The sequence below is a fragment of the Hibiscus syriacus genome, unplaced genomic scaffold (genome assembly GCF_006381635.1).
Source record: "Hibiscus syriacus cultivar Baekdansim isolate YM2019G1 unplaced genomic scaffold, ASM638163v2 tig00000340_pilon, whole genome shotgun sequence".
NCBI lineage: Eukaryota > Viridiplantae > Streptophyta > Magnoliopsida > Malvales > Malvaceae > Hibiscus > Hibiscus syriacus.
Window position 1 is genome coordinate 7,719,618 of NW_024061783.1, and position 72,089 is coordinate 7,791,706.

The 72,089-nt window shown below is 35.6% G+C and overlaps 3 protein-coding genes across 3 annotated transcripts; 1 reads left to right on the plus strand and 2 right to left on the minus strand.

Moving 5' to 3' along the window:
- The first annotated feature begins 9,735 nt into the window (after positions 1 to 9,735).
- Positions 9,736 to 11,062, plus strand: LOC120199503 (flavonol 7-O-rhamnosyltransferase-like). The gene has a single exon (XM_039200563.1). The coding sequence runs from the start codon at positions 9,743 to 9,745 to the stop codon at positions 11,060 to 11,062; it is 1,320 nt and encodes a 439-aa protein (XP_039056494.1). The 5' UTR covers positions 9,736 to 9,742.
- Positions 11,063 to 16,523: 5,461 nt separating this feature from the next.
- On the minus strand, positions 16,524 to 41,862 carry LOC120199513 (sodium/hydrogen exchanger 8-like). The gene is made up of 7 exons (XM_039200570.1): positions 41,859 to 41,862; positions 40,603 to 40,608; positions 18,501 to 18,660; positions 17,417 to 17,508; positions 16,929 to 17,006; positions 16,754 to 16,857; positions 16,524 to 16,584 (listed from the first exon to the last, which is right to left on the minus strand). Exons 2-7 carry the CDS (start codon positions 40,603 to 40,605, stop codon positions 16,524 to 16,526), a joined length of 498 nt encoding a protein of 165 aa, XP_039056501.1. The 5' UTR covers positions 40,606 to 40,608; positions 41,859 to 41,862.
- A 640-nt stretch (positions 41,863 to 42,502) lies between these two features.
- Positions 42,503 to 48,794, minus strand: LOC120203802 (metal tolerance protein C4-like). Its single transcript, XM_039203980.1, has 13 exons — positions 48,484 to 48,794; positions 48,342 to 48,396; positions 47,835 to 47,967; positions 47,655 to 47,710; positions 47,088 to 47,202; positions 46,901 to 46,958; positions 46,673 to 46,791; positions 45,187 to 45,306; positions 44,226 to 44,327; positions 44,068 to 44,140; positions 43,594 to 43,661; positions 42,733 to 42,793; positions 42,503 to 42,659 (listed from the first exon to the last, which is right to left on the minus strand). The coding sequence occupies exons 1-13, from the start codon at positions 48,746 to 48,748 to the stop codon at positions 42,526 to 42,528; spliced, it is 1,359 nt and encodes a 452-aa protein (XP_039059911.1). The 5' UTR covers positions 48,749 to 48,794; the 3' UTR covers positions 42,503 to 42,525.
- Between the last annotated feature and the right edge of the window lie 23,295 nt (positions 48,795 to 72,089).

A 72,089-nucleotide genomic window follows, 5' to 3' on the forward strand; every position in this document is an offset into this window, starting at 1 on the left:
AAATCACAAGATTGATAAACTTCTATTGGTTCAAAGATCCAAGTTCTGTGTCACACCCTAAATTTAATCTAAAATTTATTTGAATTATTTAATTTAATTAAGGGACCAAAATGAATAATTATAAAGTTTTATAGGTTAATTTTGAATGTATAGAGAGTTTAGGGATTAACCCATAAATATCTTATTTTTTGATCAATTGAAAAATTAAAAAAAAGGGATTTGGTGGCTGAGGGGCTTAAACCTATGACCTTGGGGTCATGGGTGCCTATGCCCTAGCCACTAGGCTAGGCTATTATTTTTGATTGGAAATAGTAAACCTTTATTTTAATTTTAAAATATTGGGTGTTAACCAATTTTTCAAGTATTCATCAATCAAATCCCATAACCCCATCTATTCACAAACCCAAATTATCCACTCCACTCGTCGTCCATCATCCTCCGGTCGACACCGCCATCGCCGTTGAACTCGGCATCATCTGGAGACTAGATTTCAACCCCTATCTTCTTGGAGCTATCGTCGTTCATCGCGAAAAGGAGAAGAAGTTTCCCGACTCGCCCTCCCCCGAACACATTCATCACCCCTCCTAGAATCTTCCTTCTTCGGTCAGAGGTGCACGTCACCACCTGTACTAGTGAAGATGTAGTTTTCGTCTGACCGAAACCCCTATGGCTATTTGTCGTAAGGTGTCACTGATCTTCGTGGAGAGTCATTCGAATATCACTGGAGAAACCTAGGTCACAACTCAGTTTATTGCAAATTTGACCAAATCCGACGTCGTGTCACCTCAACACCGCCACATCTTCACTTCCTACCTTTGTTCGTTTAAAACATGATCAATGGGTTAAGTCGTTGTCATCGTTTTCATGTCTTCTTTTGTGGATAAGCTTTTAAGCATTTTATTCGATTATTTTTCACTGGATTTTGGCTATTGATATGTTGAATTACGATGGTATTGTGTTTTAAAGCCCGTGGGAGAATCGTCTACTCACCCCAACCCCATTACTGCCATTACGTGCCGCTACGTGCGCGTAGGGCACTTATACGCTCCAGGAAACCCTCTAGATCATTCTGGCTGGCCTAAACCTACCTAAATCGATTTGAACTAGTCTAAGTCAACTCAGACCGAATTGATTAAACTGAACCGGTCAAGTTGACTCAACTTGCTGAGTTAACACGAGCTGAGTAAACTTTGACCGAAAAGTTATTTTTTTTGAAAAGTCATCTTTTATGTTTTTTTACGTCTTGAGTTTGAATCCAAAGTTCGTTTTGCCAAATTCAAACCTGAAATCCTCCGAATTAACTTGTAAACTCGAAGATGCATATGTAGTTCAAGCAATTTAATTATGATCTTTTAATTTAAGGTCAATAACTAATTAATTTGTGATCTCGCTAATTAAGGTACTCATGGATCTCCTAACCTTTCGCCTGCTCGACCTAATTCCTCCGGATCTGCTCATCCGTGAGAGCCCGTGAGTACTCGTATAGATCTGTAACCCTATTAAATACTCAATTTAGAATATTACTCTGATTATAATCATGTTTCGAAATGACTTAGGTTCTCATACAGTCAAAGAGCCTAGTGAAGTTGGTGTTTGATATATCTCCCAGACTGATCCATTTCGCGTGGTGTGTTCCTTGTGTAACATATAAATATCTATTTTAAATACCTATTTGAAATATCACGTGCACATGATTGTTTTACCTGATTTGTAATATGGTTAGCTGATCTGATTTAATTTTGCATGATTTATCTATTTCAAGCCTAATTTCTAGTTTACTAAAGTTTTAAGCCTGATTATCTTATTCATGTTCTCTAGTTACTATTTTTATTAAATTGATATCTGTTTGAACTCTGATTGCCTGCTATCACTGGTTACTGTCTGAAAAAAATATTTTCTTCGGGGTACTATGGGATCTAGTATGAAGTTTCTGCAGGTTCACCTTCGGTCAAACTTGTAATTCCTTATATAGGTTCAGACCGATCGAGCTGGTAATTTCTTAAGGACCTAAGGCGACCCTTAGGTAGGCTCTGAGGCCCTGAGAACTTTCTTGGGTAGGCTCTCAGGCCCCAATATGGTCCTTTAGGTTTGCACCTACGCCCTATGGGCCTAGGGTAAGTCCTTATAGATGTAGTTTTGGGGAATTGCACATGGTGTTCTAATGGAGGGCGATTTTATATTTTTAAACTAAAAACACTACTGATGTTTTCACACTTTGGAATTGAAATGATTTTGGAAACTCTACTGACGTTTCATGACTTCATTGCTGAACTGATTTTGAAATCTAAACTATATGTTTTATTTCTGCACTGTTGGAACACACTGAGCTCCCTAGCTCACTCCCCCAAACTTCTCTTTTTCATATATTTTGGATAGGCATCCCGAACCTAGTACTTACAGGATCGACACATTAGTATAATTATATTTTGTTGTAAAGTATTTATCTTTCGAGTTGCATTTATTTTGGGTGGCATGTGCCTATATTTAAAAAATACTTGTTTTACGATTTATACTGCTTTTGCTACTGCTGTTAGATTTGCTTTGACACTGATTATGGAATGTTTTATTTTGCTCAGTCCTTAACACTTTAATTATCTAGAATTGAATTTTAATATTATCAACTATATTTTTAAACATGTTTATTTGAAATATGATTTCAAGTTATTAAAAAATGATTTGGAAAACTTTATAATAATCCGCTAGATCTGGTCATAACGCTTCGACAGGGTCTAAGGGGTTACAATTTTGGTATCAGAGCTTTTGGTTTTTTAAAACCTCGGACGGTGAGTGGGTTTAAACTAAAAATATGGTTTTAAAATGTTTTACAAAATAAGTCACGAAGGCCATGCCACCAAGCTTTTACGAGTTAGCTGAGTGCGGGGTTTATAGTGTCAAACTAATTCTATGCTTTATCCTTCTGAAGTGAACTCGAGGCTTTTCGAGATGAGTGTTAGACGTGGTAGTCGACCTGGCTGTGGGTGAGGTCGAGCGACTAGATTTATGGACCCCATAGATGAGAAATATGTATATCTCCTACCTCCGATAGATGATCTTGCTCATGCGTTCCCAATGGATCTGTCCCCTGCCCTAGTATTGGATTGACTACTCCGGTTAGAGGAGCGACCATTTTTTAGCCCGAGTCTTCTAGGGTAATTTTAGATGAAAATCTCGGTAGATAATTTCTCTAGTTGATTCAGGGAGCGATTCAAGCTGTTGGTGTTACACCCAAAGTTCCTATTTCTCATACTCTATTTACTAATGGAGTTAGGACTTTTGGAGGCCTTACTAGTGGAGCTTCGACTGAGGTCGATGACTGACTTTGTGATACTAAGCGGCGTATGGACCAATTAGGATTAGACCCTCAGGGTCATTATTTGGGAGCTATTTCTATGTTGGACGAAAATGCCCACTCCAGGTGGGAGTTGGTAGTGAGTAGTGTATCAGCTGATTTTCTGACTTGGGATTTCTTCAGAGAGTGTTTTAGAAGTCATTTTCTGGGAGAGTGCTATCTCGCGCAGAGGTGACAGCAGTTTCAGGATCTGGTTTAAAGAGATATGACAGTTTCTGAATATGAGATCGAGTTCTTAAAGTTGCTGAAGTATGGTTCCAGTTTGGTACCTATCGAGAGGATAGGTGCCGAAAGTTTGCTAAGGGACTCAGATACGAGTTGTGTCGTCAGGTGGTTACTCATCAGGATGAGGTATTCGATGTTATAGTTAGAAGAGTAAAGACGCTGAGGAAATCGATGCTTCTGCACCTGATAGAGATAGGGTGGATCGAGATCGATCTAGGAGGCCTTCAAGTCAGTCTAAGTGTTATGCATGCCCTGATAAGAGGACTCGTACTGCTGCCTATCAGAGAAGTAATATTGTTCGAGGCCTGTGTCACCTCCACCTCCATCTGTTAGTCGAGGCGATTCTTCAGGTTTCACTCTGATACAGAGTTACAAGAACTGTGGAAATTGACACGGCAGAGAGTGTCATAAGAAGATGGGTACCTGTTACCATTGTGGCTCTAGTGAGCACTTTTTGAAAAATTGTTTGCATCTAGCTTCTATCAATCGGACCCCCGCTAGGAGTCACAGTCAAGGTAGGACTTCTAGTTCTATTTTTAGGGTCGATAGTAGAGCTCGATCGTAGAGTAGAGGACCAGCTGATTCTGAGGCTAGACAGTCTGCCCTTGTCTATGTTACACAACGTTCTGGCGATATAGTTGAGCCTAGGACTTCTGCATGTATATTTATTGCTATTTCTATTTCGTACCATATATTTCTAATAACGCCCTTTCTATATTCGAGTTTCGTATCTTAAGATCCTCAGATTTTTGAGTTATGGCACTGAGATCACTATTCTGTTCTGAATGTAGCGAGTTTTTTGTTATCGTCAATAGAGTAATTTGCCTTTATCCGATGATGGAACTTTTAGAGACCTAGTTTTCATTTTCTGTTTGACTCTGGTGAATTTTGAGAACGAAATTCTTTTAAGGGGAATAAAGTTGTCACACCCCGAATTTAATCTAAAATTTATTTTAATTATTTAATTTAATTAAGGGATTAAAATAAATAATTTTAAAGTTTTCTAGGTCAAATTTTAATGTATAAAGAGTTTAGGGACTAGCCCCATAAATATCCCATTTTTTGACCAGTTGAAAAATAAAAAAAAATAGGGATTTGATGGTTGAGGGAACTTGAACCCCATGCCCTAGCCACCAGGCTAGGCTACTATTTTTGATTGGAAACAGTAAACCTTTATTTTATTTTTAAAATATTGGGTGTTAAACCATTTTACAACCCCATGTATTCGTGAATCAAACCCTCTAAACCCCTTCTTCTCACAGACCCGAAGTGTCCACGCCACTCGTCCTCCAGCCTCCTCTTGTCGACACCGCCACCGCCATTGAACTCAGTGTCATCTGGCGACCCAATTCTGACCCCTGGCTTACCCAAAGCTACCGTCATTCATCGCGACAAAGAGAGGAAGCTTCCTGACTCACCCTCCCCCGAACCCTTTCGTCGTCCCTCCTCGATTCTCCCTCCTCCGGCTAGTGGTACACATCACCGTCCGTCCCAGTGAAGACGTCATTATCGTCTGACCAAAACCCTTTGGCTATTTGTCATAAGGTGTCCCCGATCTTCCTAAAGAGTCGATCACCAGAGAAACCTAGGTCATGCCTAGATTTATTGCGAATTTCGATCGAATATGACGTCGTGTCGCCTTACTACTGCCACCTTTGCACTCCCTACCTCCATCCACTCAAAACCCGATCGATGGGTTGAGTCATTACCATCGTTTTCCTGTCGTCCATCGTGAGTAAGCTTCTGATCTTTTTATCCGATTATTTTTCACTGGGTTTTGGCTATTGATGCATTGAACTGTGATGTTATGGTATTTTAAAGACCGTGGAAGAATCGATCAATCACTATGACCCTATTACCATCGTCATGTGCTTCCATGCACTGCTGCGTACGCGTGGCATGCTTTTACGCTCTAAAGAACCCTCTAGACCAGTCTCCCCTGCCCAAACCAGTTTGAACCGGTCTGAGTCAACTCAGGCCGAACTGAATCAACATAAACATGTCAAGTTGAGTCAACTTACAGAGTCAACTCAAGCAAAGTCAACCCGTTAATCGTTGACCTGACCGTTAACTTTGACTCTGACCGTTGACTTTGACTAAAAAGTCAAATTTTATGAAGAGTCATATTTTATGTTTTTCGACGTCCTGAGTCTGAATCCGAAGTCTGTTTTACCAAATTTGAACCTGAAAGCCTACAGATTGACTCGTAAACTCAAACATACATATGTAGTTAAACAATTTAATTATGATCTTTTAATTTAATGTCAATAACTAATTAATTTGTGATGTCGCTAATTAAGGTCTTGTAGATCTCTTGATCGTTCGCATGTTCGACCTGGTTCCTCCCGATCCGCTCGTCCGCGAGAGCCCGTGAATACTCGTGTAGTTCTGCAACCCTATTAAATACTCAATTTAGAATATTACTCCGATTATAATCCTTTTTCGATAGGACACTAGTTTTAGTTAGTTTTAGGTTGAATTATATATCAGACATTTATTAGATTATAGTCTAGAACTATAATCTACAACTAATTTCATCAAAAACATAATATTTTTCTAAATTTTTCTAAATTTTTGAAATTAAAAAATGTTTTGTTTTTAAAATTGTTGGTTTTGGTTTAATTTTTTTTTTTCATGAAAACTATATGTATTATGATTTTTCAAACATTATTTTAGTTTTCAAAATTTCCCATTAGGATTCGGTTTAGAGAACCTTGAATATTGCGGACTCATATTGAGTTTTGGGTTGATTATATTGTATACATGTGTTTTTAAAATTGCAGGTATCCCTTAATCCATTCCGATTAAAAACAATGTCTCATTCAAAACACCCTAGGTCTTCATCTAGTCGGTCGTCAAACCAACCTCAAAACTGACCTCCTATTCCACCTCAAAATCCAAACCCAAACGCTCCCGATATGACTATCCTTAATTCTTGCTTTAACCAACCTGATCGTCGAGAAGATCTCTACCATAGGTTCATTAACTCATTCGAGTCATATAAAATCCGGGAAAAGTGTATCCCCTTAATCCAAGCTATGGTCGATATGAAATTTGAATATCTTCCTACCCTCCGATCTTGGAAATTTGATAAACTCTTTCAGCTCAAACCCATCGTTTATCACCAACTAGTCCGCATTTTCTATTCCAATGTGGTTTGTGTCCAAAACGAGTCTCGTACTGCCACCATAGGAATTCGATCATATTTATTAGGTCAATTCATTTATATCGACTCTGACATAATTGCTAACACATTTGGTTTAGATAACGCGGGTTTAGATAACGAAAAAGAAATTGTGGCTACACCTTATAAAGCTGTGCAAGTACCTTATTAACTTATCATGAGTGTTTTCTTCATTTAATCATCTCTTGGTAGTTTAGACCATCTAGAGGTAGGTACTCTACCCTTAGAGTTTTAGATTTATGGTGGATACATTGTATCTAACATAAAAAGAAAATAAATTTGCCACAAATCATTTTCGGTGAGCTAGTAGAAATCGTAAACAATGTCCCGTCCAAACTTAGTGTCTCGCTTGATGTAGCCATCCCCCTTAAGAACCAAATAAATTTCACAACCTTGAAGAAATCGGGATGGTCCGGGGAAAAGGATCAATGGGCTTGATCCACCGAGAAAACACCGGGTGCTAGCTCTTCACGAGCTCTTCCGGCACTGGTACAACAAGAGAGTCAGATGCCTCTATACGTTCGATCGTTTATGGAGACTCTTGACATGAGGTTTGCATCCATCGAGTCTCATTTATCTGCTAACAACGAAGCGATGAATCATCGATTTGATTCCATGGACGAAAGGGTCAATGTGCTTACACGATATGTGGCTAACATATTGGCACATCTATCACCTCCCGATCCACCAATGGATGATTATACCTTTTTCTTGCTTTGTTTTCTTAGGTTGAATTTGAACTTATATATTGTTAAAACATTTTGGATTTTTGTGTTATGGATGTTTGGATGATTAAACTTGGATGTTTATATATATATATGGTTATTTGACTTTAATTGTTTGAATTTGGTTTGTTGAATATTATTTTACATGTTAGAATTTTGCATCATTTACATCTTAGTTAAAATATGACCAATTACCATTACACATTGTTTTTGAATATTGATTATGGACTAATGGCTAACAATTCTCTTGATTGTGATCTTAGCAGCTTAAGCTATAAGTATAAATCAATTGGATATTTTTTTCTTATTTAAAAAAGTTTTTATAGAGTATTTTTTATTTAACAAAATGGGGGAGAATAAAGTAAGGGGAATGATTTTCAAAAATTCAAAATTGATTTCAAAAATGATTTTCAAAGAAAATCTTAAAATTACTTAAATGTTTTGTTATATAAAAAGGGGGAGATTGTTGAAAACATTTTGATGTTTCGATATAACAAATAAAGTATTATTAAATTTTAATATTTTATTCGATTTCAAAATTAATATTCGAGTAAATTATTCGAATATAAAAAATATTACTCCAAGTTTTTCAAAGGTCAATTTTAATCCTTACTAAAGTGTAAAATTGTGTTTTAATCTTAAAATATTTTTGAAACAATTTTACAAAGTATTTCGAACCATAATAGGGACAAAAATAATTTTTACAAAGGGATGTACCGATACACTCTTAAATGTATCGATTCACACCAAACATCGAATGCATTTTGTGTACTAATACACAGCAGATGCATCGATACACTCCTAGCTCCAAGAAACATCGAATGTAATTAGTGTACCGATACACCTGGAATGTACCGATACACTAGGTCAACTAACGGTCGAAATATTTGAATTTTACATACAGTGTACCGATACACCTTTGAGAGTATACCGATACACCTACGCTCCCAACAGATTTTTTAAATGATAATTACACCATAATGGCTCTATTAACTTCACCAATGATCCCCAACGTTCAGAATCAATCCAAGGTGTATTTAAACAAGAATTGAGAGAGAATCAAAGAGAAAGCTTTAAACTTATTGTTTGAGCATTTTCAAGCCTATTTACATTCAATATTCATTTTTCTTTCAAGAACATCATTTGTGCTCAATTGTATTCATTCTTGAGTGTTCTTTCTTTGTTCTAGAATTGTGCAAACAATCTACCTTGTGAGGTTCTTCTGTAAGTTTGCGGAATTTGTAATTTTCTCTTTGGGAGAGAGTGTTCTCAAGAATTTGGGGTATAATTCTTGAGAGATTTGTAAGGTTACTCTTTGTCCTTAAAAGAAAGACAAAATAGTGAATTTGTGGAAAATCCTTAGTGTGGATAGCTAAAGTAGTGGACGTAGACTTTGGTTGAGAAAGTCGAACCACTCTAAATCGATGTGCAAATATTTTCAATTTTCTGCAAAAGCTTCCACCAAAATTTTTATTGCTAATTAATCCCCTCTTGGCTATTACGTCGATCGATATATTAACTCAACAATAATCAAACTAAAAATCTTAAATAAAAAAGTAATAATAAAATAATCAAACTAAAAATATAAAAAAAAATATTTAAATCTTGTATTTCTGATTGAATTATGCTTCATCTCATGGATAACATAATGACAGGTAAATTCCAATTAAATATTCAACTCGTCTTCTAAAAGATGTTGATTGGACCATAGGAATTTGTTAATTGTTGAGCTAATTAATCCAAAGAGGCTCATATCCAAAATAAACCCAAAAGAAAACAATTAGTAATATGCAATACTAAACAATCATCATTAATCAAATCAAATCAAATAATATCTATATAATATTACTCGATATTAATATTATTAAATAAAAATGTCATATGAAATATGAATTATTAAAAATAAATAAATACCAATATTTTTTTTTTGTTCTAAAAAATCACATAACTTAATACTTATACTTCGAAATTCTAAACATTTATTGTTCTTAAAAATCACAAAAATCGTAACCCCACAACCATATAATTGCAGCAAAAACAATCAAACCAAAGCTGCCCGCACTAGAGTCTCACACCGCACCACCTCCACATATGGAACCAACAACGAACAGAAAATAGCAACCTCACCCATCCAATTTTATTACACCAACCTCACCCACCCAATTTTATTATAATTAATGTCAAGTATACTTTTGGTTCTATAAATTAAGACACAAGAGAACCAAATCAAGAACGCAAGTGCAGAAAAGAAAAAAAAATATGACAAGCTACTGCAATGGAGTTCACATTCTAATGATCCCATACCCAGGAGCGGGACATATCCTTCCTCTTATGGATTTAACCCACCAGCTCCTCCGTCGTGGCTTAACAGTGACGGTCATGGTCACACCTAAAAACCTCCATTATCTCAACCCTCTCCTCTCTTTACATTCTTCTTCAAATCTCCAAACATTGGTGCTTCCTTTCCCTTCCCACTCTTCCATCCCACACGGTATCGAAAACATGCAAGACCTCGACATCTCTTTCGTCCACGATTTCGCTGCTGCATTGAGTAAGCTCCACGATCCTATAGTTAACTGGTTCGAATCCCATGTTTCTCCTCCAGTCGCGATTGTTTCCGACATGTTGCTTAGTTCTTGGACTCCTTCGTTAGCTTCAAACCTCGGGATCCCCAATGTGTGTTTCGTCTTCACCAATGCACATGCGGTGTGTTCATGGTGGGTGGACCATCTAAATTCCATGTCCGATTGTTATAGGAAACTGCATCTCGGTTGCATTCAAAGTTGGGGTTTGGTTTTCAACTCGTTTGATGAGATAGATGATGAAAAAATTAACTTTATCAAGGAAGAGATAACCAAGCACAACCGTTTATGGGCTGTAGGTCCTTTGCTCCCCATTGAACGCGGACCAAGTTTCTTGGGGCAAGATGATCAAGTTATTCAATGGCTTGACTCTTGTCATAAAGTTGACAAATCCGTGGTCTATGTCGGATTTGGAACACAGATAACATTTTCGAAGCTACAAATGGAGGCTGTTGCTTCAGCTTTGGAACAAAGTGCGGTTCGTTTCATTTGGGTTGTGAAGGAACCGATGAAAGGAGTTGGAAATATCGATGATGATGGGAACGTGGTTCCACCAGGGTTCGAGGATCGTGTTGCGGGGAGGGGAGTTGTGATCAAAGGCTGGGCACCCCAAGTGGCTATTCTTGGCCACCCTGCGGTTGGTTCGTATTTAAGTCATTGTAGTTGGAATTCGGCACTCGAAGGCTTCCTTGCTGAGGTTCTATTGCTTGCCTGGCCCATGCAAGCTGACCATTTCCGTAATGCAGCTCTGTTGGTCGATGAATTGGGGGTTGCGGTTCGTGTTTGTGAGGGTTTAGAGACTGTCCCTGATGCAACCAAGCTGGCTCGAACTCTCTCTGATTCCTTGGACATGAACAAGCCTGAGAGGGTTCAAGCCATGAAATTAAGGAAGATTGCATTAGACTCCATTGGAGAAGGTGGAAGTTCTTACAGGGCTTTAGATGACTTTGTAGAACAACTGTCTTATCTCGGTGTAAGGAAAACGAGGGAAATGTAAAATGAACCCGGGAACTATCAACTCTAATTAAATAAAATAAACCATCGAGTTTATTTAGTAGTAGAAGAGAATATTACTCTTTTTACATGACACGAGTTCGATCAAGTATGTTTGTAGGGTGTATTAGGGGTGAGTAAAACTCGATTCGACTCGACTCAGAAAACTGATCTTCTCGACTAGAGTCGATTTGAAAAAACTAGACTCAAATTGACTCAACTTGAAAAAATTTAAAATTCGAGTCAACTTATAAAATATAACTTGAATAAGTCAAATTTTTTAGTAATTAGTAGATTAGTTTTTAAGTTTGATTCGAGCCTCTTAACTCTGTATGATTTATGTATATCACATATATGTATATCAAATAAAAAAATATGATGAAATATATATGTATTGTATGTGATTATAGAAAATCATTTAAATTTGAATCAAATAGTACCATATTATTATAAATATTTACAATTAAATTTAAACATAAACTCGAACAACTCGAATTTTATAAAATCGACTTGAAAAATTTTCAAAAAAAGTTTGAGTTATAAAATAGAACTTGTCAAGTCGAATAACTTAATTTTTTTACTCGACTCGATCAAACACTCACCTCTTAGTGTATATGCATTGTCAATCGATTAAAAGATAAACAAATTCTATCTTGTAATCACTCCTCACTAATAAAAAATAGAATTCCTTTAAAAATTTAAATTTATTGGAGTTAACAATAAATTATATATTTTTAAAGGGTACAAAAAGTAATTTTGCTATTATTTATAGCATTAACAATATATAATAACTCATTAATTAATAAATACTATTGCTAATTAAATTAGCTTTGCTTAAAAAGGAATATGGCACTTAAACAATTCGATTGAAGTTGACATTACTCTGTTTCCAAAATTTGGAACATATTGGGAAGCATCTTCTTCGACCAACAATCTTAACGCTTACTATATTCAAGGATTCAACAGGGAATATTCACATTCAGTAAATATATGTTTTGTTCACTTTACCTAATAAAAATGGGTAAAATGCACAAATAGTCTCTCGATTATAGTATATTGTTTTGTTGAGTCTCAGGATTATGAACATTTACAAAATGATCATTCATTTACCTTCATTGGCTCCTCGTATGAATCAATATACTATTTTTTAGAGTAAATTACATCATATACTGAACTTTTTATGATGTAATTATGCGCCGAATTTTCATTTTAAGCAATGAACTTTTTGATCGTCATTGTCGATCAATTGTTGTATGCAATTGATCGCCATTCTCGATAAAAATAATACCAAAATATTCATATTTCACTCATCTTTCTTCTTTTTGAATTGATTTTTCACGAGATCCACTCAAAATAGACAAAATTAAACTAAAAAATATGTCATTTTTTGGGTATGAAGGCTTTCTAAGATTTTAGGTGTTTATTTGAAAATATGAACGATGAGAAGCTTATTTCAAGAAGATGAACAACCTACCTTATCAGATGATTATTGGAGGAGACTGAAGTATTAGCACATTGGGCGTTTAAATGGATTTTTGTCAATTTTGAGTGCATTTTATGAAAAACAAATGCGAGAAGAAGAAAGAGGAGTGAAATATGATCATTTTGGTATTAATCTTGTCGAGAAGGGAGATAGGTGATGGGCAATGATTGATCAACACTAAATTTTAGTACCTAAAACATCATTTTTTACATCAATTTGCATAACAAAATGACGTCATTTTTACCACAATATCACAGTGACAAAAAGATTCAACCATATCATCACGTCGTTTCAACTTTAACGGTTCAATACTTACATTACAACAAAATAAAAGTTCAAATTCTATTAAAAATCAATGAAAGAAACAATATATTGTTGGATTAAAATCCATAATTGTGGACACATATGTATAATATACAATTTTATCATAAAATATCATATAAATTAAGTGACTAATTATGTTATAAAATCATAAGGTATTAGAAGTGTCGTGAAAATAAAAGTGTAGATACTATTAAAGTTGTATTTATAATTTGATGAGGGCCAGAGTAATAAATACAAACAATAATTGATTCTTAAATCAGCTATATAAAGGGATAATGATCCCCAAGAAATAGATCATCTCGTATTACTCTTATCTCCGTCAGAGAGTTTATTCGATATTTTTGGAAGATCACAGCTAATTAAAGATTCAAGGATTTCAACCTATCGATTAATTCAGGTATGCTTCCGCAAATCTAGTTTATTTTATTCTTGATGGTTTGGTATGATTAGATCCTGGATAGTTTTCATATTTATTATGATTTGGTTCTATCAAGTGGCATAAGTACTTGTCATATTGAATCATGAGAATTAATTGATTTTAAGGTTTATGCTTATAAAATTTTAATATTGTTTTTTTAAAATTTTAATAAGTTTTAGACGGGAAATGAGTTTAATGCTCAGAGATATTATGGTACATGTGTTCTTTAAAGTTATGTATTTGATTTTGATTTATTGTATCATATTTTGGTTTAATTTGGTGAATTCATTATTAAGGAAATATTGAGAAATAGTCAAAGATTTAGATTCTCGGTATTTAATATCATCATTTAGATAACCTTATTATGGGTATTTCGGAAATCATGACGTGATTGAAAAATTCAGTTTTGGTTTTTGACTGTTATGGATTATAGAATATATATTTGGCATTAATATATTCGATTCAATTTGATTAAAGTTTTAATTCACTAGTATGGACTTTGACTCTTAGTTAAAAGTTGATTGTTTTGAATTTAGTTTGTCTTTAGTAATTTATGAAGTTTTGAATTAAATGCATGTTTAAGGAATTTTTCGGAAATAATCAAAGAGTTGAGGTTTTCATTTTTTTATAGCACCATCTATGGAACCTTATTTTGGGTTGTTTTAGAAACTATTGTGCAATCAAAAAATTTAATTTTGATCTTTGATTGTTATAGAAATATTAAATTTGAATATTGATATTTATTTTTGAGACGATTTAATTAAATCAATAAGTTGGTAAAGTGACCTCAATTATGGAGATTATTTTGTTTTAAAATATAAAGGTTATGTAAATGTAACTAAGGATATGTTAGTATTGATTAGCTCAAAAGAAGATTAATAGTTGACATAATTGCATATACAACTTTGGTAATAAGCATGTGATAATTATTCCTTTTAATGTGTGAGTAATAAATCGGCCCAAATGAAGATTTTTGCTTGACACGTTCTTATTATCAGTGTTTGGTTACCGCATCAGATGTCACTTAAGGTGAATATTTTATCTATAGATGAAATATTAATGGAGCATTTGATATTTGAGATGAGCACTACAACAAAAATGTTCTACAGCGGCGTTTTGAGAGTAAACGCCACTAACTTTACGTTTACATTTCAAATGCCACAAAATGGTAACTTTAGCGGCGTTTTTATATAAAATGTCATGATAGAGTATTACTTTAATGTCATTTTTATACAAAAGCCACAATAGGTTCACCCATAGTGGTATTTTATTAACAAACGACGTGACAAAGTAGTATTTTAGCGGCGTTTGTATAAAAATGTCATAATAGGGTTCATATATAGTGGCGTTTTTTCAACAAACGTCGCAAGAGAGTAGTACTTTAGCGGCGTTTTTATACAAACGCCGCAATAGGTTCATCTATAGTGGTGTTTTTTCAAAAAATGTCGCAATAGAGTAGTACTTTAGCGGTGTTTTTATACAAATGTCGTAATAGGGTTCATCTATAGTGGCATTTTTCAAAAAACACCCCAACAGAGTAGTACTTTAACGGCATTTTTTTACAAACACCGTAATAGTTTGCTATGTTTGTGGCATTTGGGTTTAAAAACGCTGTAAATTTTAAAAGTTTTATCTCCCTAACCCTTCAGCCCGATCTCACCTTTTATTTTCCCTAACATTTTTTGCACCCCATCGTGACCTTCACCTCCATACCCATCACGACCCTGTCGTTGTTCGCCGGTCGAGGCTTAGCTTTGGATTCGGATGTCTCCGTTTCTTCGCCGGTAAACAGGCAAAAAGCTGTCGTCGCTGAACAGTTCATTGAGAATCATTACAAGAACTACCTGCAAAGATTACACGAGCGCAAAGAAAGGTAATTACGATGGTCCAAACTATTGTTGCATCTAAATATCCACGTGCTCTTTTAATTTGATATTTTGCTAATTTTCAGTTGAATTTATTTTTTTTAGGTAATAATTGAAATTATTATGTTAAGTGGTGGATATGGTTAGCGTGGATGAAATTTGTTGGGCGGTTTTTTTAGAATTGAAATGTAATTTTATGGGATATTAACTGTTCGTTTAAGACGACGAGCACTGCAAAGGAGGGCTGAGGAAGCTCAGGTTTCGAGTGAGGAACAAGAAGAGATTATGAGGAATTTGGAAAGGAGAGAAACCGAATATATGAGGCTGCAAAGACGTAAAGTTGGAATTGATGATTTCGAACAATTAACTGTAATCGGGAAAGGTTTCAAATGTTTTTTGTATTAGAGCTCTTGATACTTGGTTAAAATTTTCAGTGATTTTTGAACTCGTTTCAATTATGCTTTAAAAGAAATTGCAAATTTAGATAATTACACCCATGGTTTGACACTTACCATTGTTTCAATGCAACAAACGCAGGTTAGGTTATGTCCACTACAGCAAAATAGAGTTTTAGCGGCGATTTTTTAGTCCTATAGCGGCGTTTTTAAGCGCCGCTAAAAGCGCTTGAGGCGATTGGAAAAACGCCGCAAGAAGCGCCGCTAAAAACAGCGCCGCTAAAGTTAGCGGCGTTTGAGAACAAAAAACGCCGCCATAGGTCAACATCTATAGCAGCGTTTTTGGAACATACGCCGTAAAAGGTCGATATCTATAGCGGCGTTTTTAGAAAAAACACCGCAAAAGGTCGAGATATATAGCGGCGTTTTTGGAACAAACGCTGCAAAATGTCGAGATCTATAGTGGCGTTTTTGGAACAAACGTCGCAAAAGGTCGAGATCTATAGCGGCATTATTGGACACAAACGTCGCAAAAAGTCAGATCTATAGCGGCATTTTTGGAACAAACGCCGCAAAAGGTTAGATTAATAGCGGCGCTTTTGGATACAAACGCCACAAAAAGGTCAGATCTATAGCGGCATTTTTGGACACAAACGCCGCAAAAGGTCAGATCTATAGCGGCGGTTTTGGGTACAAACGCCGCTAATTACCATTCTTAGCCAAGATTAATTGATATTTTGCATATTTCATTTTTGTTATACATCACCTAAATTTAATATCATGTAACTTTATATAAATAACAACAATCATAAATTTTAACAACAAAATAAATTAAAATTTATAAACATTAAAATTAAATGTAATGTAGCTTTGATTTTCATTACTTCGAAAATATTGAGTTCAAGTCCACATATGGAAAGAAAAATAATTTAGTATGCATATAATATAAGCTACAAATGTCATTTGGCTGGATTCCTGACCTAAGGCATTCCAAATTTTCTTGGAGATTCAACTTCTGCAACTCCTCCCATTTTTCTTTGTCTGCAACCATTTTCAAAGTTATTGGACATTTCTTAATGGAAAGCATAAGCGAAGGATGATCTCTTGCAACCTTCTAGACTACGCCCACCGCTGCCCACACTGAAACCGAAAAATTCAATAATGGCATCCCAACTAAATTCAATAATTGTTGAAAATGAAGGATACTTACGCTCCAAGTGAGACTTTGACCAGAACAGCAACAGGATCAGTGGCACTAAGAAGTCCCCCAAGCAACAGTGATGTTTTCCAGTTCCACTCATATGGAAAAGTAAGCTGCAATGAGAATATAATATTGTAATTACACAATTATAATATCAAATTTCTAAGCACGAAAGGTGGGATACCTTCAAAGCAGATCCAAGACAGAAGGTCGAAATAAGAACTCCAAGACCAGCAAGCAGAAGCATTTGTGCCATACACCTCTGTTGACACATTAGCCACAATTTTTCAAATTTCAAAGTCATAACTTAATGGATAGAATGATGTTTCAAACATACGGCAATTGAGGTGAAAAGGAAAATCTTTGGTAATATTTCCTTTGATTGGGAAATGAGAAATCAAACAAAGATGTTGAGTCCAACTACGAAGAAAAACCATTGAAAATAGCTAAAAGCCAAAAACTACAAGTAGTTACCAATAATCTAAAATAGGTCAAGCACGCAGACAAAGGGAAGAAAACAAAAGAAAGAAAGAATATAGACTAACACTTTAATGAGATTAAAGGGTTTTGAATGAAAGAACTCAAACCTCTGGTATTTAGAAGCATCTTTTTAAGTAAAACTGTGAAAATGATATTCTTATGCACTTATAAGCCAAGGAAGCAAAAACAGACCTTTATCTGGTGCACTTCCATATAAAATGCACTCTTGAAAAGTAAAGCAGGTAGAAAAACAGCTAATAGAAGGTCAGGATCAATGTTGTTCCCTATAAATCAGAAGTAATACCCGTAATTTATGACTTGTACTATATTCTGCAAAGCATGGATCAACCGCATTGACAATGAGTAAATAACTTCTAGAGGCAAGCAGAAGAAATCGTAAAAGACCATGTTCTAAAGAAAAGGAAATAAAAGAAACAAACTTGCAACAGTCTAGCATGACTAAATTTTGATACTCACTTATTGATCAATATAAATGTTCAAATTTATCTTACAGAGTTTTAAACTCCAGCAGATGGATTTCGTTCGAAATAACTAAACCATTAAGAATGAATTCATTTTCTATATACTCGCAGTGTAGTTTTTTTTTTTTAACTTTCACAAGCAAAGCTAAGGACTAGCTTTGGCCTTTTCTAAATACACTTTACTTGTGATTTGTAAATACAATTTCTCAAAAATTAATGAAAAAAAGATATCAGTTTCGCTTGTGGGGAAAATTTATTTTTCGTGAAGTTTTTATTTTTATTCTATAATAATAATAATAACCTAACTGAAAATAGAAATGGGCAAACTCTTGAACTCATTGAGTTAAAAAGGAAACTCCGGAGCATCAAAGATGAACTTATCAGTATTTTTATTTGGATAAGAAAATCAAGCACTGAAACAATATTAAAAGAGAAAAGCAGATAAAAGGAAAACCCCAGTAAATTAGTACTACTATTTTCTGGCAAAATAAAAAATTAAAATCCAGATTAGATCTGGTGACATACACTATTGAACTTAGATGAGTCAAGTTAATCTATTTTAGAAGCAAATGGATTAAAAATCAAATGAAGTTAGTATAAAACAATGAAATCAACAAATTCTGATATATGGGTAAATAGAAACAATAAAAGTGAAAGTCAAACCCCATCAAAGTTCAGTGGATAATTCTACTTCTCCTACGCTGATAATTTAAATTTTTCCTTATGATAATAATAAGAAGAAGGAGGAAGTGGAGAAGAAGAAGATGAATCGGTAAAGAGAGGAAGAGGCAAACCGAGAGAGCCGGAACCAAGGCCAATGATAAGCAAAGCAACAGTGTACGGGACTCTGGTACCGCGAAGAAGATGTCTGCAAGCAATTCCCAGTACCAAAGAAATCCCAACGAAGATAACCGCATCAACTGGCTCCGAAGAAGAAGAGCTAATCTCTTCCAGCTATTAGTCTGTTTCTTGTAGATTCAGGTTCAGATCCATCATTTGGATCTCGGTAGTTCAACTTCGGATTCCTCGCTCTTCAATTCCAGCGATGAGTTCTTCTAAAAATCTGAATAAGGGAATCAAAATCAAAGATAGCATAAAAACGAAAGTGAAATAGATGGGTTTGGGGTTTGGTAGTGAAGCAGATGGGTTTGGGTAAACGGCGGGATTGAAAAATGCGTGAGGGGGAAAAATGAAAAAGGGTTAAAGGGCGCGTGATTTAAAAATTGTAAACTTGCGGCGTTTGTAAATACAAACGCCACTAAAGTACGAGTCTATAGCGGCGTAAGTATATAAACGCCACTAAAGTACAAGCGTATAACGACATTTGTTTAAAACCGCCACTAAAGTACAAGTGTATAACAGCGTTTGTAAAAATAAACGCCACAAAATTACAAGTCTATAGCGGCGTTTGTATAAAAATGCCACTAAAGTATGAGCCTTTAGCGGCGTTTTTATACAAACGCCGCTAAAGTACTACTCTGTTGTGGTGTTTGTATAAAAATGCCACTAAAGTACGAGTCTTTAGCGGCGTTTGTATAAAAACGTCACTAAAGTACTACTCTATTGCGGCGTTTATTGAAAAAACGCCGCTATAGATGAACCTATTGCGGCGTTTTTATAAAAACACCGCTAAAGTTACCATTTTGTGGCGTTTGCTATGTAAACGCCGCTATATGTTTAAAATTAGTGGCGTTTACTCCCAAAACGCCGCTAAAAATGCCGCTGTAGAACAATTTTGCTGTAGTGGTCGTGCTAAAAGTACAGGAGAGATTTTATCCATGAAAAAGTTAAAGAAATCAGAGATGCTTAGTCGTGGATAGGTAACCCATCTAATAATACACTTTCGAAGTAGTAAGCTTTGTTGACTGTAACAATCCTTTATTACAGGCTTTGTTTTGTTCTTAGTAGTTTTGGTTGTTGGTTTAATCATACGATCACAAAGATTGTTAAATGTCTGAAAGTGATCATTAGCCTTTTTAGGGATGTCTTTAATGTGGAATTATTTGCAAGGTTATTTCCTACTTCCTTTTCTTTTAACTATCCTTTATTTTGGTATTATGGTATAACTGAATTTTGGCAGTTGGGCAAATATTTAATTTGACATTGAAAAATATATCATTCGACATACAATGAGTGACATCTAGTAATATATCATTGTCATCTAAGTTACAAGAAATTATGATCCGACATATCAGCTTCGTGATTAACTCTTTTATGTATTACATCCTTTTGTCTTTTATATCTAGAATAAGCACAAGTCTTAGAATAGTCATACTTGTATAGCTCATCTATTGTTTCTTGATATCTAGAGTATACTATAATTAACGAATAATTTGTGATATCACATATCAACTTATTCGAGCATGACCATGTTTTTCTAGTCTCACTCAATCAAGTGGTATGTGATATATTTCCTATTATGTAAGAAGGACAAATCATATCTTAATCATACACACCCCACTACATATATCGAGAGATATTCAATAACAATATTTATAGTGCAACCAGTTACTCAACATGTTTAACTGTATCAAAACATACAACAATATATGTTGGGATGGTATTGATCTCAAGTCTGAAGATCATACATATAGTCATCACCATGAGCAATGTTATGATCGTTACATAATAATCAAAGACATATGCTCATGATGGGTCAATCCAATACATTGTTCTCTAACAATATAACCATGTGACAATTCTGACATCTCTATGTCAATGACAACTCGTTGTCATCAATCAATAACATGTTAGTCTTAAGCGCATTATTATTGTTCATGCCCATAATAATACTTGACTATGGATCTTTTAATAATGTTATTATATGGACTTTATTATCTTTCAGTTTATGTTAAACACAGACATATAACTGAAAAAAATAATGGCAATGCCTTTATTCAATAAAATCGATAAATAAATGTATTACAATCATCATATGATTGGTTTTTGGGCATACTCTAACAGTTATATGTTAGTTTATGTGTATGGTCGTAAATATTCATTGCAATTTTGGATATTGCATCTTTCTAATAAAACTAGCCGTTTCTATAAAAGAATATCATTTATGTCAATATTATTATGAAAATATCGTTTTTGTAATTTTATAAATAAAAATATTAAGTCTATATACTTTATTAAGATAAAATATTATATAAATTATATAAATTATTTATTAAAAATAAAAATATTATTACAATAATAAATTATAATATTAAAATAATCATATTATATTATATTTTAAAAATTATTAATAAATATATTTTAAACATTTAATAATTTAATAATATTGTTTTTATGAAAATAATAAATTATTATTAATAATTTATTGTATATTATTGAAATAAGAATATACTATAATATATTATTATAATATAATTGAATATATTATTAAAATGATACTAAAATAATATATTAATATTAAATAAATAAATAAAATACTATTTTGAGTATGTATTCTTTGAAATGAAAATTTCAAAAATGATTTACAATTTTATTTTTCGTAAGTTATTTTCCAGAAAATACAAAAGAAATTATGTTGATCAAGAAAATGAATTATGTTAACATCTGTTTTTCGTCAAATAGACCCTAAATTATTATATCATATTACGTTATATTTTCATTTCAATTTTAACGATGGGGTGATTTATAACAATATTTCAATTGAATGATGAAATTGTACTTTTTAGAAAAAATTGTGATCTTTTATAGCCAACATAATAATAGAGTGATCTAAAATATAATTTATCTTAAATTTTATGTTATTCCTTTTATTAAATTATTTTTTTAAAATAAAAGTTAAATATGATATTGCTTTTATAAAATGGTCCTCCAACTATAGGGATTTGCTTTGTTGTGTCCCTCGACTATTAAAAGTTACAAAATGGTCACCTGACTATTCATTATGTTCCAAACTCGTCTTTTTCTGTTAAAAACGGTCGTTTGAGTTGGATTTTAACATGATGACTGAGATATGATAGACGTTTGAGATTATAAAATTAGATTTTATCACATCTCAGTTAGCAGGTTAATGTCTAGCTCAGACTATCGTTAATCTTTTAACGAAAAACATAATGACTAGTTTGGTGACCATTTTGTAACTTTTAATAGTCAGGATGGATGAGATTAATTTCTTTTTTTCTTTTCAATAAATATTTTCTTATTTCCTATTGTTAATCTTAGCCATTTATTTTCAGTCATCTAACGATCCTAAATCTATGTAAAACTATTTTAGTTTTACATTATGTAATAGGATCTTATCTTTATATATATAAATGGTTATGATTCATTTATACTTAGTATAAAAGTTTTACACCTTTTTAGGATCATTGGATGAGTGAAAATATGCAATTAAAATATCTTTTTGCATTTTCCAATGAATATCTTTTTATTTCTTAATGTTAATCTCAACCGTATATTTTTACTCATCAAACGATATTTTCTTAAAATAAAAATGGATTTAAGAGTATTCAAATCTAAAATCTAGTTATCACAACATTTAACTACTAAACCAAGCTAAACGTTGTCTATAATTGATAAATTTTTTATTTAGATTGTGTTTGATACAATATTTAATATTTTTAAATTAAATTTAATATTTTTTATTTTTTACTTTTATAATTATATGATCAATTAATTAAATTTACAATTTAATTAATAATTATAAATATAAAATTTTAAAATCTTCAATTAGGTTAAAATATTTAATTCATAATCAATATAAATATAAAAGTAAAAGGTTAAAAAAATTTAATTTAATTTAAAAATATAAAAACATTACATCAAACACAATTTAATATAAATATATATTTTCCAATCATGTTCTTGATTTACATCCTGATCTTAAATCTGAATCATGAATCATGTTTAAGTCATTTTTCAAGCACATTCACACCAAAATGCTCAATTTTAAGTTCCTTTTCTATTTTTATTTCCTTTATTTTTATCACAATAAAATTATAATACCATTAAATTGTTTCTAATTAAAATCAAAATTAAGATCAAATATATTATTATACATATTTATTTAATTATCACATCAATAATTTCATTAATGGTCGATGATTTTAATTCAATGAACAAAATAAAATTTAAGTAATAATTTAATACCCTGATTAGTTGACATTTAAAACAAAACCAAACCAAGTTGCATCCCAACAGGTCTATATTTGTTTGATCTCCTAATATTTTTAGGGTAAATTACGAGTTTAGTATCTAAATTATCAATTTTGATCTATTTTAGCATCTAAATTTTTAATTTTTTAAAAATCATACCTAACCTTACATTTTTATTTCGTTAGTACACCGTCGTTAACAAATTAACAACATAGCTGATATAGTAATTTTCAGTTGTTTTTTTATTTTTTAAATCATTATTTATATTAGGCTTAAGGGTCACTGTTGCCCCTATAGTAAACTTAATTTATCAATTTCGCCCTATTGTATTTTTGTATCAATTTAGGCCTCGAAATTGTTTAATTACATCATTTTATACCGTTGATCGTTTTGACTAACATAACCGTTAGTTTTTACTTATGTAGACGCCAGTTGTTTCCACGTCAGAGGACTGAAGTTGTGATTTCTCTTTTTTTTTTTCCATAGAACTAAAGTTGTAATTTCTCCTCTTCTTTCTTCTACCACCTCAAAACTACATAGTTTTGGTATCACAAATTTAATATTTTTTCACTTTATTTCTTTCCCCTTCCACCCGTGCTCTTCACTCTCAGATATGGTTACTCCATCGATTTCTAAGTCGCTTCATCGATCGATCACCGGTGACCACCGCGTTGGTCGTCAAATTCGACGGCCGATACTTTATTGTGATATAGATCTTGAAAAAACTTCTCGGCTCCTTTGAAGTAAAACACCTCCATTCACCGCTACTGATCGTATGAAGGTATCGATTTTGAGATATATTGTCCTCACCGTCAAAGGGAACATCTTCATTGTGGGAATCTTTCAACTACCGCCTACATCATCGGAAATCTTAAACCCCACAGTCGTCCGTTTCTTTTGATTTTTTGTTACTCTTGCTTCGAATAATATTGATTTGCATATTGTAAAACTGTGCCTGAAGTGGATCGTCCGACGTTGGTTCACCGTCGCTTGCTCTCTTGTTACTGTTGATTGCAGTGAGGCCACCAAGATGGAGTATTTTAAATACTTTAGTAAATATTTAAAATATTTTATTATTTAATTTTTAATAAATACCACGTCATCATAGAGCTACATCAGTAATATTAGCTGATGTAGAAACAACTGACGTCTATATAAGTAGAAATTAACGGTTCTATTAATCAAAACGGCCAACAGTGTAATTTGATATAATTAAACACCTTCGAAGATTAAATTGAAGTAAAATACTATAAAGAAGAAATTGATAATTAGACTACTACAAGGGTTAAATATGATTTTGAAAAAAAAATGAAAATGTAGATGCTAAACACATGGTGTCGTAACCGGTTTTCGCCCGGGCACGAAATATTTATTTGGTGGGAAAAGTGATGTGAATAAATGGTTTTGAAAATAATTTGGGAGTCGCCATCGGCCTTTTGGGTCAGGTAGGTCGAATACCTAAAAAAAAATCTTTTAAAAGAATTTTTAAGAAAACACCAATTAAAAGATAAACTGATCTGCGTTTTAACCAAAATTTCGTTCTTTTTAATAATAAAAAGGGATTCGTGGTCGGTTACGTTTAGGGAAGGATTAGCACCCCTACAATGCCCAAAATTGGTACTTTTTAATTATAAATTGTCTCTATTATTAGAAATTTAAAAATTCAAAATATATTTAATTTATAATCCTATTATTTCAAAATTATAATTATGAGAAAAAATAATTTATATATATTTATAAATAAAATATTTATTTAGTTAGAAATATCAGAAAAGAACTTCTAGGTGCCTTAAGACAGCTCTTTTCTTCGATATTAATAAATATTAATATAATAATTTAAATAAAATTAAATTATAATTTTTTTATAATATTTAATTTTAAAATACCAGAATAGGACATCCAGTTGTATTAAGACTGCCCTTTAATTCGATACTGAAAAATAAATAAATAAATATTAAAATAATTTATGTAAAAAAAATATAAATTATTATTTATCATATATATATTTATGACTATATAATAATAATAAAAATAATATTTAAATATATAAGTAAAATTAAAACATAAATAAACAATAATAAAAATAAGATTAGAACTATATATTTAAAAGCAATGAAAATATTTAAAATTAATTACTAAATTATAATCTAATAAAATTAAATACTTAATTTAATTAATTATTTAAAATTATAGGGATTAAACATGCTATTTTCCTTATTTATTAATTTGGTGACTAAAATAAAATTATATTAAATTCGAATATCAGATTAAAATAAATCAAAACATATGATTTGGGGTTAAAATATTAATAAATAAAATTTAGAGACCAAATTAAAAGGATTATAAATTCGATTTAGTGACTAAAATGTAAAACATATAGGATAGAGGGACTACGGATGGGGTTTAACAATTAAAAATTACACAAATAGCCTTTCCCAAAACGACGTCGTTCGGGAAGGGCTATTTAAAGCCAGAAACGGCTGGCCCTTCGGGCCAGCTCTCTCATTTCTCCCTTTATCATTCTCTCTCTAACTGAGAGAGAATGAAAAACGCTCTCCCTTCTCTCTAGCTTCCCTCGTCGGAGGGAAGCCGGTCACCGGGCGGTAGCCGTCTGCCGCCGTAATTCCCACCGCCAACCACCGCATCCGGTGGCCGGAAAAAAAATATTTTTACACCACAATGTAGATCAGACCGTCCTAATGACAGTTCCGATGCTCCTTTCTCTTAAATGGCTCCCGATCGGAGCAAATCTAAGAAAGTACCTTCGATTTTCGAAGGTTTTGGTGACGTTTGAAGAGGTCCAGCGGTCGTGGCTTCCTCGATAAGCTTCTCTCCTTTCTTTTCTTTTGTTTTTGGTTGCTGTGTTGTGGGGTTTCTTTTTTGTTCTCCGTTCTTCCTGGTTGTTGTTTTAGTGATTTGCTTTCTGTTTTTTTTTGTTCTCTGTTTTTGCTGGTTGTCCTCTGTTTTCTTTACAGGTTGGGTGATGGCTTTATAGCCATCACCGGCGCTTGTCTCGGACCGGTCCTAAGGGTGGAGTTCGGTGAGTCACCGAGCTATGTGGTGACTCACCCCTAGAGCTTGCAACGTGGGCGGCGGGTGTTGAAGCAGCAAAGCTTCTGGAGTCTTCAGCGAGGCGGCGGCGTCGTTGCTGAAGTGGGTTCGAGCATCTGGCAGCTGACCATCGGCAACGGTCTCTGGCAACTGGAGAGGTGGCTGCGGCGCTAGGGTTAGAAACCCTAGTTGAAACCCTAAATGTTTAGGGTTTCAATTTGGTCTGGGCCGGTTGATTGGGCCTTCTATTTTTGGGCTTGTAATTTTTATTATTATTATATATATATATATATATTAATAATAATAATTATTATTATTATAATAATAATTATTATAATAATAATAAATAAATAAATAAAAATAGATAAAAAGTTAGTATCTTCAGCTGCCCCTCTTTACTCATTCTTGTGTTAACAAGAATAGGGCAAAGACAAAAAGATAAAAAAAATTTTTATCCATTTTGACTTCACTTGATTATGATGGAGATGTTGAATAAATCCTTCTCTTCCTTCAGATGAGTTCTTCTCATTATGAACTTTCCACTGGGGATGATGTTGACCTATTTCCTTCTGTGATAGAGTCATTCAAAAGATTGAATAAGCTCTTCTCATTTTGAACTTCTTCTTTCTCCTTCAGATGAGTTCTTCTCATTATGAACTTTCTCTGGAAAGGTTGATGCTAATCTATCTGCTTATGTGATAGAATTATGCAAAAGGTTGAATAAGCTCTTCTCATTGTGAAATTTTTCTTCTTCAGATGAGTTCTTCTCATTATGAACTTCTTCTTCTTCAGATGAGTTCTTCTCATTATGAACTTCTCTGGAAAAAACTGATCCATCAAGTGATGGATTTGAGCAAAAAGTTGAACAAATTCTTCTCATTATGAACTTCTTCTTCCTTCTTCAGATGAGTTCTTCTCATTATGAACTCGAACTGGAAAAGCTGATCCATCAAGGGATGGATTTGAGCAAAAGGTTGAATAAATTCTTCTCATTATGAATTTCTTCTTCCTTCTTCAGATGAGTTATTCTCATTATGAACTTTTTTCTGGAAAAGCTGATCCATCAAATGATGAATTTGAATCTTTGCTAAAATCTTTAAAATTCCTGTCAAAATTCAACATGGATGAGAATGAATGAAAATGCACCTATTTTTGCAAATGCTTAAATATGATGCATGAATGTTAAGTTATTTGATTTCAGATTGGTGAACTGAGTATTTCTTCAGTTGTAGAAACCCAATAAATCTTTCTTCTTCAAATCAGAGAATCTATCATCTTTGATAAATGTAGATGTAGATATAATGTCACAAAACTTCTTGAGAATAAAACTCAATAGTATAGGCTCTTGAAAAGCTTGCATTCATGCAACATGTTGATTCTGATAACAAATCATCTGATTATGAAGTGATCTTTCAAGATGATTTCGCAGATATCGATAGTTCTTTTAATACCGAGAAAATCTTGAATTCTGATTCTGATGAGGAGAGTAAACTGTTATACTTGAAAATAAATGAGATTCTCAGAGGCTGAGGCTTCAATAGCCATGAAGAGATGTGGTTCAGATTCATCAATTACAAAATTGATAGATTTTATATGTGCTGCTCAAATGGCTAAGGCTGCTGATGCACTTCTTCCGGTAAAGGTAGGAAGCCATTATGCAATGATCCCAATTACAAGAAAAGGCGAAACTTGGGCTATGATTTTTGGGAAAGGAATAAGCAGAAGAAGCTTGAAAAGAAGCTTCTTAATGAAAACGATCATGCAGTTCATCTTTTAATTCCAATGATTGGTTATGTGGTTCCTACCGAACCAGATCAGATAACTCAAAGAACACTTCCAGAAGATGCTATTGGATTTTCTTATTTCTACTATGATCATATTTATCTTTCAAATCCAATGATTGGTTTTCGGGGTTCATATCAAACCAGATCAGATAACTCAAAGAACACTTCCAGAAGATGCTATGAGCACATTCATATTTCAAATCCAATGATTGGTTTTTGGGGTTCATATCAAACCAGATCAGATAACTCAAAGAACACTTCCAGAAGATGCTATGAGCACATTCATCTTTCAAATCCAATGATTGGTTTTCGAGGTTCATATCAAACCAGATCAGATAACTCAAAGAACACTTCCAGAAGATGCTATGAGTACATTCATCTTTCAAATCCAATGATTGGTTTTCGGGGTTCATATCAAACCAGATCAGATAACTCAAAGAACACTTCCAGAAGATGCTATGAGCACATGGCACTTGTTCCACTTGAATCTGATGAGGTGGAAATGCTTCTAGGTTTCCCTAAAAACCATATACAAGGATCTGTATAGAGACATGTTCCATGGTGGTATCAATGTCCTGTCTCTTTTCTCTGGGATCAATGATGCAGAGGTTGCCTTTTACTGTCTTGGCATACTTTTGAAAACAGATGTGCAAGAACTTAATGATGATCGGTTGGAGCAATTGATGAGTAGTTTTAATGGACTCGACCTTGTTGTTGGTGGCATCCAGTGTAACAACCTTACTGGAAGAAATAAACATCATTGTGATGGGCTTGAAGATTTTTGTTGGTGCATTTACTTGCAATGATTGCTACAACAAACTGTCTCTTCTGTTGCTCCAATATATCCCACTCTTTTCGAATCATGGAACGGTTTAGTTGATAGTAAAACTTGTCATTTTCAACTTTTGGAATACTGTAGCCAATGTTACCCTATATAACCAGAGTGCAGATAATGAATTGTTCATGGCTTTATGATGGTGATAATTTGCTTACTTTGTATTCCATGCCTTTAAAAGTATTAACATAAAGTGATATTCAGAAATCTTTAACTATTTCAAAATTATGTTAATTCATAAAAGAATAAATTGAATTTTCTAAAATAAATTGAATCTCAAATAAATTGAACTTGGAATTTATTAATAAATAGATAGAATTGTATTTAAAGTTATGGCAAGCATAAGAATGATAAAAATTCAAATGACTCAACAAATTATTAGCATAAGTATTTCTAAATTAATCAAATTGGCACAATTTAGAGTAATGATGTAAGCTTTTGTCTGGAAGATCTCAAACGTTGTCAAAATGCTTGTAGATGTGAAGTTTCTCCCAAACTATCAAAATCTTAAGAGGATTCAATTGCCAGATGCCTAATATCAATATGCATTTGAGCCGCCCATTCAGGTTTTCAACTCAAATCCTTCCTTTGGTTACAAGATGCCCTTTGCGGGTTTTCATCTTGACCCCCTTTTTTCTTTTTTCTTTTCTCTTTTTTCCTTTCTCTTTTTTCCTTTTTTTTCTCTCTTTTCTTTTTTTTTTATTTCTTCAAGCATAATATTTCTTGACAAAATTCGAGTTTATTGGATTTCTCAGAATTTTTCCATCCATTTCTGCCAAGATCAACGCTCCTCCGGAAAAGGCCTTTTTTACAACGTATGGCCCTTCCCAATTAGGAATCCATTTCCCACATAAATCTTTATGTATAGGCAAGATCTTTTTTAGTACTAGATCACCCTCTTGGAATTCTCTTGGATGTACTTTTTTGTCATGAGACTTCATCATCCGTTTCTTATACATCTGTCCATGGCAAATAGCTTTCAATCTTTTCTCCTCAATAAGGTTCAATTGATCAAATCTAGCTTGGATCCATTCGGATTCATCCAATTTTGTTTCTCTCAAAATTCGAAGCGATGAAATCTCAACTTCAATTGGTAAGACTGCTTCCATCCCGTAGACTAAAGAAAAAGGTGTTGCCCTAGTAGATGTTCGAACAGTAGTTCGGTATGCATATAAAGCAAAAGGTAACTTCTCGTGCCAATCTTTGTAAGTTTCAGTGGTCTTTGTAATGATTCTCTTGATGTTCTTATTTGCTGCTTCAACTGCCCCATTCATCTTTGGACGATATGCCACTGAGTTTGCATGTTTGATCTTAAACTGTGCACAAAGTTCAGTCATCATTTTGTTGTTCAGGTTCAGAGCATTATCTGTAATGATCCTTTCTGGTAAGCCATACCGGCAAACTATCTCTTTCTTTATAAATTTGCAAACTGTGGACCTCTTAATATTGGCATATGAAGCAGCTTCAACCCATTTGGTAAAATAATCAATTGCCACAAGGATGAAGCAATGTCCATTCGATGCTTTTGGTGTGATTGCACCAATGACATCTATTCCCCATATAGAAAATGGCCAGGGTGTTGTCATTACATGTAAAGGAGATGGGGGTACATGAATCTTGTCTGCATATATCTGGCATTTATGACATTTCCTTGCATAATCAATGCAATCTGTGTGCATGGTAGCCCAATAGTATCCATATCTCATTATTTTTCTGGCCATGGAAAGACCATTTGCATGTGTTCCACATATTCCACTGTGTACTTCTTCAATGATGCTTCTGGCTTCGCTGATATTTAAACATCTCAATAGCATTTGATCATTGCTTCTTCTATACATAATCTCGCCATCAAGAAAATATCCAGCAGCCATTCTTCTCAAGGTTCTTTTATCAATTTCAGATGCATTTTGTGGATAACTTTGATTTTTGATATATTGTAGGATATCATGATACCATGGTTTACCATCTTCCTCTTCCTCCACACTATAACAATGTGCAGGAATTTCATATACTTGCATTTTGATTGGCATCATATCAACTTTCTTAGTTGCCTGAAACATAGCAGCTAATGTAGCCAAAGCATCTGCCATTTGATTTTCTTCTCGAGGGAGATAATTGAAGGTGACTTTCTCAAATTCTTTCACTAATTTGAGGGTAAAATTTCGGTATTCCAACAATTTGGGATCTTTTGTTTCTCATTCTCCTCGTAATTGATACACCACTAACGATGAATCTCTATATATTTTGAGACATTTGATTTTTCTTTCTATAGCTGCTTTCAATCCCATGACACAAGCTTCGTATTCCGCCATGTTATTGGTGCAAAAGAACTCCAGTCTACTTGTAAAGGGATAATAAATATTTTCTGGAGAAATTAACACTGCCCCAATTCCTCGTCCCAAGGCGTTGGATGCTCCGTCAAAGTAAAGCTTCCAAGATGCAGATGTATCATTTGTTCTGACTTCTTCATTTATGGATATGCACAACAAATCTTCATCGGGAAAATTGAAACTCAAAGGCTGATAATCATTTGATACACGACTGGCCAGAAAATCAGCTATGACACTTCCTTTTATCGCTTTTTGGTTGACATATACAATATCAAACTCAGATAATAACATTTTCCATCTAGTCATTCTGCCTGTCAAAGCTGGTGATTCCATTAAGAATTTCAAAGGATCAAGTTTGGATATCAACCAAGTAGTATGGTATAACATATATTGTCTGAGTCTTCAAGTAGCCTACAACAAGGCACAACATAATTTTTGTATTGGTGGATATCGAATTTCACAATCAGTAAATTTCTTGCTCAGATAATAAATAGCTTTTTCTTTTCTTCCAGATTCATCATGCTGTCCCAGTACACATCCCATCGAATTTTCAAAGACCGTCAAGTAGAGAATTAATGGTCTATCAGGCATTGGTGATACTAAAATGGGGGCATTGGATAAATATTTCTTAATAATATCCAAAGTTTCTTGACATTCATCATTCCAGACTTCAGGATTGTTCTTTCGAAGTAATTTGAACACTGGATCACATTTGTCAGTTAATTGAGAAATGAACCGAGATATATAATTTAATCTTCCCAAAAAGCCTCGAACTTCTTTTTTTGTATTGGGTGGTGGAAGATCTTGAATTGCTTTTACTTTATCTGGATCAATCTCGATTCCTTTTTTGCTGACCATAAATCCCAAAAGTTTCTCGGAAGTTACCCCAAAAGTGCATTTAGCGGGGTTGAGTTTTAATTGATACTTCCTCAATCTTTGGAAAAGCTTTCTCAGATTTTGAATATGTTCTTCTTCAGTTCGGGATTTGGCAATCATGTCATCTACATATACTTCAATCTCTTTGTGCATCATGTCATGAAACAAAGTTACCATGGCTCTTTGATATGTTGCCCCTGCATTTTTTAATCCAAATGGCATCACTTTATAGCAGAATGTGCCCCACATGGTTACAAATGTTGTTTTTCCATGTCTTCAGGATTCATTTTTATCTGATTATATCCTGAAAAGCCATCCATGAATGAAAACCATGCGTGTCCTGCAGTATTGTCTACCAAGGTGTCTATGTGGAGTAATGGAAATCTATCTTTCGGACTAGCTTTGTTGAGATCTCTGTAATCCACACACATTCGAACTTTCCCATTTTTCTTTGGTACGGGAACAATGTTGGCTACCCATTCTGGGTATTTGGCTACCTGTAGGAAACCTGCATTAATCTGTTTCATCACTTCCTCTTTGATTTGTAACAACATTTCTGGCCTCATTCGCCTGAGCTTTTGTTGGACCGGTTTATATTCTGGGTTGATTGGAAGCTTGTGCATTACTATATCTATACTCAAACCAGGCATATCTTGATAAGACCAGGCGAAGATATCTTTGAACTCTTGAAGAAGATTTATCAATTCTTGTTTTATCTGGATTGTCAAAGTAGTACCCATTTTCACCTCTTTCATTTCTTCATCTGTTCCCAGATTTACAGTTTCAATCTCTTCTTTGTGAGGTAGAATTTATTTATCTTCTTTTTCTACCAGTCTTAATAATTCAGTAGGAACATCACATTCTAGTTCATCCTCACACCCATTGATTTCTTCCAGACATATGGGCTGCTCTAAATTTATCTCTTGATTAAATTTAGGAATAAACATGCTATTAACATTGTGACACCTGCAAATTTAAGTCGGACATATTTCCGAAAGAATATAGTAAATTTATGAAATAAATAAATGTAAAAATGTAAAAAAATGTAAAGAATGATTGCCATCTGAAAATTTTAAAGAAAATTTCTTATATTTAATATTAGGTGAACTTAACATAATTTCCTTTACAAGATAACAAAAAGTTTTCATACTTTTGGGCTAAACATAAAGATTAGTTCTGAATATTACTCTGCGTTAATATTAAAAACTATAGGAAGGTCTTCAGTGGTCCAATTGTTGAGTGTTTCTCCAGGAAAACATGGGCGAATCCTATCCAAGTATTTGCCAGTCTTGTTGTCATTCATGATCATGTTGATAAATAATCCATTCATAGCTTCTTCAACTATGCTTTGATCTTTCATCAACTTTTCTTCTTTAAAGGCCTCAACAAGCTGTTGTTCTACATTAATTGTTCCTCCTGATCTGAATGTGGTCTTCAACTGTGGGAAAAACATGTGCTCCCAAAGGATTTCTTTTCCTTTCAACCTTGCCTTTCTGTCTTCACACCTTCTTTTCATCTCTTTGTTCTTTTGCTGAAAATTGGGCTTAAATCCAAGCCCAAAACGATCTTTCTTCATCTTTATACTTACAGGAACTGAAATCCCTTGAAGATTCGTTCCTAAACCTTTCCCAGCTTTAGCTCCGATGCCTAAAGTTTGTCGTACCATCATCTTGGTACAATAAGATAATCTGGGATATGGAATTTTGCTTCCTTCTGCAATAAAGGTTGCATTGACAAATTCAAGAGCTTGGAAAGAGCATTCAAGAGCATCATCATTGGTTTCAATATATGGAACATCACTTGTTATAGACGCAATGATTTCTTCTTCAGCTCCTACGCATATTAGTTATCCATCAACAACAAATTTCAATTTCTGATGTAATGAAGAAGGAACAGCTCCTGCTGAATGAATCCATGGCCTCCCTAATAAACAATTATATGTAGGGTGGATGTCCATCATCACAAAGTCAATATTGTACACGACTGGTCCGATTAACAACGGTATTTCCATTTTCCCAAGCACCTCTTTTTGAGTACCATCAAAGGCTCATACTACATTCTGATAACTCTTCATGTGTGATTTATCCACAGGCATTCTTTGAAGTGTGACTAGAGGCATCAAGTTGAGAGCGTATCCATTGTCAATCAATACTCCTGGCAAAACATGACCATGACAATGTGTCGTGATATTCAAAGCTTTTACTGACCCCATTCCGCCTTCAGGTATTTCATCATCCGTGAACGTTATGTAATTGTCAGCGGCTATATGTCCCACAATTCTGTCAAGTTTATTGAGGGATATGTCTTCAGGGATAAAGGTTTGATTAAGCATTCTCATCAAAGCATTTCTATGTGCTTCTGAATTCATCAATAGATCAAGAATAGAAATTCTCGCTTGTTGTTTGTGTAGTTGTTCAACCACACTATACTCACTATGTTTCAGGAATTTCAAAAATTCTTGCGCTTGTTTTTCTGTTACAGGCTCATTGAATGCTGGAGGGGATTCATCATCAAATACCTTTTGGGGTATTACCATGGCTTTTCCTTTTGTTTTCACTTGTTCCGAAGCATTGGATGTTTTGGGAGAGTAAAATCTCCCACTTCTTGTAAAGAATCGACTTCACTCACTGCTTCAGATGTCGAACCCAGACTCTGTATTTTCTCTTCTGTTTTTCTAGAGAAACAGATCCTCCTACCATTGAAACATTGGTAGTATAATTCCAAGGTACCCTGCGGGTATCTTTGTATGAAAATAGTAAAGGAGTTATGATAACTACTTTCGGCTTTGTTGGTGCAGGAATTACTGTAGATGATTTCACATTAATGATCACAGGATCATTTGTTCTTTGACTAGGTTTAGAATCCTCTGATGAGCAAACATCATCTTCTTTCTTCCCTGGTTCTTCTTCAAAGAATTCTATCTCTCTGCTATTCATCAATTTTTGCACCAAATCCCTAAACTCAGGACATAGTTGAATTTCATGCCCCTTCTCTTGATGATATGCACAATAATTATTGCCTTCATTATGCTTTGGCCTAAATTGTTGTGGAATTATACCGGCTAAAGAGAGTTGTTGAAATACCCAAACAAAAGGAGATTTAATTTCATAAATGTCAGTTTTTGCTTTCTTTCTGTTCTCTTCCTGAATTGCATTCACGTTTTTATCTCCATGATTAGGCAATGGATGATTTGATGTAGATGGTGAATTGAATTCCAACTTTCCAGTGTTGATCAAATTTTGAACCACCCTTTTGAATGCCAAACAGTTTTCAATAGAATGACCCATAATTCCTTCATGGTAAACACAGTGTGCCTTTACATCATACCATGGAGGGAATGGTGGTTGCATGGGAACCAAAGGATAGGGCCGTATGACATCTTCTTTTAACAGCGAATCATAGATCTCAGCATATGGTACTGGTAAAGGTGTAAAAGACAACCTTTCATTTTCCTTTCGAGATCCTCTGGACTCTGCTCGATTAGTGTTTGTTTCCTCTTTCTTAACCCTTGGCTGGGTTATTGTAACACTTTTCGATAAATCCTTGTTGTAAGAGTTTGCATTGTTGATTTCATTCTCTTTTTTCCGGTACATAGGTCTTTTGGAACTAGACCCTTCATTTGATTCAATTTTGCCACTTTTCAAGACATTTTCAATGAGTTCTCCAGAAATGACCAAATCTGCAAAATTTCTGGTTGCATTCCCCATTAGATGATTTAAATAAGGAGCTTTCAATGTATGGACAAATATTAATGTGGCCTCTTTTTCTGACAAAGGTAGTTGAACTTGGGCTGCTGTGTCACGCCATCTCTGAGCATACTGTCTGAACGTTTCGTTATTCTTTTTCTCCAAATTTTGGAGAGTCCATCTATCAGGGACCATGTCTGTTACGTGGCGGTACTGCTCTAAGAATGCTTTAGCCAGATCTTTCCAAGATCTAATGTTGGCTTTGGTCAATTGAGTATACCATTTTAAGGCTGGTCCTGTCAAACTATCTTGAAAGCAGTGAATTAACAATTTCTCGTCTTTCACATATCCTGTCATTCTGCGACAAAACATAGTAATATGGGATGAAGGGCATGTGGTACCGTCATATCTATCAAATTCGGGAACTTTGAACTTGATGGGGAGGATTAAGTCTGGAACCAAACTTAACTCACTAGCGTCAAACCCATAGAATGATTCAGTTATTTCTACGGATTTCATTCGTTCTTCTAAGCTCTTGATCTGTCTGGTCAATTCTTCATTTACTTTTTCTTTCTCATTCAGCTCATTCAAATCTTGGATTAAATGTTCAGCATTAAAATCCCCTATTTTCACATCTGATATAAGTGGATTTTTGCTTGAAGATGCAGGATCCACTTGTCGATTTTCATGTGGTTTAGCTTCTTGAAATGCTGATGTGTGGGCATTGATTTGTATAGGTGTAGTACCAGAGTGATAAATTGGTTCTGGTGGAAAACCTAAAGGATACATAGGTTCTTGGTCGAAAGATACAGGATTTTCATGCATTTTTTCAATGATAGCCTGCCTTTTAAACATGTCTTCTATTTTCTGCATCATGCTATCTTGTGAATTTGCAATACTGGCTTCAATTTTCTCCAGCTTCATTCTCATTTCTGCTTGTTCTTTATTATGTTGTTCCTCAATACGTTGTATTTTATCCTCCATAATTCTCTTAGTAGTTTGTCTACTACCGTAGTGATGTTGTATTTCTCTTTTGGCCAGAATAACTGCGATTGAAAAATCTTATGATATTATTACACTTTTTCAAATTTTAATTAATGAATTTTATCTTAATAATAAAAATTATCCATAAAGAAAATCATGAAATGAATAATGAATGTATGCAAAATGTATGTATGCAAAAAGGTATTGATCCCAAAAAGTTAACTGTCATAGAACAACTTTCATCGGCATACAAAAGTTTCTTTATAATAGTTCATAACTACAGATAAGGCGTAGCTTTCCTATTAAGCTCTATAATTTCTTTCATTAACCATGACACCTTCTTTCCGAACTTAGAAACTGGATCAACGTGATGCTCAATTATTTTAGCTTCAACAGCTAGTTCCCCAACATATCTAGCAACTTCGCTCATTTGTACCATGGCCTCGAATACCATATTACTTCTTTCTTCACTTCTTTCTACATAAAAATCAGTTGACTTTTGCCATTGTTCATTAGTTCCTTCAAGAGTTTGCTCTAACTCAGTGATTCTGACTTGACAATTGTACAGAGTTTTTTCAAGATCTCTAATGCGTCTTCGCAGTGAAGTACTTTCCTCATTACTTTCTTTGAGATCATTAGGTCCTAGACGAACCTTTTCTTGAAATAATGATTCTTCAAGTTGCAAAATGTAAGCATTAAACTCTGCATTTTTGTTTCTAGACTGATCCAGATCTTCTTCAAGTTTTGTTCGTGCTTCTTGCGTTCTTTGATTAAGCTTCTGGATTTGAACATTCTTGTTTTTGCATCTTTGCATCCAATTGCTAGCCATTTCTTGCTCTACCTTAAGTTTGGTGTTGAAATTCTTTCTTTCCAGCTCCCATTTTTCTTTTTCAATATTGAACTCTTCAATCTTTTGGCCTCTGACTTCAAGTTCGGCAATCAGCTGGTTCATTTCAGATTCAAATCCCTTGAACATGATATTTTTCTCACCTTCAAATTTATCAAAGATGTCATTCTTCATCTCTTCTAAATCTTTGGCTCGATCCCTTTCTCTTTGCATTTCATTCATGATCTCGCGGTGTTCAGCTTTGTGTTTTATAATTCGCTCTCTTCTGTCAACCTCAAAATCTTCTATTTTTTGCTTTCCTTTCTCAAGGCTTTTGAGTAGACTGCTATTCTTTCCTTTTAGATCTTCAACTCAACTTTTCTCGATGTTCAATTCTCTGGTCATCTGTACTGTTGATTGACTTGGTCCTGATGCTTTCCGGGATTTATATAACTCCTGGTAATTTTTCTTTAATGCTCTAAATTCACCATCAACTTTTTCTTTGTTTTCTCTCAACATTGCACATTGTGATGAATGAAAGTCAATGTCAACACCCAACATAGCTTTATCTCGTCTCATTTGCTCTAATTCTCTCGACCAACCTTCTCTTTCTGCTTCAAACTCAGCTCTCAGGATTTCAATCTCTGATGGAACCACCTTAATGCGATCTTCCATAGAGATATCCTCATTTTGATCTGGTAGAGGAATATTTTCATTTTTCCTGACAGATCTCCATTCCTCATAATCAGGAGTTAGCATTTCTTTTGCTGCTTTAGCTCGGATACAAAAAGTTGTTTTCCAAGCTGTAAAGGCTTCCATGATATTTCTCTTATAATTTTTGCTGTGGAATGTGAACTCAGATGAATGTAATCCAGCAGTGACAGGTACAAATTGACGACCTTCATACTGTCTTATGACCAGAAGTGGTGCATATCCAATTCCTCCCCACAATCCGAGCAGCATTATCCAATTGTAATCACCACATTTATAAAAGAATTCTCTTTGGATTTGCCATGGGGCTCGTCAAACAATGTCATTGCTTTGCAGATTTCGAAAGAAATTAATCCACATATCTTTCTTAATTTCTTTCAGTCATTCTTGCTCCAGAAATTCTTTTAATGGTGAGTAATCCGTATTAAAGCGTCGGTATGAAACCTTTTATGTCCTCCAGAAATGGCTACGGATCCAAACATATAACAACTGGGTACACCCTGAGAATCGTCCACCTCCTAGCTTTCTACAAGCATTTAACGATCTGAAAGTCTCTGCTAGAATTACAGAAGCAGGATTAATCTTTTTTGGTAGCTGCTCAAACAAATCTACTACTGCAGCTTCAATATATCCCAATACTTTTGGGAAGATGACCATACCATACATACCCAGAGCAAATAGATCGAATCGTACTTTAGTGTCTGGATGACTCTGAATAAGTTCTTTAATGTTAGTCCAAGAAATGCCTTCGCTTTCGTCTTTTTGTTTTGTACGGGATGCCACCCATTCTTCTCGTACTCCGGCAATCTTTGCTAATTTAACTCGAAAGGGTTGAGTTTTAATTGACTTTGAATAAATTCGATTCTCCAAAGCCCCTTCTATATGTAGCAAAGTTGTGTACTATTCAATAGTAGGGACCAAGTCCTCCTTATTGAGAGTGAAGCAATTGTACTCAAGATTCCAGAATTGAATTAGGGCTCGAAGTAAGTCATCATCAACTTCGACATAAAGCAAATATGGGATGTCTCCGTAAGTCTGATAAAACTGTAATTTTTTGTTTGAGTCCCAACTTTCCCAAATGCTTCACAAATCTTGCATGTCATTTCTTTTTAGCGAAACTGGAGCATAACTGACCAAGTCCGATACATAGTCATCTTGCAGACTGTCTCCTCCTTGTCTTTGTAAGTCCTCAGCCCACTGTCTTACTTCTGAGTTTAAAATTATTTGATTTGAACACTTTTTATCCATGGATGAAGGCTTTCCAATGAGACAATTAACACGAGGATCAATGCCTTTTATCTTGTATGATGCTATGTAAACAGAAGAAATAAAGAACACACAAAAAGAAATGAATTAGTTTACATAATAAAAAAATTTAATAATAATATCTACCTAAATATCCTTATTTAAACATGCTTTTTTTCATAATTTAAATAATTTAAATTCACATGTAATTTAATCAGTAAGAGAATAAATAAATTAAAAAGAAAGTTAGAATTCATTTCTCCTGTGTGTACACCTATTTTGGACAAAATTTTGGCATGGCTTCAGATCAGAAGAGTTTCTAGGGTTTATTATATGCAGGGTTTCAGATCTAAGAATAAAGGTACCCGAATTGTCCTTGTTAGTGCCCCCTTGGGCTGTTAACCCTCAATCCTAGTCCATCACAGACTAAAGTAGATTGAGTTCAATTCGAGGGGATACACTTCTCTATGTCTGACACGGAAAATAAATTCTCACGAAGACATAGAGCATATGAACCCCGAAAGTTACTTGCTAGGTCTGACACGGAGAATAAATTCTCACGAAGACGTCGCTTTCACTCCCACTTAAAAGGGACAAACTCAATTATAGAGCTTTATGTTATGCAATGCAAGTGTTGTGTGTGAGGAGAAATGATCAAACCTTTGACAGAAAAATAAATAATGAAATAAAATACTTGCAAATAAAATGAAATATTAATAAGAAAATGTATAAATGCTATGAAAATAATAAGTATATAAAAAATTTGAAAAGAAAGAATTATAAATCAAATATATGAATTTTTAATTTATAATTAATAGAGACAATTTATAATTGATTTTAAAAGTTTGGCCGTCCCCAGCGGAGTCGCCAAGCTGTCGTAACCGGTTTTCGCCCGGGCACGAAATATTTATTTGGCGGGAAAAGTGATGTGAATAATGGTTTTGAAAATAATTTGGGAGTCGCCATCGGCCTTTTGGGTCAGGTAGGTCGAATACCTAAAAAAAATCTTTTAAAAGAATTTTTAAGAAAACATCAATTAAAAGATAAACTGATCTGCATTTTAACCAAAAATTCGTTCTTTTTAATAATAAAAAGGGATTCGTGGTCGGTTACGTTTAGGGAAGGATTAGCACCCCTACAACGCCCAAAATTGGTACTTTTTAATTATAAATTGTCTCTATTATTAGAAATTTAAAAATTCAAAATATATTTAATTTATAATCCTATTATTTCAAAATTATAATTATGAGAAAAAATAATTTATATATATATTTATAAATAAAATATTTATTTAGTTATAAATATCAGAAAAGAACTTCTAGGTGCCTTAAGACAGCTCTTTTCTTCGATATTAATAAATATTAATATAATAATTTAAATAAAATTAAATTATAATTTTTTTATAATATTTAATTTTAAAATACCAGAATAAGACATCCAGTTGTATTAAGACTACCATTTTCTTCGATACTGAAAAATAAATAAATAAATATTAAAATAATTTATGTAAATAAAAATATAAATTATTATTTATTATATATATTTATGACTATATAATAATAATAAAAATAATATTTAAATATATAAGTAAAATTAAAACATAAATAAACAATAATAAAAATAAGATTAGAACTATATATTTAAAAGCAATGAAAATATTTAAAATTAATTACTAAATTATAATCTAATAAAATTAAATACTTAATTTAATTAATTATTTAAAATTATAGGGATTAAACATGATATTTTCCTTATTTATTAATTTGGTGACTAAAATAAAATTATATTAAATTCGAATATCAGATTAAAATAAATTAAAACATATGATTTGGGGTTAAAATATTAATAAATAAAATTTAGAGACCAAATTAAAAGGATTATAAATTCGATTTAGTGACTAAAATGTAAAATATATAGGATAGAGGGACTACGGATGGGGTTTAACAATTAAAAATTACACAAATAGCCCTTCCCAAAACGACGTCGTTCGGGAAGGGCTATTTAAAGCCAGAAACGGCTGGCCCTTCGGGCCAGCTCTCTCATTTCTCCCTTTATCATTCTCTCTCTAACTGAGAGAGAATAAAAAACGCTCTCCCTTCTCTCTAGCTTCCCTCGTCAGAGGGAAGCCGGTCACCGGGCGGCAGCCGTCTGCCGCCGTAATTCCCACCGCCGGCCACCGCATCCGGTGGCCGGAAAAAAAATATTTTTACACCACAATGTAGATCGGACCGTCCTAATGACGGTTCCGGTACTCATTTCTCTTAAATGGCTCCCGATCGGAGCAAATTTAAGAAAGTACCTTCGATTTTCGAAGGTTTTGGTGACGTTTGAAGAGATCCGGCGGTCGTGGCTTCCTCGGTAAGCTTCTCTCCTTTCTTTTCTTTTGTTTTTGGTTGCTGTGTTGTGGGGTTTTTTTTTTGTTCTCCGTTCTTCCTGGTTGTTGTTTTAGTGATTTGCTTTCTGTTTTTTTTTGTTCTCTGTTTTTGCTGGTTGTCCTCTGTTTTCTTTGCAGGTTGGGTGATGGCTTTATAGCCATCACCGGCGCTTGTCTCGGACCGGTCCTAAGGGTGGAGTTCGGTGAGTCACCTATGTGGTGACTCACCCCTAGAGCTTGCAACGTGGGCGGCGGGTGTTGAAGCAACAAAGCTTCTGGAGTCTTCAACGAGACGGCGGCGTCGTGGCTGAAGTGGGTTCGAGCATCTGGCAACTGACCGTCGGCAACGGTCTTTGGCAACTGGGGAGGCGGCTGCGGCACTAGGGTTAGAAACCCTTGCTGAAACCCTAAATGTTTAGGGTTTCAGTTTGGTCTGGGCCGATTGATTGGGCCTTCGATTTTTGGGCTTGTAATTTTTATTATTATATATATATATATATTTTAATAATAATAATAATTATTATTATTATAATAATAATTATAATAATAATAAATAAATAAATAAAAATGGATAAAAAGTTAGTATCTTCACATGGTATACTTTTTTTTTAAATAGTCTAGAATGATTATAAAATAATATTTATTTATAATATTTCTTAACTATTGACAACGCACACACACCATGCACAACTGATCAAACCCAATACCTCAAGAAAAAAGAACACAAATAAGTACAAAATCACATATATAAATAAGTAAAAAATCACATATATTATAAATTCCTGCAGCGTTGCATTCATTTCGCTCTGCAAACTAAAGCTAACAAATTCCTTCTTTGACGCAGGCCATGATTCTGAGATAAATTCAGCTTTCTAAGAATTGCATTCATTTTAAAACTAAAATATCCCTATTCACAGCTTACAATTTATCATTGAATGATATAGAAGAAATTTTAGTTAACAGGAACATAAAAAAAGAAGAAGAAATAATGCTTGAAAAATATATTTAGGATGACGATGATGATAGGTCTATGGGGTTGTGGGCTTCGATATCAACATGCCGAATGCCGGGAACAAGTTCTTGGATCTCCTTTTCGAGTCGATCGACTTCGCTTCCTAGTGCTGTGACTACTTCCTCACCTGCAAAAAGAAACTCTTGTTATACACGTTACAACTCAATTTATTACAATCACTACTTCATCTACTTGTATACCATAATTCGACATGATCTTTAGCAAAGCAGAATCATCTTTCTCCTTTGCAGATTCTCGAAACTGTGCACGACCAAATTCCGGTTAGTCAACAATGACATTAAGCATAATAAAATACCAAAATTAAAGGCTTCAGGCTTCCTATTTAGTGCAGACAATGCACGTACAAGCAAACAATGTTATGGTGATGATAAGACATTAAAACTTTAAACCATAGAAAATAATTATGTTATAATTAAAATTGGATATGTTCACCAGGAATGCTTGAGTTTTAGAGTATGCTATATATGTTATAATTTAAATTGGATATGGCATTAAAACTTTAAAAGATGATGCATGTTGAATTAAAAGACAATTATGTTATCTTTTAACTCAGGCTTCCTATTTAGTGCAGACAATAATTTAAATTGTCTTATCATCACCAAAACATAATTTAATTTGTCTTATCATCACCAACACATAATCTAAATTGTACGTGCATTATCTGCACTAAATAGGAAGCTTGAAGCCTTTAATTTTGGTATTTTAAAGTTTTAATTTAAATTGGATATGTTTTAATGTCTTATCATCACCAAAATAAATTATCTTTCAACTCAGGCTTCCTATTTAGTGTAGACAATGCACATACAATCAAATAATACATGTTGAATTAAAAGATAATTATGTTATAATTTAAATTGGATATGTTCACCAGAAATGCTTGAGTTTTAGAGTATATTATATATCACTTGATTGTATCAAAGATAATGTTCATGCACACAGGAAAAAAAGGCCAAATCATGGGCAGTAATTAGTTACACATCGATAACAGCAAAACATCATATCAATGTTCACAAAAGGAAATGGGAGATCGGAATATTAACCTGTCTTGCCCACTCTTCACGTCCTGTTCTGTCAAGATAATTTTGCACAACCACCACTCCATTGAAATCTGTAGCACATTGTCACAACAATACAAAAAATGTCAAAAGGTTTCAACTAGAGAAGTGTCAATTATTTATTTTAGCAGACCAGATCTAGCATAAATTCCATGCTAGTACCTGACCTCCCTGATTTACTGATGATCATAAATCCAAAAGTATGGACTCGGTACAAATTTCATCATAATTCCATCAAGAAAACATCATATCAATGTTCATAACACAATAGCATTATTGATCTGTTACTGACAGGAAGAGAGCTAGTAAAATGTATCTCTTGCTTTCCAGTTAAAATATTGTATTGGATGGGATGAAAATTTGCAACAAAAAAAATACTGAAATAGAAATAATTATTATTAAGAAAACTAATTTTTAGAAATAATCAGCATAAAGTAAAAGTCAGTGTGAGAAAATCACCAATCTCTGCCTTGAATCTGAAGAACCCAGGTCCAATCACTTCACTCTTACAATCATATAAAGCATCTACAACCTGCAGAAATTTCAAGCCCCTCAAACTTTTCAAGGATGATTACAAATGAAGGATTTCAAGTCAAAAAATTCTAGTAGAGATATACCGGATCATTCTTCAAGAAATGGAGAACCTTCTGCATATCATGGTCATCAATTGCTCTTCCTATCAAGGCATGCCGGTTGCGCTGGATGAGAAATATTGCAACCTACAAATTTGATAAGCTCAAATAAGATATACCACTAACCAAAAGATGCCTGGAATTATAATATTATAGTAACACAGCCTTAAGACTTTTAACTCGCTTCTAACTACAATCCCCCCTCCCTACATCTGAAAACAAAGTTGAGAACATACGAGCCAATGAAAGGAAAAACATGAATATTTCCTTGTGTATTAATCACCCAGGAATCTTGTTTCAGCAACCTAAATCGTAACCAGGCTACTGAATAATTAACAACATTTCGTCATGTAAGAATTCACATAAGAAATGTTTAGAAATTCAGACTCGTCATCAAAGTTGCTGAAGCCATTAAAGTACAGAACAGTACCCAATCATCCATTTCATAAAGGATATTCCAGCCAAAGTTAACAATGCTATATGGTCATGCATTTTTTTCATAGTACTAAATACGACATATTCATTAATCAGATCCTGCATATCACCTCGCCAGAGAAGACTTAGTGACTTGCCTAAATTCTTGGTCTTATCCACCCTTTTCACACTTAATAGCACAAAGTTCAAGCGCATCCTAGTTCTTCACCGATCAGTTTCTAAAGACAACATAGTATGTTTTCTCAGGAACCCATAAAAGCACAAAAATGCCTAAAGTCTAATTGGAAATATATCACCTTAGAAAAAGATAAAATGAAGAAGGAAGCTGTGACTATGTCTATAATTCAAGAAACTCCAAGCTTTTGGTTAAGACAAACATTACTTATTGACTGTGAGAAACTAACAAATACCATCCTGCATGTTCAAAGAGTTTGGTTGCATCGTATCAGGCAGTTATTACAGATAGTCAGTTAAAGATGTAAAAATTTCAGGTGTAAGAATTATAACAGACCATTCCAAGAAGGTTGCCGACTATAATGGAACCGATGGGATCATATATGGCATTCCCAGTTGTCTTCACTGCAACCAGTGATGCTGCAGCTATAGCAAGACCAGTTACAGCAGCACCATCCTGCAAAAGTTGCCATAATATAACGTGAACTACAGAAAAAAAACTGAAGTTACTAAGAAAAATCACAGCTATCATCATGATTCTTATAATTTTTTTCAGGAAGAAAAATTGAACAAGGAGAAAAACTGCATAAAGGTACATTCACAGACTAGATAGGTGCAGCAGTCAGAATAAGGGAAATGGGAAAAGATAAAACATAGAGGTAATTCAATCAACACTCAACAACATCCTTAAGGTCCACAGAAGAAAAAGAATGAGGTAGAAGATGGCAGGAAACAAAAGTAAACAGATTTCCAATTTAGACATCCAGTTGAGAGTATTACTTTTAGATCTTTCAAAACATAACTCAATCAAACCTATTAAATGTTTGAAAGGGGAGAAAACTCCTCGATCATTACACCAGGAGCTGATCAATTATACCAAACGGAAGCAATAATGAAGAGCTTATGGAGATAAAGATATACTGATATAGATAAAGATATCTGCAACTATAAAATTCCTCCTATGAAGTTGCAATTTTAATTACTTTTTTTATGTAATTTTCATGCTCTACAGTTCACTAGTTTAGCTGCCTGTTACATAACATGGACCAAGAGGAAAAGGAAATTACAAATAGTTATTCTCATTTAGGGCTGCTTGTTATATTAACTATGTCATGAACACCTATGTCTATAAGCTCTGACCCATCGGTTTGACAATAAACAACATAATTTGTCAAGCCATTTAAGTTGCTTTATTGGAGAAGCCCAGTTGTAAACTTTCTGTATATTATATCAGATGACTAGTAAAATATGTCATCTTCGAAAGGGGAACGCAAACTGTAAAATCACAATAATGACAGGGAAAACTCTACTAAAATTATTCAACCAGATCAATGGCAAATACTCCATAAATCCCACAAATACTGCAGTATGGCTCAATACTGAAAAATATGGCTGCACTAGGGATTGCTTGCCCCTTGGTAAGAAAATGTGCAATGTAACTGAAGCTTAGTGATGCTGCTTCCTTCTTTTCCTTTTCCTTTTTTTTTTTTTTTTGCGACGCTTAAGAGACAAACATGTGAAATTGAATTCTTAAATTAGTTAATGGTATACTGATCAAAATTAGGCTCTTCTCTTCACTAAATCGATAGACCTATCCATAGCTTTAACAGTTTCAAGTACAAGCACTCTACAAGGAAAATAAGATAATAGTAAAATATTATGTCAAGAAAGCATATCATCTATGGTCTTACTTCTACAGCAACTGAATATTTTAAATTCACCCTAACTCATTAATGCTGTTCCAAATTTCCCAAACCCCACCTTTGCATTTAACAAGTTCAATTCTTTAACAACCAAAAGTGCAAAAAGGCATAGTGAATTACCTCTGTCATGACTGCAACAGATGTAGGATCATGGCCGCGCCAGACATAGTCCCTCACTTTCATTCCCTCAGCTGCTGCTCCTTTCTTGACAGCTTGTATTGCAACAACAAGAGAAGCACCTGAAAGGAAGATATGATACTTTAAAGAGGGAATCTCAGGAGGAATGGATTAAGATAATGCACTTTTGAGGACTCATGATAGCCTACAATCATAATGCTACAATTTTACCTTCAATTATAAATGAACCACCTATGACCAAAGCTGCATACTCAATATTATCTGGGGGCTGAAGAAAACAGAAAGTGAAATATGATGCCATTTTTTGAGAGCTTAAAAAAATAATAATGAGGGAAAAAACTATAGAAGCAGAAAGTATATAATATATATTAATATATGGGGAAAAATAGTCAAGTACATGTGCTATCCATAGGTTTTGAACTCCATGAACAATTGTAGCACCAGAACCAAGACAGAATATGCCAACAGCAGATATCAAGGACCAAACAAATCTTTCCTTGGAATAGCCATATCTGAGAAAAAAGCAGAGGTTTCAGCCTATCCTTAAAATAAATGAACTTGCATCATGTTTACAAATAATTCCCTGGTGTAGCATGTATGCGTCAAATTAAAACATTGGAATTAACTGAAAAAGAAGTCACCTATCCTAAAGGAAAGAAGATATATGCGATTTAAAAAAATATAAATTTCTTAACTTTCTACTCTTTCTCAGAATAGCAACCAGTTAATTACTAGAATTCTTAAAAACCACGCAAGTCTAATGTCAAGGTTTAAGGTGACGAATAAGTAAGTGTACAGATTTGTTTATTTTGAGGACATTTTAAAGACGGAACAACTAAGCCATGCAACGGCACATCAAGTAATCATGTACAGTAAGATGCATAATGCGATACTGGAAAATCATGATTGGGACATAGTTACTATGATTAGTAAAGGCTGTTTGCACCATGGGAAAGAGACTTACGGATGCAATGCATCCGGGGCACGTCTTGAACTACTCAAACCATAAGCAAGCAGCGCCTATAATGCAACATTTATTAGTTTCTGTGCATTCCATAATCAATAAATTTAGTTACAAAGCAACAAACTAGTATCAAAGGAGTAAGAGACTAATGGGGAAAACAAAAAAGAGTGAGTTAACTACCTGATTAGCAAAATCTGCAAGCGAATGAACCATTTCAGCCAACATAACATGGCTAGCAGTTGTTAACCAGACCCCAAACTTGAGAGAAAAGACAAGGAAGTTGCACCATAATGCAGTTGTAACAGCTCGTTGACTGGAGTGACAAATATTTTAGGCAAACAACAAAATGTCAATGCAAAAAGATATGAACAAACTGGCATATAGTGGAAGCATTCACCAAACAATCAGAAGGAAACAAAAAGAGCTCAAGCCACTTATAATGAAATATAATAAGCAGGCAACACACTCTTAGTTTCAATCACCAGGATTCAATCAAGCCACTACTGAAATTCTCCTTTAACCTACCCCATTTAGTTTTTTGTTTCTATTAGATGGCAATTAAAAGTGAATTTGTATGCAAAACAAAAGTTTTTTAAAAAAAAATTGCAGCTCTTTGAAGAAAAAATTAGGTGATTTTTCAACGCCCATTTTAAAAAAGAACTAGAAAAGTAAAAGCAAAGGAAGTACCTGTGCTGATCAGTGATTTCAATCTTCTTTATTGGTTTTGCCCTCGTAAAAAAGCCTTCATATGCATATCAATATTCAATTGTGAACAATTTCCAAAGGAAAAAAAAAGCATTTTCTTTACATAAGAGATGGTACTACTAACCCCGATAGGAAGAGTGAAAATGTGGATGATGCAGATATCTGGTGGGATTATCAACCGGCAACAGAAAACCCAGCAAAACGCAACGTTTTGAAGCTCTGGCTTGCCCAGAATTTGATGTATAGGGACTAAAATGAAAAAAGCTCTGATTTTGGGGGGTTACAAAATCGAACTGGGAGAGACTGTTAAACGATGAGTTGATGATGGAGGAAGAAGTGTGCTTGGAGGAGCGAAGGAAGCGAGAAATGAAACGACAAGACGAATGCATTTACTTGGATTGCAAATTTACAAAGATTCCGGGAAAATTGAAGCTGAAGTAGAAATTTTGATTCTTCTTTTTAACACTTTTTTTTTACGTTAAATAGAGGGAAAGATTAAACCATTTTGGGGAGAAAAAAGGGCAAGCAAAGTGCCGAAGGGTTTTAGGTAGGAAGGCAAAATGACTCGGATCCAACCGCTTTGAGAATCAGATAGTCTGAGTCGACACGGGATTGAGTTTAAGACACTCCCGTTTGGAATGCTTTTAGTAATGCAAGAATGATTTTTTATTCGATAAGTAATATTAAATACTTAAAATTAATTTAAAGTTGTTATTAAAAAGTAGTTTTTTTAATCTAACCTAAAATGTTTAAAATTTTAATTTTTGCTATGGAAAATCATTTTGGGTGAAATTATATTTTGGTAATACAAAAATAAATGTCACTTAAAGTTAAAGTTTAGGTGTTTAAATAATTTTTTTATATTAAAAGCATGGTGTTTAACGTTTTAATCGTTATACTTTTAGGTGCATATCCCGTAGTGGCCGTTAAAACCCTATTAAATAACACGAATCATTAAATAAAAAAATTCCCTGCATTGTCCCACGCTGGAGGATAACTTTACTGAGGAAGAGGTATGGAGTGCTTTGTGTTCTTGTGATAGTAATCGGGCTCCTGGGCATGGAGATAATAGCCCTTCCATCTCGTCAAATGGAAATCAATCAGAGCTGCTCTGTGGAAAGAAAGCAAAAATGAAGAAAGAGCTTGGATGCAAAAATCTTGACTACGGTGGGAAATAGGAAATATGTTGTTTTTTCATTTATTGACATCAAATAGGTACATAGTCAAATCAATCTCAGCACGACAGTGTTGTGATCTCGGATCCGACAATAATTAAATGGTGCATTCGTAATCACTTTCAAAAGGCATACAATAATGTCACTACAGTAGAAGTTAGCAACTTGAATTTTAATTTTTCGAATATTAGCCAGGGTCATCTTAGAATGTTGGAGGATAAATTTACTGATGATGAGGTATGATTAGTTTTTATTATTATCATCACGATAAAAGGATTAACATAAGATGTATTAGGGTTGTCTCGGATCATGAGTTTTTCATTTAACTTGGGTAGTCATAATGTCTTGCTAGAAACCACTTATGACTTGTATGATCAAATAAGATTTTATCTACTATCAACGTTAATTAAACGTATAGGATTACACAATATTTTTTTTTAAATAGGGTTACACACTAAGAATAGATAAGAATGGTCATGTTTTTACTATAAATGAATGTCTAAAAAGCACACTACCCTATTCCCTAATGCACGTTGCAAACTTCTCCGAGAACCCTTCCCACCTTAATCCCTTGCCCGAGCTGTCGTCTGAAGACGGCCGATTCATCAAGAAACCCCACCGTGTAGGCAACAAACCACCAGATGATCTCACCTCTTCCATGGAGACAAAAACTTTCATGTGCCTGATGATGATAATGATAACCACCACCCCAGTTTGCCCTGTGCGCCCCTGAAACTCTCTCTCGCCATGGAAGTAATTGTCAATGACCATTCTCTTCATCAGCCACAAGCCGCTTCATACAAAGAAAACTTTTATGGGTTATGCCCCTGCACTTCCCATTCCGGATGAACCTATCATTGATGATGAGTGAAGACACTAAAATTTGTCTACTATTATTACACATAACATGTTTACGTTATTATATTATTATAATATATATATATATATATATATATATATTTACACTTCACATTTTACATTGTGACAGGCCCAGCAGTGGTCTTGTACATACGGCCCAACGGTAACCCAAATGGAACCGGTCCAGCTAGGGTTTTGGAAATCCTAGCTTCACACACTCCATCAGTGCCGCATGGTCATCATCAGCCTAGCTCTCCCTCACTCGTCTCTTCACAAGCGTCGCAGTCCCCACTTGGCACGCCGCTTCTTACGCAACAAACCCACTTTTCTCGGCCTCCAACTGACGTGAATGTGTGAGACACCAACTGCCCAACAAAGCTTGGTTCTCTTGGCCACAAGCAACGATCGTGGATGTCAAACAAATAAGAGTAGTAGAGTTTGATTAGGACTCAAACTAGACTGAAAATAGCATGCATTTTTTTTTGGTATAAATAGGCATGTAATATTGTACATGGATTTTTTCATACGAAATAACAAGAGAGATTACGCACGAAATTACTCAGTAAATACGCAAGGCAAATACTCAGAGCAAGAAAAGCACTTACAACGTTTCGAAGAAGTAAAAGAAGGTAAAAATCTAACCTTTTCGTTTCGATTTCGAGGCTTGCATGCTATTTCTATTTTTTTGTGTTTGTATTTTGAAAAAGCCGAAGGTAAAGGGTTCTTTACGCCGATGAACAGAGGGGGCTCGGTCGAGATCTTCTCTCGTAGATCTAACCCCCGAGGTGCGTTTTTTTATCAAAATTATTTTGATGTTTGGAAACAAGATAAAAACATTTTTTGAAATTTAAAAAAAATATAAAAAATAAAACTTTTGCCTCCGATGACTGGCGAGGCGACGTGGGGCGACCGAAGGCCAAAATCTGGAAATGGCAGCCTATGTTCATCCACTGGGATGAACAGGCGAGAGAGAAATGAGAGTTAGGGGGGCTTCGTGCGTGAAGAGGAGAAAAATGAGAAATTAAAACATCCAAGTGACTTAAATACATGACCCGATGACCCGATTACGACCCGCGTGTTGACCTGTTTGCACCCTTGACCCGCGCGTTTCTGAACCAGAAAGGGTTAATCTCATATTTGGTCCCCCTATGTTTTTTCGAAGGTCTATTTCAACCCCAAATCATCCTAATTTAACCTCTAATTTTTGTTTTCTTTTAATTCGACCACTAAATTTATTTTTATTTTCAATTTAACCCCTAATTTTATATTTTCTCAATTTAATCCTTTTTATTATTTATTATTATTATTATTATTTATTTTTTTATTTTAATATTTATTATTTTTTATACCTTGTTTAAAGTTATTATATATATTTTTATATAACTATTATTATTACTATTTATTTTTACTATTAATGTATATATGTATATTTTTTTTATAATTATCATTATGACTATTATTACTATTTCACTTTTAACTTATATTTTACCTTTTTTCATTATTTTCTTTATTTTCTGTAATTTTATATTTTTATCTTTTCTTTGTCTTCATTTATTTTCTATTTTCTTTATTTTTTTCTTATTGTTGTTTTATTTATTCATTTGTTATATTATTATTAGGTTCTTTACTTTATTCATTTTCCTTGTTTATTTTTACTTCCACTTCTTTTTATTTTCTTATTTTTATCTCATTTTGTTTATTCACGTTGTTTATGTGTTTTCTTTGTTTTATTTATTTACTTTCATTGTCTTTTTCCTCTAACGTGTTTCTCGACTTTTTTTAAGGGTTCACTTTTAAATCAATCAGTGGTAAGTTTCAGATCAATTTTTACCTTTTGATTTAAATTTACAACTTTCTTAATAAAGACAACTGGAAACTACATAGTACCGAAAGGGTAGTTTAAGGGTGCTAACCCTTCATTGACTGTAACCGACTCCCAAATCCGATATATCACTGGTAAAATGCAGATCAGGTAAGGAATAAGGTATCCGATCTACCTATTTTGTTTTAAAATAAAAGATCGGTGGTGACTCCAAATCATTTTTCCTAAGTCGAAGCCCAATTCCGAGCACAACCGAAAGACGGTTCCGATAGCTTGGCGACTCCACTAGGGACAGGTAAGTGAGTCAGGCTAAGGTAATTTCCAGTTGTCTTTTTGATGAAAAGGGTAAGTTTAGATTTTAAGGTAACATTTCGATCCTTATTGTTTACTTTTTATTATATTTTCAAGTAAATAGTTGTATCGTTTTCTAATGATTTCAGCCTTCAAAGCTTGTTTTTCACTTAAGGCTCTAAACTCGAGCTCCGAACCTTATTTAAGTGGGGGTGAAAGCGAATACTTCGTGTGAATTTATTCACAGCACAGGCCTAGTAAGTAGCCTTCGGGATTCATATACCTTATGTCTTCGTGTGAATTTATTTACCGTACAGACATAAGGGAATATGTCCACTCGAGTTTAACTTAGTCCACACAAGCTTGTAATAAGCTTAGGACTAAGGGTCTGGTAAGCCCAAGGGGGCGCCGGTAAGGAGAACTCGGGTACCGTTTTTTAAAACCTAAACCGGGAGCCTATGGAGATTTAGATCCTACCCCAAAACCACATTCCAAAACCTACGATATTTTTACCCTAACCATGTTTTTCTTCCTTTTACTATTCATTCTTTTTTCATCATTTTTTTTACTTTTATTATTTTACTAACTTTTTGCCTTTGTGTTTTATATTTTAGCATTTGCATCATAACAAGAGGTCATTGATCCCTAAAAAAGTGTTTATTACATACAAAATAATCTGAATTAATGGATAAAGGTATTGAAATATAAGAGATTGAAAACCCCGAGGTATGACTATGGTCCGAGAAGACTCATAAGGAAAAGGGAGACAATCTTCAAAGAAGTTATGTGTCAGAGCTGGTTAGCTACTCCCCTATCAGCCTGAAGAAAAACGATGTACAAGAGCTTCGAGACATCTGGGACAGTTGAAAGAATGATCAGAAACAAAAGTTCAGCCAACGGTACAGTGACATTGCACTTTTGCTTCATGTTAAGACTGATGAGCCCTTAATCAGAGCCTTGGTTCAATTATGGAACCCAGGATACAGTTGCTTCACTTTTATTCGGGAGGACATGGTGCCCACCATTGAAGAGTACACTACACTGTTGCACTGTGAAAGCATCAAACTAGAGCGAGCTTACATTAAACACATCAAAAGTCAGCCTTTCAATAATGCACTGGCCAAGGTTACCGGGGTTGACGAAAAATGGGTAACTGACCGGGCTCGATGTAAAGGCAGTGGGGAAGGAATTGCTTGGCTTCATATCAAGCAACTGATGAAGAACCATCTCGAATGAGTGGAAGGCAATAGATCTATTTGCACTGGGGTTGTATGGTCTGATTATATTTCTAAAGACTTTGGGATACATTAATGCTGCAGTGGTAGAGCTGTTTGAACAACTTCTGAAGCGAGTCAACCCAGCACCGACCATCTTAGCCGAAACCTTTCGATCTCTCACCCATTGCAGAAGAACTGGCGGAGGAAGGTTCATTGGGTATGCTCAGCTCCTTCAAGTCTGGATTCACAGCCACTTCTGGAAGACTAACAAAGTTGCCTATCGCCGATTCAGTACCACTTATTCACCTTTAGGTGAATTCCTTACTTTGAAATGGCATGAAGGCACCTCGAAGGAAAAATGGATGAAGGTCTTCACTCATCTTTAGGACCGGGATATTGTCTGGAGAGCCCTCTGGTTGTTCCTCAGTGACATTCTTTTTCGATGTATGGATTCTGACACTATGACCTTACTCAGACTTTGGGGTGCAGTTGGGTATGCTCCGTTGTTAGCACTTAGACAGTATGGGGCACATCAATTTGTCCCAGCAACATACGGACTAGCTAGATCAGAGTTTGGGTATCACGGTGACAGCTATAAGAAGATAATCAAGGAAGCAGTCGATTCATGGAAGAAAGTATTCTGGATGGATGTTGTAGATGCCAGAACATGCTTACTCCAGATTATGTGGAGTGATGAAGATTGAGAAGAAATGACAATATCCCGGTGCCAGACTGTGAGGACACCCAGACTATGGAGGAATATTTCAGGCCCGTCCCTTCTGAACTTGAGATAGCCAAGATAGAGTTTGAAGCTGTGAATAACGAGTTGAAGCAGAGGGTAAAGGAACTTGAAGATGAACATTATCAGTGGAAGCTAGATGCTGACTCTCATAAAGATCGAACAGAAAAACTGGAAAGAGAACAGAAAAGAGTTCATTTTGAGCTCGAAGACTTGAGAAAGGGGTATCAAGATAAAGTTAAGGATAACTTCAAGTTGAAAGTGGCCTCTGAATACTGGAAAGACGAAGCTCACAGCCTGAAAAGAAAGTTTGAAGGGCCTGATAAAAAAGCTTGGAATGAACAACTAAAGACTACTCAGAGACGCTTAGCAGACAGTCAACATCAGAACCAACGCTTGAGAATCCGGGTGGCTGATCTAGAGAAACAACATGAGAGAGATGGCAAGACAATTACTGACTTAGAGGCTATTGTAGATGGGTTCAAGAAGCAAGCAAACGATCTTCAAATAGTGCCATTTGATGGAGGTTTACAATGGTATTTCCGTTGGGAGCAAGCACAACAAAGGGTGAAGGCCAAAGACACAGTCATCCGAGATTTCCTGGATCAAGTGCAGAAGGCAGCCCAACATCTTCACGGCTTGGCAAGGGAAGCTGGAGTGGTTCAACAAGGCATTCAACCAGTGATAGATGAAGACATAAGACTTGTCAACCTACTAGAAGTTGTTCAGGGTCTAGAGGATTTAGTCCGGATATACATTTGATTGTTTTTATGTCTCTTAAAAGATAAAACATTTTTGTCTAAATAAGGATTATTTATAATAATGAACATTTTTTCTGGATCAATGCCTACATTGCACACTTTTCATTTTATATTTCATATTTATTTTTCATGTTTTCCATGTTTTTACATTCGAATTAACTAACAGAACATGTCTCAGAAAGATAAAGAGCAAACACCAAGTTTACCATCGCAATCATTAGATACGCATCATTCGCACAATACTTGAGCAAAGAAGAAACAAATGGAAGCCAGAATCGAAAATATTGAGGAAAACATGGCAAAACTGCATAAAGAGTTGGAGGACAAAATGGCCCAGAACAGTAAGAATACATTGGATTCCATAACGAAAAGCCAGGAGTCCTTAGTCGAGCAAATCGTGGCTAAGTTTTCTGGTTTACAACAACAGACAAGTGTACCCGGAGTAGGTGCGTCTAAGGGGGTAACCATACCACCGACCCCACAGGTGGTTATTTCACCCAGACTATAAGGGGACTCATCTGCTACCAAAGGGAAAGTTGTATTGGTTGTAAAAATACAAACTTCTGCAACTAATCCTGATATTCATTTGGACGACTGCCCTATCCCAGATTTTGATAAAGAAGATAAGGCAAAGAAGATGGAATAAAATATCAGAGTATTGGAAGACCAGATGAAGATTGTCAAAGGGGGCCATGACTATTATGGATTGGACGCAATGGAGTTGAGCCTGGTTCCAGATTTGGTGCTTCCACCAAAGTTTAAGGTCCCTGAGTTCGAGAAGTTCGATGGGAACAGCTTCCCCTCAGCCAACATCACTATGTTCTGTCGGAAGATGACGGGATATAGGGAAATGACCAACTTCTAATCCACTGCTTTCAGGAGAGCCTGTCTTGTTCAGCTATCCGATGGTACAACCAGCTCAGCCGAACTCATATCAAGACGTGGAAAGACTTAGCCATGTCTTTCTTAGAGCAGTACAAGCATATCAATGATATGAGACCAGACCGAGTTATGCTGCAGAGCCTGGAAAAAAAACATAACGAAAGTTTTTGACAGTACGCACAGAGATGGAGGGACCTGTCTGTGCAAGTTCATCTACCTTTGGATGAAAAGGAAACTAGAAAGCTATTTGTACAGACCCTAAAGACACCTTACTTCGGGCACCTGGTGGTAATTACATCGAGAACTTTCTCAGATCTAGTTATGGCTGGCGAGATGGTCGAGCTAGCTGTAAAACAAGGAAGAATCGAGGGAGGGGACTCTAGTAAGAAGCCTCCCATGAAGAACAAAGAGCGAGAGATCAACATTGTCAACACCTACACCACCAACAAAGGTGTTACGGTCTCAAGTTCAAAAACAACTGCAGTTGTACCATCGGGTACTTTTAACAAAGCTCGGAGAGAACCAATGAAAGAAACGGAAAGAGAACAGTTTGATCCCATTCCCATGACGTATAAAGAGTTATATCAATAGCTTTTCAACACTCACGCGGTGTCACCTTATCCTATGGATCTAATAAAGCCCCCTATACTCGAGATGGTTTGACGAGAATGCCCACTACGAATATCATGGCGGTGTGCAGGGGAATTCAATTGAAAATTGTCTCACATTCAAGAGGCTTGTACAATGAATGCGGAACAAGAATTGGATCCATTTCAACTCCAAAGCACCGAACGTCTCCCAGAATCCTTGCCTATTCATTCAGAGACTGGAATCAATACAGTCACCACCGAGAACGGCAGGAGAGTTAAAACTTGTGTTTCAGAAGTTAAAGCTCCTTTGGCTTGGGTTTGGAGCCAAATGGTAAAAGCGAGGCTTCTTGTACCCCAGTAACGTGCAGTGAGGAATGAAGATGGCAACCATTGCTGTTACCACAGCGAAGAAGGGCATGAAGTGCAAGAGTGCCCAGAATTCAAATCGTTAGTCCAGCTCATGATGAACCGAAAAAAGCTAGAATTTTACGAAGAAATTTAAGATTCTTTGGAAGCAGATGTTTGTGCTACCGGAGAGTCATTCGATAAGAAGTATGGTAGGGGTAGTCCTTTGATAATTACCCCTAAGGCAATGATGACAACAACAACACCAGCCAAAGTGGTAATCACAGCACCTCAGCCTTTTCAATACAAGGACAATCGGCAAGTGTCATGGAAGTACGAAGGCCAGGTGAGTGCTTCCAAAGGATGTGATAGTAAAGTGGGGAAAAGACCACTTGAGCCATTCAAGGAAGATGTGTTAGCTGTCAACGAACCTATAAAAGAGGAATAAGCTAAGGAGTTCCTCAAGATCTTGAAGCACAGCGAGTACAACATTATAGAACAACTCCACAGTTTACCTACACGTACTTCAATGCTAGCACTATTGTTGAACTCGGAGGCACACCGAGAAGCACTGTTGAAAATCCTAAATCAAACGTTCGTGGCAAAAAATATACCAATCAGCAAGATGGATCGACTGGTGAATAATATTCAAGCTGATAATCTCATCTCATTTTTAGATGAAGAGATTCCATCCGAAGGAAGAGGCTGAACTAAGACACTACACATCACTACTTATTGTAAGGGGCATGCCATACCAAGTGTATTGATCGATAACGACTCAACCCTGAACGTGATGCCTTTAGTTATACTGAAAAGGCTGCTAATAGATACCTCACATATGAGAACCTACCAGAACGTAGTCTGAGCATTCGATGAGACCAAAAGAGAGGTAATTGGCAAGATCGAGGTGCTGCTAACCATCGGACCAGCCACCTATGATGTTGAGTTTCTAGTGATGGATATCATGTCTTCCTATAACTATCTTTTGGGAAGACCATGGATTCATCAAGCTGGTGCAGTACTATCCACGTTGCATCAAAAGGTCAAATTTGTTATTGATGGGGCCTTAGTAATTATCAATGCTGAGGAAGATATCGTGGCAAGTGTGACCACGGAGGCCCCATACATCGAAGTACACGATGAAGCGGTAGAATGTTCATTTTGCTCCTTAGAGTTTGTGAATGCCATATTTGTGGCAGAAGGAAAGAAGATTTCTAGACCCTGACTCTCTAAGTACACAAAGATGGAGATCAAGCAAACCCTAAGCTGAGGCATCGAGACCGGAAAGGGGTTTGGGAAATAGCTACAAGGAAGGATTATTCTAGTCCTTCCCATTTCAAAATTGGACCAGTTTGGGCTCAGTTTTTAGCCCACTTACCATGAAAAGAGGAAGGAAGTCTAGAAGAATCGAGAAAGAAGACTGGCCAGGCTAATTGGAGGTGAACTTCAACGGGAACCCATGGTATTCCCGCCTCTTTACCATACATTCAAGTTAGGTGGTTATGTGTTTGAAACCACCTCATCCTATTTAATAGCAGCTCTGGAAGATTTGAGCATCAATGCCGTGACCACATAAGATGTTGACAACGAAGATAGATCTGGGATATGCCCTCTGCCACCTGGGTTCATGCCTAGCAGCTGGTCGGTAGAATAATTACCTGTGGTTTACAAGAATCTTTCAGAGTAATATTCGAACTATCCCTTTCTGCCTATATTTGGGGAAATAGGTGATCTTTTGTAAGGGTGAATAAACATTTTGTTTAATTTCAATAAAAGATGCATTTTTTTCTCTTTCCATGGAAAACAATTTTTCTTTTATTTCTTTTTGAATTCATTGTCTATCTTCTTCATTTCAGTACTTCATTTCCATTTTCTTTCAAATTTAATTCTTGATTGTTTTGTGTGGGATATTTTCCTCTCACACACTCACGTTTCTCTCTTCTTTTAGGTCCCTAGATGACGATAATGTAGGCACTGATGATTCTAATCTGGAGGTGGATTTTGAATCGGCCATTTGTCTTGGGGAATTCGATGATTGCGACAATGAAGAGGAGTGTAACTTGCCTACCGAATTGTTGAGAATGGTAGAAAGTGAAGAAAAGAAAATACTACCATATGAGGAGGTGATCGAAATCTTGAATCTGGGTATTGAAGATGACAGAAAGGAGGTTAAAATCGACACAACTCTCTCGGCTGAAGCAAGATAAAACCTGATAGTCTTACTTCAGGAGTACCGAGATATGTTCGCCTGGTCGTATCAAGACATGCCGGGACTAGACACATATATGGTAGTTCATAAACTGCCAATTAAGCCAGAGTGCAAGCCCATGAAACAGAAACTGAGAATAATGTGACCTGAGATGCTCCTTAAAATTAAAGAAGAAGTCAAGAAACAATTCGATGTCGGTTTCCTTTAAGTGACCAAGTATCCGGAGTGGGTGGTTAACATAGTGCCAGTTCCGAAGAAAGAAAGGAAGGTTCGCATGTACGTCGATTACCGGGACCTTAATAAGGCAAGCCCTAAAGATAACTTTCCTCTGCCTCACATTGACACGTTGGTAGACAATACAGCCGGGAATGCTTTCTTTTCATTCATGGATGGATTTTCGGGATATAACCAGATCAAGATGTATCCTTAAGACATGGATAAGACCACGTTCGTCACAATGTGGGGAACTTTTTGCTACAAGGTGATGCCCTTCGGATTGAAGAATGCTGAGGCAACATATCAGAGAGCTATGGTGACCTTGTTCTATGACATGATGCATAAATAAATTAAGGTTTATATCGACGACATGATTGTCAAGGTACAAACCAAGAATGAACATGTCGAGGACTTGAGAAAGCTCTTCCAGAGATTGAGGAAGTTCTAGCTACGATTGAACCCTAGTAAGTGTACCTTCGGGGTAATATCCAGAAAGCTATTAGGCTTCGCGGTCAGCAGAAAAGGCATCGAGGTTGATCCTGATAACTCCGCCACAAACACAAAAAGAGGTCAGAGGTTTTTTGGGCAGATTGAACTACATTGAACAGTTCACATCTCAGTTAACAGACAAATGTGACCCAATCTTCCGTCTTCTCTGAAAGAACAACCCAAAAACATGGAATGAAAATTGCCAGATTGCATTCGATAAAGTAAAGGAGTATTTGTCTCGCACTCTTATCCTAATGTCCCCTATCCTAGACAAATCTATGTTCTTGTACCTATCCATATTCGAGAACTCAATGGGGTATGTCCTGGGTCAACATGACGAATTTGGGAGAAAGGAAAGAGCCATCTATTATCTGAGCAAGAAGTTCACCGATTGCGAGGTCAGATATCCTCATATAGAGAAGGTTTGATGCGCTCTAGTCTGGGTTACAAAAAGACTCAGATAATACATGTTGTATCACACTATTTGGCTGATTTCCAAGTTAGATCCTTTAAAGTACATGATGGGTGTACCTACTCTATCTGGAAGGTTAGCCCGATGGCATATGCTCTTATCTGAGTTTGACATCGAATACGTAAACCAAAAAGTAATGAAAGAAAGTTCTATATCGGAGTTCTTGGCAAGTAGAACCGATGAGAATTACGAGCCTTTGGACTTTGACTTCCCAGATGAAGACTTGATGGTTATATCCTTAGAAGAAACAAGTACTCCAACAGACAGTTCCTAGAGAATGCATTTCGATGGTGCATCAAATGCATTAGGACATGGCATTGGGGCAATCCTGATCTCTCCAGAAGGGAATCACTACCCATTTGCCAGCATACTGAACTTCGACTGCACCAATAACATGGCAAAATATGAAGCTTGTGTCTTGGGAATCCGGGTTGCGCTGGGGCAAAATATAAAGACATTGCGGGTATATGGAGACTCAGCCTTAGTAATCTATCAGCTCCATGGAGAATGGGAAACCAAGGATATAAAGCTGGTAGAATACCGGAAACTAGTAATGGATTTGCTCGAAGAGTTTGATGAAGTCACATTCCACTATGTGCCAAGAGAAGACAATCAAATGGCTGATGCCTTAGCTACCTTGGCAGCCGTATTCAAGGCTAGCGGGGAGTCTGAAATGATGTCAATTAACATGCAGTCGTATGAGTACCCAGCTCATTGCTACCAAATTGAAGAAGTGAAAGATACTAAGCCTTGGTACTACGATACTCTACAATATATCAAACATCGAAGTTATCTAGAGGAAGCCACTGAAACCGATAAAATAACCATTAGAAGGATGGTAGTTGAATACGTCCTTGACGGGGAGGTCTTGTACAAGAAAATCCATAATCAAGTCCTGTTAAAGTGTGTCGATGCTGAGGAAGCAAAGATGATAGTGGAAGAAGTACATGAGGGGGTTTGTAGAACACATGCAAATGGACATATGATGTCGAGGCAAATAATGAGATGTGGTTATTTCTGGTCCACACTAGAAAGTGATTGCATCAAATATGCTAGAAGATGTCATAAATGTCAGATTTACGGAGATAAAATAAATGTTCCACCTCATCTGCTTCATGTCATGACGTCACCATGGCCTTTCTCTGTGTGGGGCATGGATGTTATCAGGAAAATCCATCCGAAGGCTTCAAATGGTCACCATTTCATTCTCATAGCAATCAATTATTTCACAAAATGGGTAGAGGCTGCGTCGTATGCCAGTGTCTCTCAATCCATTATTTGTAAGTTTCTGAAGAAAGAGATCATATATCGGTATGGTCTACTGGAAAGGATCATCACCGATAATGCCACAAACTTAAATAACAAAATGATGAATGCTGCTCGCGAGCAATTCAACATAAAGCATCACAACTCTACTGCTTACAGACCAAAAATGAACAAGCAGTAGAAGTAGCAAACAAAAACATTAAGAAGATAATGGAGAAAACGACCGTGACTTACAAAGACTGGCATGAGAAGATGTCTTTTTCTTTGTTCGCTTACCGATTACTGAACCTCGGTACGAACTTCAACTGGGGCAACTCCATTTTCACTAACTTATGGAATGAAAGCAGTGCTACCCATTGAAGTAAAGATTTCGTCACTCCGGGTCTTGACAGAAGTCAAACTAGATGATGCAGAATGGGTACAGTCCCAGTATGATCAACTGAACTTGATAGATGAAAAGAGACTGAAAGCCATTCATCATGGTCAAATCTATCAGAAACGAATGATCCGAGAACATGACAAAAAGATGCGCCCGAGAACATTTCGCGAAGGAGATCTGGTGCTAAAGAGAATTTGGCCAGTCCAGAAAGATTTTTGAGGAAAATAGATGCCAAATTAAGAAGGACCTTATGTCGTGAAAAAGGCCTTTTCCGGAGGAGCCCTTGTCCTGGCTGAAATGGACGGACTTGAACTGCCACATCCCATAAATTCCGATGCAGTCAAAAAATACTTCGCTTAGGATGAAAACCCGAAAGGGCGTCCTAAGTCAAAGAAAGAACAAGAAAAAGAACAAAAAAGGAAAATGAAAAAGAACAAAAGAGAGAAAAAACATTTAGGGTGAAAACCCAAAAGGGCACCTTAAATTGAAAAAAAAGAAAAAAGAGAAAAACGAACAAAAGAAAAAGAAAAAGAAAATGTGGGTTCAAGATGAAAACTCGCAAAGGGCGTATTGCAATCAAGGATGGGTCCAAGTTGAAAACTTGAAAGGGCGATTTGGATAATTCAAGAAATCCAGATAGTGGAAACATCTCGGCATCTGAATCTTTTACAAACTCAACGAGTCGGAGAAAGGTTGCACTCTCCAGAACGTTGTCGCATATTCGAAGATCCCTTGGCAAAGGTTGCATTCAAGGTCACCTAACGACTTTTCAGCTCAAAAGTGCCCACATTATCGAGATCTAAGACATTCATTCACACTTCATCATGTATTCATTGTTCAAAATGTTTGTCATGTATTATCTCCCTTATGAATAAAAATAATATTTTTCACTAAATCAATTCCTTTTGAGCATCTTGGAATGAACTTAAACTAAATGATTTATTTACTTATTCAAAAGATAATCGCATATTACTGTACAAAGATTCATTGAAAAGTGTAGGTACCCGGAAGCCGATCAAGGCTCATGCACATACTTGAGATGGTCGAGAAGCATTTCCTAAATCAAAGAACAAAGAACATCAGAGTTGAACATTTGAAGAATTCAAGATCAGGGATGAACATCAGAGTTGAACATTTGAAGAATTTAAGATCAGGGATCAAAACTTCAAGATTTCAGAATCAAGATTCCAAACAGACTACCTGTGTCCGCTGTTGTGGGTATTACAAAATGAGTACGGATATATATGTAAGTATACACAATCGAACAAGTAATACATTGATAAGTTAAGTATCGTCTCCACAGGGAATTGGGGAAATCAAATAGGTTTGTCAAGGCACTTTACTTTGTCACCTAAGTAAAGTTAGTGATGGTATATACAAATGAGAATGATGTGCCAATATGGAATGACTGATGTGGAAATGGATGATGGCAGTGAGGTAGCAATTGATTATGTTGTGGCAAATTAAATTGTGATGCATGCAAACAAATGGGAATGTCAAAGCAAAATGAAATGCAATTACTAGATTTAATATATATATATGACTTTAGCTTTCTCACACGACAAGCTGCTATGGGAATGAGAGGTATGAGTCACTAGGAAAATCTAAGTCTATTTCTCTGAATGGTATTTCCTCTATGCTTAACCTGCCCGACAGAGTCTACAGAGGTTCCCTATGCTATCTCTAGTAAGGGACTCGACAGATTAAAGATGCCCTAGCAAATCCGATTGGCGTAAACCCCTACAGTGATCCTATTGGTTCAGATAACATGATATGTCTCGACAATACCTTTTTGCGACAACATTAACATCTAACCTACCATTTTTGTACATCTCCTTTTAGTCGAATAAAATCCTAGCCTTATCTCTAAGGTGGATTAGGCCTAGTTACTATCTAGAACCCCTTGATTATGTAGTTCCTCCCCTAGTTTCTTTCGAAGACTAAAGATATTTTACCGAGCCATTCTCTCGAACCCTAAGCATCTTCTAAGGAAAGGTTACTCTCATAGCTCCTACAACCTTAAAGCATTAAGTTTCATAAATAAAACAAATTAAAGTATATAAAAACAACCATTCATTGAAATAAAACTTAAACATCCAAGCGAACTCCCACCAAATAGGATTAGTTCATGGTGGGGTTCGAAATAAACAAGCACAAAAACAAGTTTCATTCGTTCCTTACAACCCAATAAAAAAATATGAAAGCAAAGAACTAAGGGGAGGAGAGAAAGCCTTCGACGTGCACTGCCCAGTGCTTTCCTCGGCCACCAAGAACTGCTCCCAGCGGACTGGCTCCCCTCGGACGCTCAGACCTCCACTTCCTCAGACTTGTCAAGGAGAAATACCACGGCAAGTGAGATTGACAGAGAAAGATGCGACCTTCTCTCTCTAACTTTTTAAGCTCAAATCTAGGTGGAACTAAAGTCTCTAACATTGTGGCTTTATCCTTTATTTATAAGGGAAAATTAACCCTTGAACTAAGAGTTGACTTTCCCAAACCATGGTTAACTCGCTTGGGAGTCGGGCAAGACAGGTGATGATACAGCCTGGGTAGCTGGCATGAGTGACCAGCATAATCCCGTTGCAGGCGCCCAAGGACAGACAGGATCTACAGGGTTAGGCGGCGTGTAACCCCCCAGACCCGGTCTGTAAGTTAGACCCAAACCTAAGTGGTCACATATCCCATTCAGAGTTTTTTTAAATTCTTAAAATACATTATATATAAATATAGAATAAATATTAATAATACAGATATATCCAAAACGATAGCAAATACATGACACCAAACATAACCGAAAAACATATAGAGATATACGTTCGTACAAAATAAGTAGTTGATCTCCCCTGATGCCAAATCTGCTAGCTTACAGTCTGCTGTTATCTGAAAAAGGGTAAAACTACAGAATGAGCTAAAAAGCCCAGTGTGCTCCATACAGTATAAAAAAACATACAGATAAAATCTTTTAATAAAATCGGTTTATGCAACATGTTTTTATTTTTAAACATGAACACTACCCCCATCCGTTCACATCATAAATGTGTAGGTTCCCCAGAACCATACACCCAACCACACATGCCATCTAGACCCTAAGCAGAAAGCTGAGGAGTCTGTAAATAATCTTCCTTCAATAATACCCCCTAATGACAATATTAAACATGAATGTATTCAAGTGAAAACAATGATTAATCACTTAAAACATAAAAATGTTTCATACTTGGAAACCATATACATAAATACGGAAATCGGAATTCAAAACAGTAATATATGGTTATTCAGATGTCAGATAATCAGATTTCAGAAATCGGTATGAAATACCTTAATCTAGAAATTATATCGGAATATACAGTAAATCAGATATCAAATACTTGGTATTCAGATGAATCATTTTAAAACAGTAATGTAATACTATCAAGAAACACACCTGTAACAGTCTGAGAAATCAGATAGGGAAGCCTACTACTGGGTTTGTCGATCACGCTCTGCTGCAGCGCTAGATCCTACGAATTGGAAAAATCCATATTGGAATCCTAATATAAATAATCTTAATCTTTTTTAAATAATATAGGGAAACCTATGGGTAATTCTTGTAGTACACGGTTCGGGCCGATCTGACGAACGAACAACTCCAGGCCTAACTGATCCACGCTCAGGTGAAACACGAGTACCTTCATAAAATATTTTATTGAATTAATTCCTTAACCAAAACTCAAATAAATAATCAAAATATTAAGCCTTTTGGGTTCACATGCTCGATTCGGGGAATTCGGGTCAGAATTTGGCAAAACGGACTTCGGAATCAGATTCAGAACGTTGAAAAACATAAAGTATGACCTTCTGAAATTCTAAATTCTTGGTCAAAATCAAAGTCAACGGGTTTGACTGACGATTTGAAGACTTTCGGGTTCGAATTTGGTGAAACGGCAAAAACGGATTCAGGATATTGAAAAATGTCAAGATAGGTATTATCGGAAAAGATTAACGGCCGTTTAATGGCCAGTCAAAGGTGGTCAAGATATGAACAACCATTTTACGAAAATAGCATCATTTTCAAAAAAAATTATGAAAATAACACCCTTTTCAAAATAATTACCAGAATAGTACCTTTTTCTAAATAATTACCAGAATAACACCCGGTCAACGGGTCAACAGGTCGGGTCAGGTTGTAACCGGTCATTTTGACCTTCCCCACGCGTAGTGGCGGCGCGTGGGACGTCTTCCGGTAGCGAATAATTCACGGAAAAATTTCTAAAAATTATTTTGAGCGATTTCGAGGTACTTACAAAGCTTGGTTCAAATTTTTGAATGGCAGAGAGCTCGATTTCAAAAAATTGAAAACTTTGACCGCTTCACCTCCCCACGCGCCGCCGTCGACGGAGACCAAGGATGACACCGGCGGATTCGAAATGGCACAAGGAACACGATGGTGCGGGAGGTGTCGTAAACGGAGCAACGATCGGCGATGAATTTAAGATTTTCTCAACGATTGAGCTAAAAAAACGTCGAGACTTTGACTTGAAATTCACGGCATTTGGCAACGTTTCACTTCAATTAATTTAAGGGGTTTGTTCCTCACTCGATGATGAACACGATGATGTTTTCAAAACGACGATCAGAGGTCGGACGACGTCGGGATTGTGGTTAGAAGTTGGGGATTGAAAGGAAGAAAACTTGTAAATTTTTGCTTAATAATTCACACCCCACGCACATCTGATTCTCCATTTAATAGAGTGTATGCCGACATTTTTTTGGGTAAATTTAGGGCTTAGTCCCTTAATTTCCTTAAACTCTACAATAACCTAGAAGTTTTGAAAACTTTCAATTTAGTCCCTAATTTTCACTAATTACACAATTAAATCCTCAAATTTCAATTAAATATTATTTTCAAATTTCCAGGTTGTTACAATTCTCTCCCTCTACAAGAAATTTCATCCTCGAAATTTACCTTATGAAAATTGATGAGGAAATTGAGCCTCCATTGACTCCAATGTCTCCCAAGTAGCTTCTGATGGGCTACGATTACTCCACTGAACTTTGACCATTGTAATACGCCTATTCCGAAGAACTCGCTCATCTCTCTCTAAAACCTGAATAGGCTCTTCCTCATCTGAAAAATCAGGTCTCAGCTCTACCTCATCAACCTGAATGATGTGATCCGGATCTACACGGTATCGCCTTAACATAGACCCATGAAGAACATCATGAATACGACTGAGCTGGGGAGGCAACTCAAGCTGATAAGCAACAGGTCCAACTTTCTTCAAAATACGATACGGCCAAATAAATTGCGGACTTACCCTTACGTCTAAATCTCAATACCTTCTTCCATGGGGATACCTTGAGAAAAACCTGATCTCCAACCTCAAACTCGATATCCTTATGTCGCTGTTAACTTCCTAAAAAGGCTACTTTTAAAGCCTTTTTCACTTAAGTTATTGTTTGTTTAAAAGCTCATTTTAGTCATTTTAGGATCATGTAGTTGCATATAGTTGCATTTGTGGTGGTTGTGCTATTTTATTTCTTAATGGTACTGTTTGAGGGAAAGGTGCAGTTTGTCTATGGTGTGCAGGGAATAGCAAGAAAAAGGATTCTTTGGGAAGTAATGCCGCGGCATCACACGTTGCTAAAGCAGATTGAAATGCCTTGGCATTTCTGGCGAAGAAAAAGACAAAAAGATATTTCTGCATAAGGACAGCTGGCACTGGACAGTTGTCTCTGCACGTGAAGTATTGATGTAACCGCCTGCCAGAGCTGCCAAAGGATAACCACCACTTGGAGGATAAGGTTCATGCACAACATGTGATTTTAGGGGTATGAGGGGTATTTTGCACCCAACAAACTCAACATTACCCCTAGATATTTTTTATTATATATGACACCTCATGGGAGAGAGAGACATACGGACAGAGAGCACACACATAGAGCAGAAAAATCACACTTTTTATTTTCTCTTTTCCTTTCTTCTTCCTTGGGATATTCCTCCATTGATAAAGCTCCAAGGAGTGGCAAGCTAGGCGTCGGAAGGAGCTAGCAAGCTAGGTGGTTCGTGGTGGCCGAGAGGAGTCCTCCGGTGGCGCGTCAAAGGCTTCTTCTCACTTCCCTTTTTGCTGCTATTTTTATATTATTTTGTGGGTTGTTGGAACGAATATTTTCATGACTTTGTGTTTGGATATTTCGAACCCCACCATGAACTAACTTATTTGGTGGTGGTTGGTTGAATGGTTATTTGAACTTTATTTTCAATAGTATATTTAAGTTTATTTTGGTTCTTTATTTGCTTTGCTTATGAATGCTTCACCATCTAGGCTTGTAAGAGGCATGGAAATGTCCATCTCTTAGATGAAGGTTAGGTATTCGGAAGAATCTTAAGCTAAAAATACTTGTAAGTATTCGGAAGAAACGTAAGATAAGATCCTCATAAGCAATGGGTTATGGTATTTTCAAGGGGCTTTGAACCGGCCTAGGAATATTATAACTTAATCTCTTAGATCTCGGAAGAGACTAGGATAGGATTTCAACGACTAAAAAGGGTGTCTTTATCAATAGGGTAGGCTGTCCAACATCGTTGAGTGAGAGCAGATGCCTTGGCATCCTATTCTGTTAGGTTCTTTTGAACACCTTAGGAAAGCCCTGTCGAGTAAGTAAAGACAAGATAGCTTAAATATACTTGAGAAATAAGTTTAGCAACCTTAGACCAATCCTTACCATTCATTTCATTGGAAGCTTGTCACGTGAGGATTATTTTCTTCTTATTTTATTTATCTTTTTATTTACTGTTTTTACCATTTTTCATTGCCTTGACATTTCACCATACTCAACATTAAACATCCATCATTGCCATTGCATTTCCATTTGCTACACCATCACACCATCAATCCGCATCCACCAGCATACACATATCCATTGCCGTGACATTTGTATATATCAAGACTAACTATACTTAGATAGAATATTGCATTGCTTTGGTTAGACTTTTGTGATTTCACCCAATCCCTGTGGAGACAATACTCACTCATCATTATATTACTTGAGCGATTGTGTATACTTGCACATTATTTGCGTATATTTTATAGTACTCACAACACGCGAACAAGTTTTTGGCGCCATTGCCGGGGATTGGCAGCCTGAAGTTATTTAGTTTTGCTAGAGCATTTTATTTTGTTTTGCATTTTTATTTTTGTATAGTTTACTTGATATTTTTGTTTTATTTTTCAGGTTTATTTAGTGTATGCCTAGAAGAAATTCTGAAGAGCCTTTGGAACCGATAGAACCTGAGATTGAAAGACTCTTTAGAAGAAGAAGACGTGCTCAAGGAAATATGTATCAGATTGGAAACCAAGGCATTGGTCAAGATGACAGAAATCAGAATGCCATGGTATTAAACAATGCTGAACATGCTATCAGGCCTCGTGTTATTCGAGATCATTTAAATCCGATGCTGGATGATGTGAATCCTGGGATTGTGGCACCCGAAATTCAAGCTACACATTTCGAGCTGAAACCAGTCATGTTGAACATGTTGAATTCCATTGGGCAGTTTGGGGGTATGCCAACTGAAGATGCCAGGCAGCACATTCGCAATTTTCTAAAAGTTTGTGATTCTTTCCGCCAAGAAGGAGTGCATGAGGATTTTTTGAAATTAAAGCTTTTTCCGTATTCATTGCGTGACCGAGCAAGGGCTTGGTTGAGTGGTGTACCAGCCGGTTCAATGGAATCATGGACCGATCTTTGCAAGAGTTTTTTATTGAGGTACAACCCACCGAATATAAATACGCAGCTAAGGAATGAAATATCATCTTTTCGCCAGGGCGACGACGAATCCATGTATGAGTGTTGGGATCGTTACAAGAGTTTGCTTTGAAAATGTTCAAATCATGGTTTTCATGATTGGACTCAAGTAGTCATGTTCTATAATGGAGTCAATGCACCAACGAGGATGTTACTGGATGCCTCGGCAAATGGGACATTGCTGGATAAATCACATGCGGAGGCGTTTGCTATCTTGGACAGAATTGCTAACAATGATTATCAATTTCCTTCCTCAAGACTTGGGAGTGGGAGGAGAGCACCTGGAGCATTCGAGTTAGAAGCCAAAGATTCGGTGTCCGCTCAACTCTCCGCTATTACTAATATGTTGAAGAACTTACAATGTTCCACTGATGTGAAGAAAGTGAAAACAACTAGTCTGGCATGTCTGTTATGCCAAGGCAATCATCACGAGAGCGAATGCCCAACCAACCATGAGTCCATCAACTTTGTAGGCAATTACAATCGAGGCAGCATGAATCCTTACTCAAACACTTATAATGCTGGATGGCGTCAGCATCCTAATTTTTCATGGGGAAATCAAGGAGCCCACAATGCTAATCAACCTACTAGGCAGCAGAATCACAATGAGCCTCAAGGTTACCAAAATGTTATGCCAGGGCATAATGCTAACAAAGGAGCTTCATCTTCAGCGAGTATAAGTTCCTTAGAAGCTATAATTCAAGAATTCATATCTACTACGAAGACAATGCTGCAAGACCATTCTACTTCAATTAAGAATCAAGGAGCTTTACTTCATAGTCAAGGCGCCTTACTTCAAAGCCATAGCTCGTCTCTGAGAGCTTTGGAAGGTCAAGTTGGTCAGATTGCTACGGCATTGCAAGAGCGTCAGCAAGGACGTTTGCCAAGTGATACTGAAGTCACTAAAGGGTATGGAAAAGAACATTGCAATGTGTTAACTCTTAGGAGTGGAACAAAAATCAATCGACAAGTCAAGGATAGTGGGCCACAACAAGATGATTCTAATCCCACTACTGAAGCTGAATTACAAGATGATAGAGTTTCTGAGAAGGACAAGGAGGAGGATTCTGCCAAGATACCAGATTCTGATGCCAAGGCAAAAGAAAATTCTATTCCTACAGCTAAGGAAGCTAGACCTCTCCCACCCTTCCCGTAAAGATTGAAGAAGCACAATGATGAAGTTCAGTTCAAGAAGTTCGTAGACATTCTTGATCAACTCCATATCAATATACCTCTCTTGGAAGCTGTTGAACAGATGCCGATGTATGCCAAATTTCTGAAGGACATCTGTACCAAGAAGAGGAAAGTAGAGACTATTGACACGGCAACAGAATTTTGTTCTTCATTGAGTAAGTTGCCGCCAAAGATAAATGATCCGGGCAGCTTCATTATTCCTTGTTCAATTGGAGCTAATTTCATTGGAAAGGCTTTATGTGATCTTGGTTCAAGTGTCAACTTAATGCCGAAATCGATATTCTTGAAGCTTGGCATAGGAGATGCAAGACCCACCTCAGTTATTTTACAACTTGCCGACAAATCCCATGTTAAACCTGAAGGGAGAGTCGAGGATGTCATAGTAAGGGTGGACAAGTTTGTGTTTCCAGTCGACTTCTTAATTCTGGACTGCGAAGTTGATGCCAAGGCACCAATCATTCTAGGAAGACCTTTCCTAGCCACTGGACGTATCTTGATAGACTGTGAAAAAGGTGAACTCACCATGAGAGTGGCTGATCAGTGTGTGACTGTCAATGTTTTTAGAACGCTCAAATATGTTGATGACATTGAAGAATGCCAAGGCATTTCTGAATTGAACTCAGTGATTAAAGAAGAGACTGAACATCTTTGCCAGAAAAACTTCATTCAGCTAGCAGAAAATGAATATTGGGTGGATGATGAAAGCTTAGTGGAGTCCGACGACTTGCCAATTTTGGAGGAGCAATCTAGCTTAGTACAAGTTAGATCAGGTATGAATTTTGAACCTCTGAATTTTGATGAATTCATTTCTCCTAAGCCTTCATTATTGCATGCACCCAATCTAGAGTTTAAGACTTTGCCAGGGCATCTTAAATATGTTTACTTAGGTAGCGATGAGACTTTACCAGTGATTATTTCCGCTAACCTTACTGCTAACCAAGAGCAAAGTTTGTTAAGTGTTTTGATGCAGCATAAGAAAGCAATTGGTTGGACTATGGCCGATTTGAAAGGCATTAGTCCCACGATCTGCATGCACAAGA

Bases quoted from the DNA above. Each gene is read 5' to 3' on its own strand.
- LOC120199503 (XM_039200563.1), top strand. From the start codon at position 9,743: ATGACAAGCTACTGCAATGGAGTTCACATTCTAATGATCCCATACCCA.
- LOC120203802 (XM_039203980.1), bottom strand. From the start codon at position 48,748: ATGCATTCGTCTTGTCGTTTCATTTCTCGCTTCCTTCGCTCCTCCAAG. The intron at 47,711-47,834 runs GTAGTTAACTCA...GTTGCATTATAG, and splicing joins TTGCAGATTTTGCTAATCAG to GCGCTGCTTGCTTATGGTTT. The intron at 44,141-44,225 runs GTATATCTCTAC...AAATTTCTGCAG, and splicing joins ATTTCTTGAAGAATGATCCG to GTTGTAGATGCTTTATATGA.
- LOC120199513 (XM_039200570.1), bottom strand. The intron at 17,007-17,416 runs GTCTGTTTTTGC...ATGTGTCAACAG, and splicing joins TGGAAGTGCACCAGATAAAG to AGGTGTATGGCACAAATGCT. The intron at 16,585-16,753 runs GTAAGTATCCTT...AAATGGTTGCAG, and splicing joins GTCAAAGTCTCACTTGGAGC to ACAAAGAAAAATGGGAGGAG.